The sequence below is a fragment of the Balaenoptera borealis genome (genome assembly GCF_965194805.1).
Source record: "Balaenoptera borealis genome assembly, chromosome: 7".
Taxonomy (NCBI): domain Eukaryota; kingdom Metazoa; phylum Chordata; class Mammalia; order Artiodactyla; family Balaenopteridae; genus Balaenoptera; species Balaenoptera borealis.
This window is the reverse complement of record NC_138864.1, coordinates 43148014-43220102: the sequence shown is the minus strand read 5'-3', so window position 1 is coordinate 43220102 and position 72089 is coordinate 43148014.

Here is a 72089-nt window from a genome sequence, read left to right as displayed (position 1 = left end):
ATAAACTTATGGGGCTTTCTCCATGCACATTCCAATGTAATTTACAAACTAGGAACACGACTTCCAGAAAGGCTCTGCTGCCCTAGTAGCCAGATATGGGAATGGAGATATGCTGCCTGCTTGAGGCCACTTCCCACAACAGCAGCTTTAAACCCATTGCTAAAGGTCACTAAATATTCACCAAACTTGCAGTTCGGTAAAAGACACCTGCTTTCTAAAAAAATTCTGGGGTGCAAAATCGACCAAAAATTTCAAAAGAGGTCAACCTTCCAAGAACACAATTTCAAGAGTTATATTGTACTCCCAATTGTTTCCTTTTTTTTAACAGAAAAGAAAACGGTGGAGAAAAATGATGAGTTTTACGAATTTTCAAAGACATGCAAACCCAAATTACAAAAACCTATCAGCTCACAGCAGCCAGAAGGGCCATTAGCATAAATGCTGCAAACAATAAATGCTGAAGCGATTGTGGAGAAATGCGTACCCTCGATTCTAAGGGGGACGTGGTAAGAGCCACTAATGAAAACACAAAGAAGGTGCTTTGAAAAGGGTAACACGGTGCTACCAGTCAATCAATCACACCCACTGCTGGGCCTATCACCTGAGAAAATGAGAATCGAAAAGTCACAGGCTGGCAATCCTGCACTCCAACAATATTTACCATAGCCAACACTTGGAAGCAAAGAAAATGTCCATCAACCGAGGAATGCACAAAGTAGAAGTGGTCCACGTACACAGTGGAAAATTACTCCAATAAAAAATAAAAATTAAATTTAAAAATCCAACAAAAGTAAGGAGACATCAGCTTGTGTGGGTTTGTCCGGGCACACTCCACTCTAATTTATAACCGAGAAACACCACAGGCCGCAAGGCTTTTCCCTAGTTACCAGGGTGGGGGACATAGAAAGGCTGCCGCCCTCTGGCAGTTACCTGCAAAAGCAGCTTTAAAGCCTGTGCTAATGGTCACTTCATAGGAACAAGTACTGCAGAACTGTAAATGAAACAGGCCCTCAAAATGTCTTGAGGGAGGTAAAGGCCAAAACATTTCAAAATGTGACACATACTTAAAGAGAACACTTTGAAGAACTAAGGGGTAACCACAGCTTGAAACATAGAAAAGGACATGCCTTAAAGCTCAATTTCAACAGATTATGTGGCACATTCGAATTCAACCACAGAGAGGTATCAGCTCACACTTGTCAGAATAACCATCAGCAAGAAAACTACAAACAATAAATGCTGAAGGTGTTGTGGAGAAATGCATACCCTCAACTTCAAAGGGGACGTAACTTGGAAAGGGCCACGAATGAGAACAGAATGGAGGTGCCTTAAAAAGGTAAACATTGAGCTACCATATGATCCAGCAGGCCCACTCCTCGACGTATAACCTAAGAAGAGAGAATTGGAAAGACACAGGCAGGCAAACCTGCATGGCACAGTATTACAATAGCCAAGATATGGAAGTAACCAAAAAGTCCACCAACAGATGGGTGGACAAGGAAGAACTCCTCCATGTAGAGATGGAATATTCGCTAGTGAAAAAATGAAACAATGCCATTTGTAGCACCACAGATGAGTCTAGACGTAATCACGCCACGTGTAGTAAGTGAGAAAGCAAAAGACACATATCCTATCATATCACTTTTAAGAGTTACTTAAAAATTGATACCAATGAAGATATTTCCACAGAGAAAGGCAATCACAGATTCATTAAAAACTTATGGTTCACCACATAGAAAGGGATGAGGATTGGATACATTACCATGTTGGGGTTAACAGAGATATACAAACCATGTGAAATATATGACCACCAAAGACGTACGGAAGACCAGGGGAAGACTACTCAACATTGTGTCATAACCTACATGCGAAAAGGATGCGAGGAAGTATAGATACATGTATATGTGTGAAAGAACCACATCTTGCACACCTAGAACAAACAAACCATTGTAATCATATTTGCTGGGATAAACAATAAAAAGTAAATTACAAATATGAACAAGAAGTAATGAGACATAAACTTAAAGGGCTTTTCCCTGGCACATTCCATTCTAATTTACAACCTAGAACACCACTTCCATTAAGGCTCTGTTTCCCTAGTAACCAAATTTGGTAAAGGGGAAATGCTGCCACCTTGTGGCCGTTTCCTGCAAGAACAGCTTTAAACTCACAGCTAATGGTCACTTAACATTCCCAAGGACTCAGGGCTGTAAAGGACACCTGCCCTAAAAAATTGTGCTGAAGGAGGGAATGGACAAAAAAATTCAAAACAGGCAAATGTTTCAAGAAGAGAGTATGAAGAGTTAAGTTTTACTCACGCTCTTTTAAAAAAAAGGAAAATGGATAAAAGCTCAACCTCAGGGAGTGTTAGACCCATGCAATCTAATCTACAAAAAGTTTCAACTTACACCAGTCGACTTACCATCAGCCAAAAGTCTACGAACAATAAATGTTGAAGGGGTTTTTGAGAACTGTGTACACTCTACCTGCTGGTGAGACGTGAAGGGGTAACAGCCAATAATGAGAACAGAAAGGAGCTGTGTTTAAAAGTAAAACTGCAGGTACCATTGAACACAGCAGGCGCACCATTGGACCTCTCACCTGAGAAGACAAGAATCGAGAAGACACAGGCCGCAAAAGCTGCAGTGCAGCCTTATTCACAATAGCCAAGACAGCGGAGCAATCGAAATGTCCAACAACAGGTGAATGGATAAAGAAGAAGTGGTCCATGTACACAATGGAATAATAGCCATGGAAACCAATGAACCACTGCTCGCTGAGGCACCACAAATGAGTCTGGAGATAATCACGAAACATGAGGTAAGTCGGAAAGCAAAAGACCTATATTCTATGATATCCCTTATAGGCGTTATCTAATAACTGACACAAAGGAACATATTTCCACAGAGAAAGACACTCACAGACTTAGAAAACAAACTATGCGCATCTAAAAGGAAAGGTGGGGGGAATGGATAAATTAAGATTAGTGTTACTATATGTATACAAACACATATTATATACATATCTCAAAAAGACCAACCATATAGCAAGGGAGGTCTGCGGAACCCTCAGTAACATTTTACATGGGAAGAGGATCTGTACTTGAATAGACATATATAATGTACAAACGAACCAGATTGTGTACACCTAGGACAAACAATATTCTAAGCTTTACCCCAATTAAAAAAAATTTTAAAACCAAGAAGAAATAATGAGACATAAACTTATGGGGCTTTCTCCATGCACATTCCAATGTAATTTACAAACTAGGAACACGACTTCCAGAAAGGCTCTGCTGCCCTAGTAGCCAGATATGGGAATGGAGATATGCTGCCTGCTTGAGGCCACTTCCCACAACAGCAGCTTTAAACCCATTGCTAAAGGTCACTAAATATTCACCAAACTTGCAGTTCGGTAAAAGACACCTGCTTTCTAAAAAAATTCTGGGGTGCAAAATCGACCAAAAATTTCAAAAGAGGTCAACCTTCCAAGAACACAATTTCAAGAGTTATATTGTACTCCCAATTGTTTCCTTTTTTTTAACAGAAAAGAAAACGGTGGAGAAAAATGATGAGTTTTACGAATTTTCAAAGACATGCAAACCCAAATTACAAAAACCTATCAGCTCACAGCAGCCAGAAGGGCCATTAGCATAAATGCTGCAAACAATAAATGCTGAAGCGATTGTGGAGAAATGCGTACCCTCGATTCTAAGGGGGACGTGGTAAGAGCCACTAATGAAAACACAAAGAAGGTGCTTTGAAAAGGGTAACACGGTGCTACCAGTCAATCAATCACACCCACTGCTGGGCCTATCACCTGAGAAAATGAGAATCGAAAAGTCACAGGCTGGCAATCCTGCACTCCAACAATATTTACCATAGCCAACACTTGGAAGCAAAGAAAATGTCCATCAACCGAGGAATGCACAAAGTAGAAGTGGTCCACGTACACAGTGGAAAATTACTCCAATAAAAAATAAAAATTAAATTTAAAAATCCAACAAAAGTAAGGAGACATCAGCTTGTGTGGGTTTGTCCGGGCACACTCCACTCTAATTTATAACCGAGAAACACCACAGGCCGCAAGGCTTTTCCCTAGTTACCAGGGTGGGGGACATAGAAAGGCTGCCGCCCTCTGGCAGTTACCTGCAAAAGCAGCTTTAAAGCCTGTGCTAATGGTCACTTCATAGGAACAAGTACTGCAGAACTGTAAATGAAACAGGCCCTCAAAATGTCTTGAGGGAGGTAAAGGCCAAAACATTTCAAAATGTGACACATACTTAAAGAGAACACTTTGAAGAACTAAGGGGTAACCACAGCTTGAAACATAGAAAAGGACATGCCTTAAAGCTCAATTTCAACAGATTATGTGGCACATTCGAATTCAACCACAGAGAGGTATCAGCTCACACTTGTCAGAATAACCATCAGCAAGAAAACTACAAACAATAAATGCTGAAGGTGTTGTGGAGAAATGCATACCCTCAACTTCAAAGGGGACGTAACTTGGAAAGGGCCACGAATGAGAACAGAATGGAGGTGCCTTAAAAAGGTAAACATTGAGCTACCATATGATCCAGCAGGCCCACTCCTCGACGTATAACCTAAGAAGAGAGAATTGGAAAGACACAGGCAGGCAAACCTGCATGGCACAGTATTACAATAGCCAAGATATGGAAGTAACCAAAAAGTCCACCAACAGATGGGTGGACAAGGAAGAACTCCTCCATGTAGAGATGGAATATTCGCTAGTGAAAAAATGAAACAATGCCATTTGTAGCACCACAGATGAGTCTAGACGTAATCACGCCACGTGTAGTAAGTGAGAAAGCAAAAGACACATATCCTATCATATCACTTTTAAGAGTTACTTAAAAATTGATACCAATGAAGATATTTCCACAGAGAAAGGCAATCACAGATTCATTAAAAACTTATGGTTCACCACATAGAAAGGGATGAGGATTGGATACATTACCATGTTGGGGTTAACAGAGATATACAAACCATGTGAAATATATGACCACCAAAGACGTACGGAAGACCAGGGGAAGACTACTCAACATTGTGTCATAACCTACATGCGAAAAGGATGCGAGGAAGTATAGATACATGTATATGTGTGAAAGAACCACATCTTGCACACCTAGAACAAACAAACCATTGTAATCATATTTGCTGGGATAAACAATAAAAAGTAAATTACAAATATGAACAAGAAGTAATGAGACATAAACTTAAAGGGCTTTTCCCTGGCACATTCCATTCTAATTTACAACCTAGAACACCACTTCCATTAAGGCTCTGTTTCCCTAGTAACCAAATTTGGTAAAGGGGAAATGCTGCCACCTTGTGGCCGTTTCCTGCAAGAACAGCTTTAAACTCACAGCTAATGGTCACTTAACATTCCCAAGGACTCAGGGCTGTAAAGGACACCTGCCCTAAAAAATTGTGCTGAAGGAGGGAATGGACAAAAAAATTCAAAACAGGCAAATGTTTCAAGAAGAGAGTATGAAGAGTTAAGTTTTACTCACGCTCTTTTAAAAAAAAGGAAAATGGATAAAAGCTCAACCTCAGGGAGTGTTAGACCCATGCAATCTAATCTACAAAAAGTTTCAACTTACACCAGTCGACTTACCATCAGCCAAAAGTCTACGAACAATAAATGTTGAAGGGGTTTTTGAGAACTGTGTACACTCTACCTGCTGGTGAGACGTGAAGGGGTAACAGCCAATAATGAGAACAGAAAGGAGCTGTGTTTAAAAGTAAAACTGCAGGTACCATTGAACACAGCAGGCGCACCATTGGACCTCTCACCTGAGAAGACAAGAATCGAGAAGACACAGGCCGCAAAAGCTGCAGTGCAGCCTTATTCACAATAGCCAAGACAGCGGAGCAATCGAAATGTCCAACAACAGGTGAATGGATAAAGAAGAAGTGGTCCATGTACACAATGGAATAATAGCCATGGAAACCAATGAACCACTGCTCGCTGAGGCACCACAAATGAGTCTGGAGATAATCACGAAACATGAGGTAAGTCGGAAAGCAAAAGACCTATATTCTATGATATCCCTTATAGGCGTTATCTAATAACTGACACAAAGGAACATATTTCCACAGAGAAAGACACTCACAGACTTAGAAAACAAACTATGCGCATCTAAAAGGAAAGGTGGGGGGAATGGATAAATTAAGATTAGTGTTACTATATGTATACAAACACATATTATATACATATCTCAAAAAGACCAACCATATAGCAAGGGAGGTCTGCGGAACCCTCAGTAACATTTTACATGGGAAGAGGATCTGTACTTGAATAGACATATATAATGTACAAACGAACCAGATTGTGTACACCTAGGACAAACAATATTCTAAGCTTTACCCCAATTAAAAAAAATTTTAAAACCAAGAAGAAATAATGAGACATAAACTTATGGGGCTTTCTCCATGCACATTCCAATGTAATTTACAAACTAGGAACACGACTTCCAGAAAGGCTCTGCTGCCCTAGTAGCCAGATATGGGAATGGAGATATGCTGCCTGCTTGAGGCCACTTCCCACAACAGCAGCTTTAAACCCATTGCTAAAGGTCACTAAATATTCACCAAACTTGCAGTTCGGTAAAAGACACCTGCTTTCTAAAAAAATTCTGGGGTGCAAAATCGACCAAAAATTTCAAAAGAGGTCAACCTTCCAAGAACACACTTTCAAGAGTTATATTGTACTCCCAATTGTTTCCTTTTTTTTAACAGAAAAGAAAACGGTGGAGAAAAATGATGAGTTTTACGAATTTTCAAAGACATGCAAACCCAAATTACAAAAACCTATCAGCTCACAGCAGCCAGAAGGGCCATTAGCATAAATGCTGCAAACAATAAATGCTGAAGCGATTGTGGAGAAATGCGTACCCTCGATTCTAAGGGGGACGTGGTAAGAGCCACTAATGAAAACACAAAGAAGGTGCTTTGAAAAGGGTAACACGGTGCTACCAGTCAATCAATCACACCCACTGCTGGGCCTATCACCTGAGAAAATGAGAATCGAAAAGTCACAGGCTGGCAATTCTGCACTCCAACAATATTTACCATAGCCAACACTTGGAAGCAAAGAAAATGTCCATCAACCGAGGAATGCACAAAGTAGAAGTGGTCCACGTACACAGTGGAAAATTACTCCAATAAAAAATAAAAATTAAATTTAAAAATCCAACAAAAGTAAGGAGACATCAGCTTGTGTGGGTTTGTCCGGGCACACTCCACTCTAATTTATAACCGAGAAACACCACAGGCCGCAAGGCTTTTCCCTAGTTACCAGGGTGGGGGACATAGAAAGGCTGCCGCCCTCTGGCAGTTACCTGCAAAAGCAGCTTTAAAGCCTGTGCTAATGGTCACTTCATAGGAACAAGTACTGCAGAACTGTAAATGAAACAGGCCCTCAAAATGTCTTGAGGGAGGTAAAGGCCAAAACATTTCAAAATGTGACACATACTTAAAGAGAACACTTTGAAGAACTAAGGGGTAACCACAGCTTGAAACATAGAAAAGGACATGCCTTAAAGCTCAATTTCAACAGATTATGTGGCACATTCGAATTCAACCACAGAGAGGTATCAGCTCACACTTGTCAGAATAACCATCAGCAAGAAAACTACAAACAATAAATGCTGAAGGTGTTGTGGAGAAATGCATACCCTCAACTTCAAAGGGGACGTAACTTGGAAAGGGCCACGAATGAGAACAGAATGGAGGTGCCTTAAAAAGGTAAACATTGAGCTACCATATGATCCAGCAGGCCCACTCCTCGACGTATAACCTAAGAAGAGAGAATTGGAAAGACACAGGCAGGCAAACCTGCATGGCACAGTATTACAATAGCCAAGATATGGAAGTAACCAAAAAGTCCACCAACAGATGGGTGGACAAGGAAGAACTCCTCCATGTAGAGATGGAATATTCGCTAGTGAAAAAATGAAACAATGCCATTTGTAGCACCACAGATGAGTCTAGACGTAATCACGCCACGTGTAGTAAGTGAGAAAGCAAAAGACACATATCCTATCATATCACTTTTAAGAGTTACTTAAAAATTGATACCAATGAAGATATTTCCACAGAGAAAGGCAATCACAGATTCATTAAAAACTTATGGTTCACCACATAGAAAGGGATGAGGATTGGATACATTACCATGTTGGGGTTAACAGAGATATACAAACCATGTGAAATATATGACCACCAAAGACGTACGGAAGACCAGGGGAAGACTACTCAACATTGTGTCATAACCTACATGCGAAAAGGATGCGAGGAAGTATAGATACATGTATATGTGTGAAAGAACCACATCTTGCACACCTAGAACAAACAAACCATTGTAATCATATTTGCTGGGATAAACAATAAAAAGTAAATTACAAATATGAACAAGAAGTAATGAGACATAAACTTAAAGGGCTTTTCCCTGGCACATTCCATTCTAATTTACAACCTAGAACACCACTTCCATTAAGGCTCTGTTTCCCTAGTAACCAAATTTGGTAAAGGGGAAATGCTGCCACCTTGTGGCCGTTTCCTGCAAGAACAGCTTTAAACTCACAGCTAATGGTCACTTAACATTCCCAAGGACTCAGGGCTGTAAAGGACACCTGCCCTAAAAAATTGTGCTGAAGGAGGGAATGGACAAAAAAATTCAAAACAGGCAAATGTTTCAAGAAGAGAGTATGAAGAGTTAAGTTTTACTCACGCTCTTTTAAAAAAAAGGAAAATGGATAAAAGCTCAACCTCAGGGAGTGTTAGACCCATGCAATCTAATCTACAAAAAGTTTCAACTTACACCAGTCGACTTACCATCAGCCAAAAGTCTACGAACAATAAATGTTGAAGGGGTTTTTGAGAACTGTGTACACTCTACCTGCTGGTGAGACGTGAAGGGGTAACAGCCAATAATGAGAACAGAAAGGAGCTGTGTTTAAAAGTAAAACTGCAGGTACCATTGAACACAGCAGGCGCACCATTGGACCTCTCACCTGAGAAGACAAGAATCGAGAAGACACAGGCCGCAAAAGCTGCAGTGCAGCCTTATTCACAATAGCCAAGACAGTGGAGCAATCGAAATGTCCAACAACAGGTGAATGGATAAAGAAGAAGTGGTCCATGTACACAATGGAATAATAGCCATGGAAACCAATGAACCACTGCTCGCTGAGGCACCACAAATGAGTCTGGAGATAATCACGAAACATGAGGTAAGTCGGAAAGCAAAAGACCTATATTCTATGATATCCCTTATAGGCGTTATCTAATAACTGACACAAAGGAACATATTTCCACAGAGAAAGACACTCACAGACTTAGAAAACAAACTATGCGCATCTAAAAGGAAAGGTGGGGGGAATGGATAAATTAAGATTAGTGTTACTATATGTATACAAACACATATTATATACATATCTCAAAAAGACCAACCATATAGCAAGGGAGGTCTGCGGAACCCTCAGTAACATTTTACATGGGAAGAGGATCTGTACTTGAATAGACATATATAATGTACAAACGAACCAGATTGTGTACACCTAGGACAAACAATATTCTAAGCTTTACCCCAATTAAAAAAAATTTTAAAACCAAGAAGAAATAATGAGACATAAACTTATGGGGCTTTCTCCATGCACATTCCAATGTAATTTACAAACTAGGAACACGACTTCCAGAAAGGCTCTGCTGCCCTAGTAGCCAGATATGGGAATGGAGATATGCTGCCTGCTTGAGGCCACTTCCCACAACAGCAGCTTTAAACCCATTGCTAAAGGTCACTAAATATTCACCAAACTTGCAGTTCGGTAAAAGACACCTGCTTTCTAAAAAAATTCTGGGGTGCAAAATCGACCAAAAATTTCAAAAGAGGTCAACCTTCCAAGAACACACTTTCAAGAGTTATATTGTACTCCCAATTGTTTCCTTTTTTTTAACAGAAAAGAAAACGGTGGAGAAAAATGATGAGTTTTACGAATTTTCAAAGACATGCAAACCCAAATTACAAAAACCTATCAGCTCACAGCAGCCAGAAGGGCCATTAGCATAAATGCTGCAAACAATAAATGCTGAAGCGATTGTGGAGAAATGCGTACCCTCGATTCTAAGGGGGACGTGGTAAGAGCCACTAATGAAAACACAAAGAAGGTGCTTTGAAAAGGGTAACACGGTGCTACCAGTCAATCAATCACACCCACTGCTGGGCCTATCACCTGAGAAAATGAGAATCGAAAAGTCACAGGCTGGCAATCCTGCACTCCAACAATATTTACCATAGCCAACACTTGGAAGCAAAGAAAATGTCCATCAACCGAGGAATGCACAAAGTAGAAGTGGTCCACGTACACAGTGGAAAATTACTCCAATAAAAAATAAAAATTAAATTTAAAAATCCAACAAAAGTAAGGAGACATCAGCTTGTGTGGGTTTGTCCGGGCACACTCCACTCTAATTTATAACCGAGAAACACCACAGGCCGCAAGGCTTTTCCCTAGTTACCAGGGTGGGGGACATAGAAAGGCTGCCGCCCTCTGGCAGTTACCTGCAAAAGCAGCTTTAAAGCCTGTGCTAATGGTCACTTCATAGGAACAAGTACTGCAGAACTGTAAATGAAACAGGCCCTCAAAATGTCTTGAGGGAGGTAAAGGCCAAAACATTTCAAAATGTGACACATACTTAAAGAGAACACTTTGAAGAACTAAGGGGTAACCACAGCTTGAAACATAGAAAAGGACATGCCTTAAAGCTCAATTTCAACAGATTATGTGGCACATTCGAATTCAACCACAGAGAGGTATCAGCTCACACTTGTCAGAATAACCATCAGCAAGAAAACTACAAACAATAAATGCTGAAGGTGTTGTGGAGAAATGCATACCCTCAACTTCAAAGGGGACGTAACTTGGAAAGGGCCACGAATGAGAACAGAATGGAGGTGCCTTAAAAAGGTAAACATTGAGCTACCATATGATCCAGCAGGCCCACTCCTCGACGTATAACCTAAGAAGAGAGAATTGGAAAGACACAGGCAGGCAAACCTGCATGGCACAGTATTACAATAGCCAAGATATGGAAGTAACCAAAAAGTCCACCAACAGATGGGTGGACAAGGAAGAACTCCTCCATGTAGAGATGGAATATTCGCTAGTGAAAAAATGAAACAATGCCATTTGTAGCACCACAGATGAGTCTAGACGTAATCACGCCACGTGTAGTAAGTGAGAAAGCAAAAGACACATATCCTATCATATCACTTTTAAGAGTTACTTAAAAATTGATACCAATGAAGATATTTCCACAGAGAAAGGCAATCACAGATTCATTAAAAACTTATGGTTCACCACATAGAAAGGGATGAGGATTGGATACATTACCATGTTGGGGTTAACAGAGATATACAAACCATGTGAAATATATGACCACCAAAGACGTACGGAAGACCAGGGGAAGACTACTCAACATTGTGTCATAACCTACATGCGAAAAGGATGCGAGGAAGTATAGATACATGTATATGTGTGAAAGAACCACATCTTGCACACCTAGAACAAACAAACCATTGTAATCATATTTGCTGGGATAAACAATAAAAAGTAAATTACAAATATGAACAAGAAGTAATGAGACATAAACTTAAAGGGCTTTTCCCTGGCACATTCCATTCTAATTTACAACCTAGAACACCACTTCCATTAAGGCTCTGTTTCCCTAGTAACCAAATTTGGTAAAGGGCAAATGCTGCCACCTTGTGGCCGTTTCCTGCAAGAACAGCTTTAAACTCACAGCTAATGGTCACTTAACATTCCCAAGGACTCAGGGCTGTAAAGGACACCTGCCCTAAAAAATTGTGCTGAAGGAGGGAATGGACAAAAAAATTCAAAACAGGCAAATGTTTCAAGAAGAGAGTATGAAGAGTTAAGTTTTACTCACGCTCTTTTAAAAAAAAGGAAAATGGATAAAAGCTCAACCTCAGGGAGTGTTAGACCCATGCAATCTAATCTACAAAAAGTTTCAACTTACACCAGTCGACTTACCATCAGCCAAAAGTCTACGAACAATAAATGTTGAAGGGGTTTTTGAGAACTGTGTACACTCTACCTGCTGGTGAGACGTGAAGGGGTAACAGCCAATAATGAGAACAGAAAGGAGCTGTGTTTAAAAGTAAAACTGCAGGTACCATTGAACACAGCAGGCGCACCATTGGACCTCTCACCTGAGAAGACAAGAATCGAGAAGACACAGGCCGCAAAAGCTGCAGTGCAGCCTTATTCACAATAGCCAAGACAGTGGAGCAATCGAAATGTCCAACAACAGGTGAATGGATAAAGAAGAAGTGGTCCATGTACACAATGGAATAATAGCCATGGAAACCAATGAACCACTGCTCGCTGAGGCACCACAAATGAGTCTGGAGATAATCACGAAACATGAGGTAAGTCGGAAAGCAAAAGACCTATATTCTATGATATCCCTTATAGGCGTTATCTAATAACTGACACAAAGGAACATATTTCCACAGAGAAAGACACTCACAGACTTAGAAAACAAACTATGCGCATCTAAAAGGAAAGGTGGGGGGAATGGATAAATTAAGATTAGTGTTACTATATGTATACAAACACATATTATATACATATCTCAAAAAGACCAACCATATAGCAAGGGAGGTCTGCGGAACCCTCAGTAACATTTTACATGGGAAGAGGATCTGTACTTGAATAGACATATATAATGTACAAACGAACCAGATTGTGTACACCTAGGACAAACAATATTCTAAGCTTTACCCCAATTAAAAAAAATTTTAAAACCAAGAAGAAATAATGAGACATAAACTTATGGGGCTTTCTCCATGCACATTCCAATGTAATTTACAAACTAGGAACACGACTTCCAGAAAGGCTCTGCTGCCCTAGTAGCCAGATATGGGAATGGAGATATGCTGCCTGCTTGAGGCCACTTCCCACAACAGCAGCTTTAAACCCATTGCTAAAGGTCACTAAATATTCACCAAACTTGCAGTTCGGTAAAAGACACCTGCTTTCTAAAAAAATTCTGGGGTGCAAAATCGACCAAAAATTTCAAAAGAGGTCAACCTTCCAAGAACACACTTTCAAGAGTTATATTGTACTCCCAATTGTTTCCTTTTTTTTAACAGAAAAGAAAACGGTGGAGAAAAATGATGAGTTTTACGAATTTTCAAAGACATGCAAACCCAAATTACAAAAACCTATCAGCTCACAGCAGCCAGAAGGGCCATTAGCATAAATGCTGCAAACAATAAATGCTGAAGCGATTGTGGAGAAATGCGTACCCTCGATTCTAAGGGGGACGTGGTAAGAGCCACTAATGAAAACACAAAGAAGGTGCTTTGAAAAGGGTAACACGGTGCTACCAGTCAATCAATCACACCCACTGCTGGGCCTATCACCTGAGAAAATGAGAATCGAAAAGTCACAGGCTGGCAATTCTGCACTCCAACAATATTTACCATAGCCAACACTTGGAAGCAAAGAAAATGTCCATCAACCGAGGAATGCACAAAGTAGAAGTGGTCCACGTACACAGTGGAAAATTACTCCAATAAAAAATAAAAATTAAATTTAAAAATCCAACAAAAGTAAGGAGACATCAGCTTGTGTGGGTTTGTCCGGGCACACTCCACTCTAATTTATAACCGAGAAACACCACAGGCCGCAAGGCTTTTCCCTAGTTACCAGGGTGGGGGACATAGAAAGGCTGCCGCCCTCTGGCAGTTACCTGCAAAAGCAGCTTTAAAGCCTGTGCTAATGGTCACTTCATAGGAACAAGTACTGCAGAACTGTAAATGAAACAGGCCCTCAAAATGTCTTGAGGGAGGTAAAGGCCAAAACATTTCAAAATGTGACACATACTTAAAGAGAACACTTTGAAGAACTAAGGGGTAACCACAGCTTGAAACATAGAAAAGGACATGCCTTAAAGCTCAATTTCAACAGATTATGTGGCACATTCGAATTCAACCACAGAGAGGTATCAGCTCACACTTGTCAGAATAACCATCAGCAAGAAAACTACAAACAATAAATGCTGAAGGTGTTGTGGAGAAATGCATACCCTCAACTTCAAAGGGGACGTAACTTGGAAAGGGCCACGAATGAGAACAGAATGGAGGTGCCTTAAAAAGGTAAACATTGAGCTACCATATGATCCAGCAGGCCCACTCCTCGACGTATAACCTAAGAAGAGAGAATTGGAAAGACACAGGCAGGCAAACCTGCATGGCACAGTATTACAATAGCCAAGATATGGAAGTAACCAAAAAGTCCACCAACAGATGGGTGGACAAGGAAGAACTCCTCCATGTAGAGATGGAATATTCGCTAGTGAAAAAATGAAACAATGCCATTTGTAGCACCACAGATGAGTCTAGACGTAATCACGCCACGTGTAGTAAGTGAGAAAGCAAAAGACACATATCCTATCATATCACTTTTAAGAGTTACTTAAAAATTGATACCAATGAAGATATTTCCACAGAGAAAGGCAATCACAGATTCATTAAAAACTTATGGTTCACCACATAGAAAGGGATGAGGATTGGATACATTACCATGTTGGGGTTAACAGAGATATACAAACCATGTGAAATATATGACCACCAAAGACGTACGGAAGACCAGGGGAAGACTACTCAACATTGTGTCATAACCTACATGCGAAAAGGATGCGAGGAAGTATAGATACATGTATATGTGTGAAAGAACCACATCTTGCACACCTAGAACAAACAAACCATTGTAATCATATTTGCTGGGATAAACAATAAAAAGTAAATTACAAATATGAACAAGAAGTAATGAGACATAAACTTAAAGGGCTTTTCCCTGGCACATTCCATTCTAATTTACAACCTAGAACACCACTTCCATTAAGGCTCTGTTTCCCTAGTAACCAAATTTGGTAAAGGGGAAATGCTGCCACCTTGTGGCCGTTTCCTGCAAGAACAGCTTTAAACTCACAGCTAATGGTCACTTAACATTCCCAAGGACTCAGGGCTGTAAAGGACACCTGCCCTAAAAAATTGTGCTGAAGGAGGGAATGGACAAAAAAATTCAAAACAGGCAAATGTTTCAAGAAGAGAGTATGAAGAGTTAAGTTTTACTCACGCTCTTTTAAAAAAAAGGAAAATGGATAAAAGCTCAACCTCAGGGAGTGTTAGACCCATGCAATCTAATCTACAAAAAGTTTCAACTTACACCAGTCGACTTACCATCAGCCAAAAGTCTACGAACAATAAATGTTGAAGGGGTTTTTGAGAACTGTGTACACTCTACCTGCTGGTGAGACGTGAAGGGGTAACAGCCAATAATGAGAACAGAAAGGAGCTGTGTTTAAAAGTAAAACTGCAGGTACCATTGAATACAGCAGGCGCACCATTGGACCTCTCACCTGAGAAGACAAGAATCGAGAAGACACAGGCCGCAAAAGCTGCAGTGCAGCCTTATTCACAATAGCCAAGACAGTGGAGCAATCGAAATGTCCAACAACAGGTGAATGGATAAAGAAGAAGTGGTCCATGTACACAATGGAATAATAGCCATGGAAACCAATGAACCACTGCTCGCTGAGGCACCACAAATGAGTCTGGAGATAATCACGAAACATGAGGTAAGTCGGAAAGCAAAAGACCTATATTCTATGATATCCCTTATAGGCGTTATCTAATAACTGACACAAAGGAACATATTTCCACAGAGAAAGACACTCACAGACTTAGAAAACAAACTATGCGCATCTAAAAGGAAAGGTGGGGGGAATGGATAAATTAAGATTAGTGTTACTATATGTATACAAACACATATTATATACATATCTCAAAAAGACCAACCATATAGCAAGGGAGGTCTGCGGAACCCTCAGTAACATTTTACATGGGAAGAGGATCTGTACTTGAATAGACATATATAATGTACAAACGAACCAGATTGTGTACACCTAGGACAAACAATATTCTAAGCTTTACCCCAATTAAAAAAAATTTTAAAACCAAGAAGAAATAATGAGACATAAACTTATGGGGCTTTCTCCATGCACATTCCAATGTAATTTACAAACTAGGAACACGACTTCCAGAAAGGCTCTGCTGCCCTAGTAGCCAGATATGGGAATGGAGATATGCTGCCTGCTTGAGGCCACTTCCCACAACAGCAGCTTTAAACCCATTGCTAAAGGTCACTAAATATTCACCAAACTTGCAGTTCGGTAAAAGACACCTGCTTTCTAAAAAAATTCTGGGGTGCAAAATCGACCAAAAATTTCAAAAGAGGGCAACCTTCCAAGAACACAATTTCAAGAGTTATATTGTACTCCCAATTGTTTCCTTTTTTTTAACAGAAAAGAAAACGGTGGAGAAAAATGATGAGTTTTACGAATTTTCAAAGACATGCAAACCCAAATTACAAAAACCTATCAGCTCACAGCAGCCAGAAGGGCCATTAGCATAAATGCTGCAAACAATAAATGCTGAAGCGATTGTGGAGAAATGCGTACCCTCGATTCTAAGGGGGACGTGGTAAGAGCCACTAATGAAAACACAAAGAAGGTGCTTTGAAAAGGGTAACACGGTGCTACCAGTCAATCAATCACACCCACTGCTGGGCCTATCACCTGAGAAAATGAGAATCGAAAAGTCACAGGCTGGCAATTCTGCACTCCAACAATATTTACCATAGCCAACACTTGGAAGCAAAGAAAATGTCCATCAACCGAGGAATGCACAAAGTAGAAGTGGTCCACGTACACAGTGGAAAATTACTCCAATAAAAAATAAAAATTAAATTTAAAAATCCAACAAAAGTAAGGAGACATCAGCTTGTGTGGGTTTGTCCGGGCACACTCCACTCTAATTTATAACCGAGAAACACCACAGGCCGCAAGGCTTTTCCCTAGTTACCAGGGTGGGGGACATAGAAAGGCTGCCGCCCTCTGGCAGTTACCTGCAAAAGCAGCTTTAAAGCCTGTGCTAATGGTCACTTCATAGGAACAAGTACTGCAGAACTGTAAATGAAACAGGCCCTCAAAATGTCTTGAGGGAGGTAAAGGCCAAAACATTTCAAAATGTGACACATACTTAAAGAGAACACTTTGAAGAACTAAGGGGTAACCACAGCTTGAAACATAGAAAAGGACATGCCTTAAAGCTCAATTTCAACAGATTATGTGGCACATTCGAATTCAACCACAGAGAGGTATCAGCTCACACTTGTCAGAATAACCATCAGCAAGAAAACTACAAACAATAAATGCTGAAGGTGTTGTGGAGAAATGCATACCCTCAACTTCAAAGGGGACGTAACTTGGAAAGGGCCACGAATGAGAACAGAATGGAGGTGCCTTAAAAAGGTAAACATTGAGCTACCATATGATCCAGCAGGCCCACTCCTCGACGTATAACCTAAGAAGAGAGAATTGGAAAGACACAGGCAGGCAAACCTGCATGGCACAGTATTACAATAGCCAAGATATGGAAGTAACCAAAAAGTCCACCAACAGATGGGTGGACAAGGAAGAACTCCTCCATGTAGAGATGGAATATTCGCTAGTGAAAAAATGAAACAATGCCATTTGTAGCACCACAGATGAGTCTAGACGTAATCACGCCACGTGTAGTAAGTGAGAAAGCAAAAGACACATATCCTATCATATCACTTTTAAGAGTTACTTAAAAATTGATACCAATGAAGATATTTCCACAGAGAAAGGCAATCACAGATTCATTAAAAACTTATGGTTCACCACATAGAAAGGGATGAGGATTGGATACATTACCATGTTGGGGTTAACAGAGATATACAAACCATGTGAAATATATGACCACCAAAGACGTACGGAAGACCAGGGGAAGACTACTCAACATTGTGTCATAACCTACATGCGAAAAGGATGCGAGGAAGTATAGATACATGTATATGTGTGAAAGAACCACATCTTGCACACCTAGAACAAACAAACCATTGTAATCATATTTGCTGGGATAAACAATAAAAAGTAAATTACAAATATGAACAAGAAGTAATGAGACATAAACTTAAAGGGCTTTTCCCTGGCACATTCCATTCTAATTTACAACCTAGAACACCACTTCCATTAAGGCTCTGTTTCCCTAGTAACCAAATTTGGTAAAGGGGAAATGCTGCCACCTTGTGGCCGTTTCCTGCAAGAACAGCTTTAAACTCACAGCTAATGGTCACTTAACATTCCCAAGGACTCAGGGCTGTAAAGGACACCTGCCCTAAAAAATTGTGCTGAAGGAGGGAATGGACAAAAAAATTCAAAACAGGCAAATGTTTCAAGAAGAGAGTATGAAGAGTTAAGTTTTACTCACGCTCTTTTAAAAAAAAGGAAAATGGATAAAAGCTCAACCTCAGGGAGTGTTAGACCCATGCAATCTAATCTACAAAAAGTTTCAACTTACACCAGTCGACTTACCATCAGCCAAAAGTCTACGAACAATAAATGTTGAAGGGGTTTTTGAGAACTGTGTACACTCTACCTGCTGGTGAGACGTGAAGGGGTAACAGCCAATAATGAGAACAGAAAGGAGCTGTGTTTAAAAGTAAAACTGCAGGTACCATTGAACACAGCAGGCGCACCATTGGACCTCTCACCTGAGAAGACAAGAATCGAGAAGACACAGGCCGCAAAAGCTGCAGTGCAGCCTTATTCACAATAGCCAAGACAGTGGAGCAATCGAAATGTCCAACAACAGGTGAATGGATAAAGAAGAAGTGGTCCATGTACACAATGGAATAATAGCCATGGAAACCAATGAACCACTGCTCGCTGAGGCACCACAAATGAGTCTGGAGATAATCACGAAACATGAGGTAAGTCGGAAAGCAAAAGACCTATATTCTATGATATCCCTTATAGGCGTTATCTAATAACTGACACAAAGGAACATATTTCCACAGAGAAAGACACTCACAGACTTAGAAAACAAACTATGCGCATCTAAAAGGAAAGGTGGGGGGAATGGATAAATTAAGATTAGTGTTACTATATGTATACAAACACATATTATATACATATCTCAAAAAGACCAACCATATAGCAAGGGAGGTCTGCGGAACCCTCAGTAACATTTTACATGGGAAGAGGATCTGTACTTGAATAGACATATATAATGTACAAACGAACCAGATTGTGTACACCTAGGACAAACAATATTCTAAGCTTTACCCCAATTAAAAAAAATTTTAAAACCAAGAAGAAATAATGAGACATAAACTTATGGGGCTTTCTCCATGCACATTCCAATGTAATTTACAAACTAGGAACACGACTTCCAGAAAGGCTCTGCTGCCCTAGTAGCCAGATATGGGAATGGAGATATGCTGCCTGCTTGAGGCCACTTCCCACAACAGCAGCTTTAAACCCATTGCTAAAGGTCACTAAATATTCACCAAACTTGCAGTTCGGTAAAAGACACCTGCTTTCTAAAAAAAATTCTGGGGTGCAAAATCGACCAAAAATTTCAAAAGAGGTCAACCTTCCAAGAACACACTTTCAAGAGTTATATTGTACTCCCAATTGTTTCCTTTTTTTTAACAGAAAAGAAAACGGTGGAGAAAAATGATGAGTTTTACGAATTTTCAAAGACATGCAAACCCAAATTACAAAAACCTATCAGCTCACAGCAGCCAGAAGGGCCATTAGCATAAATGCTGCAAACAATAAATGCTGAAGCGATTGTGGAGAAATGCGTACCCTCGATTCTAAGGGGGACGTGGTAAGAGCCACTAATGAAAACACAAAGAAGGTGCTTTGAAAAGGGTAACACGGTGCTACCAGTCAATCAATCACACCCACTGCTGGGCCTATCACCTGAGAAAATGAGAATCGAAAAGTCACAGGCTGGCAATTCTGCACTCCAACAATATTTACCATAGCCAACACTTGGAAGCAAAGAAAATGTCCATCAACCGAGGAATGCACAAAGTAGAAGTGGTCCACGTACACAGTGGAAAATTACTCCAATAAAAAATAAAAATTAAATTTAAAAATCCAACAAAAGTAAGGAGACATCAGCTTGTGTGGGTTTGTCCGGGCACACTCCACTCTAATTTATAACCGAGAAACACCACAGGCCGCAAGGCTTTTCCCTAGTTACCAGGGTGGGGGACATAGAAAGGCTGCCGCCCTCTGGCAGTTACCTGCAAAAGCAGCTTTAAAGCCTGTGCTAATGGTCACTTCATAGGAACAAGTACTGCAGAACTGTAAATGAAACAGGCCCTCAAAATGTCTTGAGGGAGGTAAAGGCCAAAACATTTCAAAATGTGACACATACTTAAAGAGAACACTTTGAAGAACTAAGGGGTAACCACAGCTTGAAACATAGAAAAGGACATGCCTTAAAGCTCAATTTCAACAGATTATGTGGCACATTCGAATTCAACCACAGAGAGGTATCAGCTCACACTTGTCAGAATAACCATCAGCAAGAAAACTACAAACAATAAATGCTGAAGGTGTTGTGGAGAAATGCATACCCTCAACTTCAAAGGGGACGTAACTTGGAAAGGGCCACGAATGAGAACAGAATGGAGGTGCCTTAAAAAGGTAAACATTGAGCTACCATATGATCCAGCAGGCCCACTCCTCGACGTATAACCTAAGAAGAGAGAATTGGAAAGACACAGGCAGGCAAACCTGCATGGCACAGTATTACAATAGCCAAGATATGGAAGTAACCAAAAAGTCCACCAACAGATGGGTGGACAAGGAAGAACTCCTCCATGTAGAGATGGAATATTCGCTAGTGAAAAAATGAAACAATGCCATTTGTAGCACCACAGATGAGTCTAGACGTAATCACGCCACGTGTAGTAAGTGAGAAAGCAAAAGACACATATCCTATCATATCACTTTTAAGAGTTACTTAAAAATTGATACCAATGAAGATATTTCCACAGAGAAAGGCAATCACAGATTCATTAAAAACTTATGGTTCACCACATAGAAAGGGATGAGGATTGGATACATTACCATGTTGGGGTTAACAGAGATATACAAACCATGTGAAATATATGACCACCAAAGACGTACGGAAGACCAGGGGAAGACTACTCAACATTGTGTCATAACCTACATGCGAAAAGGATGCGAGGAAGTATAGATACATGTATATGTGTGAAAGAACCACATCTTGCACACCTAGAACAAACAAACCATTGTAATCATATTTGCTGGGATAAACAATAAAAAGTAAATTACAAATATGAACAAGAAGTAATGAGACATAAACTTAAAGGGCTTTTCCCTGGCACATTCCATTCTAATTTACAACCTAGAACACCACTTCCATTAAGGCTCTGTTTCCCTAGTAACCAAATTTGGTAAAGGGCAAATGCTGCCACCTTGTGGCCGTTTCCTGCAAGAACAGCTTTAAACTCAGAGCTAATGGTCACTTAACATTCCCAAGGACTCAGGGCTGTAAAGGACACCTGCCCTAAAAAATTGTGCTGAAGGAGGGAATGGACAAAAAAATTCAAAACAGGCAAATGTTTCAAGAAGAGAGTATGAAGAGTTAAGTTTTACTCACGCTCTTTTAAAAAAAAGGAAAATGGATAAAAGCTCAACCTCAGGGAGTGTTAGACCCATGCAATCTAATCTACAAAAAGTTTCAACTTACACCAGTCGACTTACCATCAGCCAAAAGTCTACGAACAATAAATGTTGAAGGGGTTTTTGAGAACTGTGTACACTCTACCTGCTGGTGAGACGTGAAGGGGTAACAGCCAATAATGAGAACAGAAAGGAGCTGTGTTTAAAAGTAAAACTGCAGGTACCATTGAACACAGCAGGCGCACCATTGGACCTCTCACCTGAGAAGACAAGAATCGAGAAGACACAGGCCGCAAAAGCTGCAGTGCAGCCTTATTCACAATAGCCAAGACAGTGGAGCAATCGAAATGTCCAACAACAGGTGAATGGATAAAGAAGAAGTGGTCCATGTACACAATGGAATAATAGCCATGGAAACCAATGAACCACTGCTCGCTGAGGCACCACAAATGAGTCTGGAGATAATCACGAAACATGAGGTAAGTCGGAAAGCAAAAGACCTATATTCTATGATATCCCTTATAGGCGTTATCTAATAACTGACACAAAGGAACATATTTCCACAGAGAAAGACACTCACAGACTTAGAAAACAAACTATGCGCATCTAAAAGGAAAGGTGGGGGGAATGGATAAATTAAGATTAGTGTTACTATATGTATACAAACACATATTATATACATATCTCAAAAAGACCAACCATATAGCAAGGGAGGTCTGCGGAACCCTCAGTAACATTTTACATGGGAAGAGGATCTGTACTTGAATAGACATATATAATGTACAAACGAACCAGATTGTGTACACCTAGGACAAACAATATTCTAAGCTTTACCCCAATTAAAAAAAATTTTAAAACCAAGAAGAAATAATGAGACATAAACTTATGGGGCTTTCTCCATGCACATTCCAATGTAATTTACAAACTAGGAACACGACTTCCAGAAAGGCTCTGCTGCCCTAGTAGCCAGATATGGGAATGGAGATATGCTGCCTGCTTGAGGCCACTTCCCACAACAGCAGCTTTAAACCCATTGCTAAAGGTCACTAAATATTCACCAAACTTGCAGTTCGGTAAAAGACACCTGCTTTCTAAAAAAAATTCTGGGGTGCAAAATCGACCAAAAATTTCAAAAGAGGGCAACCTTCCAAGAACACACTTTCAAGAGTTATATTGTACTCCCAATTGTTTCCTTTTTTTTAACAGAAAAGAAAACGGTGGAGAAAAATGATGAGTTTTACGAATTTTCAAAGACATGCAAACCCAAATTACAAAAACCTATCAGCTCACAGCAGCCAGAAGGGCCATTAGCATAAATGCTGCAAACAATAAATGCTGAAGCGATTGTGGAGAAATGCGTACCCTCGATTCTAAGGGGGACGTGGTAAGAGCCACTAATGAAAACACAAAGAAGGTGCTTTGAAAAGGGTAACACGGTGCTACCAGTCAATCAATCACACCCACTGCTGGGCCTATCACCTGAGAAAATGAGAATCGAAAAGTCACAGGCTGGCAATTCTGCACTCCAACAATATTTACCATAGCCAACACTTGGAAGCAAAGAAAATGTCCATCAACCGAGGAATGCACAAAGTAGAAGTGGTCCACGTACACAGTGGAAAATTACTCCAATAAAAAATAAAAATTAAATTTAAAAATCCAACAAAAGTAAGGAGACATCAGCTTGTGTGGGTTTGTCCGGGCACACTCCACTCTAATTTATAACCGAGAAACACCACAGGCCGCAAGGCTTTTCCCTAGTTACCAGGGTGGGGGACATAGAAAGGCTGCCGCCCTCTGGCAGTTACCTGCAAAAGCAGCTTTAAAGCCTGTGCTAATGGTCACTTCATAGGAACAAGTACTGCAGAACTGTAAATGAAACAGGCCCTCAAAATGTCTTGAGGGAGGTAAAGGCCAAAACATTTCAAAATGTGACACATACTTAAAGAGAACACTTTGAAGAACTAAGGGGTAACCACAGCTTGAAACATAGAAAAGGACATGCCTTAAAGCTCAATTTCAACAGATTATGTGGCACATTCGAATTCAACCACAGAGAGGTATCAGCTCACACTTGTCAGAATAACCATCAGCAAGAAAACTACAAACAATAAATGCTGAAGGTGTTGTGGAGAAATGCATACCCTCAACTTCAAAGGGGACGTAACTTGGAAAGGGCCACGAATGAGAACAGAATGGAGGTGCCTTAAAAAGGTAAACATTGAGCTACCATATGATCCAGCAGGCCCACTCCTCGACGTATAACCTAAGAAGAGAGAATTGGAAAGACACAGGCAGGCAAACCTGCATGGCACAGTATTACAATAGCCAAGATATGGAAGTAACCAAAAAGTCCACCAACAGATGGGTGGACAAGGAAGAACTCCTCCATGTAGAGATGGAATATTCGCTAGTGAAAAAATGAAACAATGCCATTTGTAGCACCACAGATGAGTCTAGACGTAATCACGCCACGTGTAGTAAGTGAGAAAGCAAAAGACACATATCCTATCATATCACTTTTAAGAGTTACTTAAAAATTGATACCAATGAAGATATTTCCACAGAGAAAGGCAATCACAGATTCATTAAAAACTTATGGTTCACCACATAGAAAGGGATGAGGATTGGATACATTACCATGTTGGGGTTAACAGAGATATACAAACCATGTGAAATATATGACCACCAAAGACGTACGGAAGACCAGGGGAAGACTACTCAACATTGTGTCATAACCTACATGCGAAAAGGATGCGAGGAAGTATAGATACATGTATATGTGTGAAAGAACCACATCTTGCACACCTAGAACAAACAAACCATTGTAATCATATTTGCTGGGATAAACAATAAAAAGTAAATTACAAATATGAACAAGAAGTAATGAGACATAAACTTAAAGGGCTTTTCCCTGGCACATTCCATTCTAATTTACAACCTAGAACACCACTTCCATTAAGGCTCTGTTTCCCTAGTAACCAAATTTGGTAAAGGGCAAATGCTGCCACCTTGTGGCCGTTTCCTGCAAGAACAGCTTTAAACTCAGAGCTAATGGTCACTTAACATTCCCAAGGACTCAGGGCTGTAAAGGACACCTGCCCTAAAAAATTGTGCTGAAGGAGGGAATGGACAAAAAAATTCAAAACAGGCAAATGTTTCAAGAAGAGAGTATGAAGAGTTAAGTTTTACTCACGCTCTTTTAAAAAAAAGGAAAATGGATAAAAGCTCAACCTCAGGGAGTGTTAGACCCATGCAATCTAATCTACAAAAAGTTTCAACTTACACCAGTCGACTTACCATCAGCCAAAAGTCTACGAACAATAAATGTTGAAGGGGTTTTTGAGAACTGTGTACACTCTACCTGCTGGTGAGACGTGAAGGGGTAACAGCCAATAATGAGAACAGAAAGGAGCTGTGTTTAAAAGTAAAACTGCAGGTACCATTGAATACAGCAGGCGCACCATTGGACCTCTCACCTGAGAAGACAAGAATCGAGAAGACACAGGCCGCAAAAGCTGCAGTGCAGCCTTATTCACAATAGCCAAGACAGTGGAGCAATCGAAATGTCCAACAACAGGTGAATGGATAAAGAAGAAGTGGTCCATGTACACAATGGAATAATAGCCATGGAAACCAATGAACCACTGCTCTCTGAGGCACCACAAATGAGTCTGGAGATAATCACGAAACATGAGGTAAGTCGGAAAGCAAAAGACCTATATTCTATGATATCCCTTATAGGCGTTATCTAATAACTGACACAAAGGAACATATTTCCACAGAGAAAGACACTCACAGACTTAGAAAACAAACTATGCGCATCTAAAAGGAAAGGTGGGGGGAATGGATAAATTAAGATTAGTGTTACTATATGTATACAAACACATATTATATACATATCTCAAAAAGACCAACCATATAGCAAGGGAGGTCTGCGGAACCCTCAGTAACATTTTACATGGGAAGAGGATCTGTACTTGAATAGACATATATAATGTACAAACGAACCAGATTGTGTACACCTAGGACAAACAATATTCTAAGCTTTACCCCAATTAAAAAAAATTTTTAAACCAAGAAGAAATAATGAGACATAAACTTATGGGGCTTTCTCCATGCACATTCCAATGTAATTTACAAACTAGGAACACGACTTCCAGAAAGGCTCTGCTGCCCTAGTAGCCAGATATGGGAATGGAGATATGCTGCCTGCTTGAGGCCACTTCCCACAACAGCAGCTTTAAACCCATTGCTAAAGGTCACTAAATATTCACCAAACTTGCAGTTCGGTAAAAGACACCTGCTTTCTAAAAAAATTCTGGGGTGCAAAATCGACCAAAAATTTCAAAAGAGGTCAACCTTCCAAGAACACACTTTCAAGAGTTATATTGTACTCCCAATTGTTTCCTTTTTTTTAACAGAAAAGAAAACGGTGGAGAAAAATGATGAGTTTTACGAATTTTCAAAGACATGCAAACCCAAATTACAAAAACCTATCAGCTCACAGCAGCCAGAAGGGCCATTAGCATAAATGCTGCAAACAATAAATGCTGAAGCGATTGTGGAGAAATGCGTACCCTCGATTCTAAGGGGGACGTGGTAAGAGCCACTAATGAAAACACAAAGAAGGTGCTTTGAAAAGGGTAACACGGTGCTACCAGTCAATCAATCACACCCACTGCTGGGCCTATCACCTGAGAAAATGAGAATCGAAAAGTCACAGGCTGGCAATTCTGCACTCCAACAATATTTACCATAGCCAACACTTGGAAGCAAAGAAAATGTCCATCAACCGAGGAATGCACAAAGTAGAAGTGGTCCACGTACACAGTGGAAAATTACTCCAATAAAAAATAAAAATTAAATTTAAAAATCCAACAAAAGTAAGGAGACATCAGCTTGTGTGGGTTTGTCCGGGCACACTCCACTCTAATTTATAACCGAGAAACACCACAGGCCGCAAGGCTTTTCCCTAGTTACCAGGGTGGGGGACATAGAAAGGCTGCCGCCCTCTGGCAGTTACCTGCAAAAGCAGCTTTAAAGCCTGTGCTAATGGTCACTTCATAGGAACAAGTACTGCAGAACTGTAAATGAAACAGGCCCTCAAAATGTCTTGAGGGAGGTAAAGGCCAAAACATTTCAAAATGTGACACATACTTAAAGAGAACACTTTGAAGAACTAAGGGGTAACCACAGCTTGAAACATAGAAAAGGACATGCCTTAAAGCTCAATTTCAACAGATTATGTGGCACATTCGAATTCAACCACAGAGAGGTATCAGCTCACACTTGTCAGAATAACCATCAGCAAGAAAACTACAAACAATAAATGCTGAAGGTGTTGTGGAGAAATGCATACCCTCAACTTCAAAGGGGACGTAACTTGGAAAGGGCCACGAATGAGAACAGAATGGAGGTGCCTTAAAAAGGTAAACATTGAGCTACCATATGATCCAGCAGGCCCACTCCTCGACGTATAACCTAAGAAGAGAGAATTGGAAAGACACAGGCAGGCAAACCTGCATGGCACAGTATTACAATAGCCAAGATATGGAAGTAACCAAAAAGTCCACCAACAGATGGGTGGACAAGGAAGAACTCCTCCATGTAGAGATGGAATATTCGCTAGTGAAAAAATGAAACAATGCCATTTGTAGCACCACAGATGAGTCTAGACGTAATCACGCCACGTGTAGTAAGTGAGAAAGCAAAAGACACATATCCTATCATATCACTTTTAAGAGTTACTTAAAAATTGATACCAATGAAGATATTTCCACAGAGAAAGGCAATCACAGATTCATTAAAAACTTATGGTTCACCACATAGAAAGGGATGAGGATTGGATACATTACCATGTTGGGGTTAACAGAGATATACAAACCATGTGAAATATATGACCACCAAAGACGTACGGAAGACCAGGGGAAGACTACTCAACATTGTGTCATAACCTACATGCGAAAAGGATGCGAGGAAGTATAGATACATGTATATGTGTGAAAGAACCACATCTTGCACACCTAGAACAAACAAACCATTGTAATCATATTTGCTGGGATAAACAATAAAAAGTAAATTACAAATATGAACAAGAAGTAATGAGACATAAACTTAAAGGGCTTTTCCCTGGCACATTCCATTCTAATTTACAACCTAGAACACCACTTCCATTAAGGCTCTGTTTCCCTAGTAACCAAATTTGGTAAAGGGCAAATGCTGCCACCTTGTGGCCGTTTCCTGCAAGAACAGCTTTAAACTCAGAGCTAATGGTCACTTAACATTCCCAAGGACTCAGGGCTGTAAAGGACACCTGCCCTAAAAAATTGTGCTGAAGGAGGGAATGGACAAAAAAATTCAAAACAGGCAAATGTTTCAAGAAGAGAGTATGAAGAGTTAAGTTTTACTCACGCTCTTTTAAAAAAAAGGAAAATGGATAAAAGCTCAACCTCAGGGAGTGTTAGACCCATGCAATCTAATCTACAAAAAGTTTCAACTTACACCAGTCGACTTACCATCAGCCAAAAGTCTACGAACAATAAATGTTGAAGGGGTTTTTGAGAACTGTGTACACTCTACCTGCTGGTGAGACGTGAAGGGGTAACAGCCAATAATGAGAACAGAAAGGAGCTGTGTTTAAAAGTAAAACTGCAGGTACCATTGAATACAGCAGGCGCACCATTGGACCTCTCACCTGAGAAGACAAGAATCGAGAAGACACAGGCCGCAAAAGCTGCAGTGCAGCCTTATTCACAATAGCCAAGACAGTGGAGCAATCGAAATGTCCAACAACAGGTGAATGGATAAAGAAGAAGTGGTCCATGTACACAATGGAATAATAGCCATGGAAACCAATGAACCACTGCTCTCTGAGGCACCACAAATGAGTCTGGAGATAATCACGAAACATGAGGTAAGTCGGAAAGCAAAAGACCTATATTCTATGATATCCCTTATAGGCGTTATCTAATAACTGACACAAAGGAACATATTTCCACAGAGAAAGACACTCACAGACTTAGAAAACAAACTATGCGCATCTAAAAGGAAAGGTGGGGGGAATGGATAAATTAAGATTAGTGTTACTATATGTATACAAACACATATTATATACATATCTCAAAAAGACCAACCATATAGCAAGGGAGGTCTGCGGAACCCTCAGTAACATTTTACATGGGAAGAGGATCTGTACTTGAATAGACATATATAATGTACAAACGAACCAGATTGTGTACACCTAGGACAAACAATATTCTAAGCTTTACCCCAATTAAAAAAAATTTTAAAACCAAGAAGAAATAATGAGACATAAACTTATGGGGCTTTCTCCATGCACATTCCAATGTAATTTACAAACTAGGAACACGACTTCCAGAAAGGCTCTGCTGCCCTAGTAGCCAGATATGGGAATGGAGATATGCTGCCTGCTTGAGGCCACTTCCCACAACAGCAGCTTTAAACCCATTGCTAAAGGTCACTAAATATTCACCAAACTTGCAGTTCGGTAAAAGACACCTGCTTTCTAAAAAAATTCTGGGGTGCAAAATCGACCAAAAATTTCAAAAGAGGTCAACCTTCCAAGAACACACTTTCAAGAGTTATATTGTACTCCCAATTGTTTCCTTTTTTTTAACAGAAAAGAAAACGGTGGAGAAAAATGATGAGTTTTACGAATTTTCAAAGACATGCAAACCCAAATTACAAAAACCTATCAGCTCACAGCAGCCAGAAGGGCCATTAGCATAAATGCTGCAAACAATAAATGCTGAAGCGATTGTGGAGAAATGCGTACCCTCGATTCTAAGGGGGACGTGGTAAGAGCCACTAATGAAAACACAAAGAAGGTGCTTTGAAAAGGGTAACACGGTGCTACCAGTCAATCAATCACACCCACTGCTGGGCCTATCACCTGAGAAAATGAGAATCGAAAAGTCACAGGCTGGCAATTCTGCACTCCAACAATATTTACCATAGCCAACACTTGGAAGCAAAGAAAATGTCCATCAACCGAGGAATGCACAAAGTAGAAGTGGTCCACGTACACAGTGGAAAATTACTCCAATAAAAAATAAAAATTAAATTTAAAAATCCAACAAAAGTAAGGAGACATCAGCTTGTGTGGGTTTGTCCGGGCACACTCCACTCTAATTTATAACCGAGAAACACCACAGGCCGCAAGGCTTTTCCCTAGTTACCAGGGTGGGGGACATAGAAAGGCTGCCGCCCTCTGGCAGTTACCTGCAAAAGCAGCTTTAAAGCCTGTGCTAATGGTCACTTCATAGGAACAAGTACTGCAGAACTGTAAATGAAACAGGCCCTCAAAATGTCTTGAGGGAGGTAAAGGCCAAAACATTTCAAAATGTGACACATACTTAAAGAGAACACTTTGAAGAACTAAGGGGTAACCACAGCTTGAAACATAGAAAAGGACATGCCTTAAAGCTCAATTTCAACAGATTATGTGGCACATTCGAATTCAACCACAGAGAGGTATCAGCTCACACTTGTCAGAATAACCATCAGCAAGAAAACTACAAACAATAAATGCTGAAGGTGTTGTGGAGAAATGCATACCCTCAACTTCAAAGGGGACGTAACTTGGAAAGGGCCACGAATGAGAACAGAATGGAGGTGCCTTAAAAAGGTAAACATTGAGCTACCATATGATCCAGCAGGCCCACTCCTCGACGTATAACCTAAGAAGAGAGAATTGGAAAGACACAGGCAGGCAAACCTGCATGGCACAGTATTACAATAGCCAAGATATGGAAGTAACCAAAAAGTCCACCAACAGATGGGTGGACAAGGAAGAACTCCTCCATGTAGAGATGGAATATTCGCTAGTGAAAAAATGAAGCAATGCCATTTGTAGCACCACAGATGAGTCTAGACGTAATCACGCCACGTGTAGTAAGTGAGAAAGCAAAAGACACATATCCTATCATATCACTTTTAAGAGTTACTTAAAAATTGATACCAATGAAGATATTTCCACAGAGAAAGGCAATCACAGATTCATTAAAAACTTATGGTTCACCACATAGAAAGGGATGAGGATTGGATACATTACCATGTTGGGGTTAACAGAGATATACAAACCATGTGAAATATATGACCACCAAAGACGTACGGAAGACCAGGGGAAGACTACTCAACATTGTGTCATAACCTACATGCGAAAAGGATGCGAGGAAGTATAGATACATGTATATGTGTGAAAGAACCACATCTTGCACACCTAGAACAAACAAACCATTGTAATCATATTTGCTGGGATAAACAATAAAAAGTAAATTACAAATATGAACAAGAAGTAATGAGACATAAACTTAAAGGGCTTTTCCCTGGCACATTCCATTCTAATTTACAACCTAGAACACCACTTCCATTAAGGCTCTGTTTCCCTAGTAACCAAATTTGGTAAAGGGCAAATGCTGCCACCTTGTGGCCGTTTCCTGCAAGAACAGCTTTAAACTCAGAGCTAATGGTCACTTAACATTCCCAAGGACTCAGGGCTGTAAAGGACACCTGCCCTAAAAAATTGTGCTGAAGGAGGGAATGGACAAAAAAATTCAAAACAGGCAAATGTTTCAAGAAGAGAGTATGAAGAGTTAAGTTTTACTCACGCTCTTTTAAAAAAAAGGAAAATGGATAAAAGCTCAACCTCAGGGAGTGTTAGACCCATGCAATCTAATCTACAAAAAGTTTCAACTTACACCAGTCGACTTACCATCAGCCAAAAGTCTACGAACAATAAATGTTGAAGGGGTTTTTGAGAACTGTGTACACTCTACCTGCTGGTGAGACGTGAAGGGGTAACAGCCAATAATGAGAACAGAAAGGAGCTGTGTTTAAAAGTAAAACTGCAGGTACCATTGAATACAGCAGGCGCACCATTGGACCTCTCACCTGAGAAGACAAGAATCGAGAAGACACAGGCCGCAAAAGCTGCAGTGCAGCCTTATTCACAATAGCCAAGACAGTGGAGCAATCGAAATGTCCAACAACAGGTGAATGGATAAAGAAGAAGTGGTCCATGTACACAATGGAATAATAGCCATGGAAACCAATGAACCACTGCTCTCTGAGGCACCACAAATGAGTCTGGAGATAATCACGAAACATGAGGTAAGTCGGAAAGCAAAAGACCTATATTCTATGATATCCCTTATAGGCGTTATCTAATAACTGACACAAAGGAACATATTTCCACAGAGAAAGACACTCACAGACTTAGAAAACAAACTATGCGCATCTAAAAGGAAAGGTGGGGGGAATGGATAAATTAAGATTAGTGTTACTATATGTATACAAACACATATTATATACATATCTCAAAAAGACCAACCATATAGCAAGGGAGGTCTGCGGAACCCTCAGTAACATTTTACATGGGAAGAGGATCTGTACTTGAATAGACATATATAATGTACAAACGAACCAGATTGTGTACACCTAGGACAAACAATATTCTAAGCTTTACCCCAATTAAAAAAAATTTTAAAACCAAGAAGAAATAATGAGACATAAACTTATGGGGCTTTCTCCATGCACATTCCAATGTAATTTACAAACTAGGAACACGACTTCCAGAAAGGCTCTGCTGCCCTAGTAGCCAGATATGGGAATGGAGATATGCTGCCTGCTTGAGGCCACTTCCCACAACAGCAGCTTTAAACCCATTGCTAAAGGTCACTAAATATTCACCAAACTTGCAGTTCGGTAAAAGACACCTGCTTTCTAAAAAAATTCTGGGGTGCAAAATCGACCAAAAATTTCAAAAGAGGGCAACCTTCCAAGAACACACTTTCAAGAGTTATATTGTACTCCCAATTGTTTCCTTTTTTTTAACAGAAAAGAAAACGGTGGAGAAAAATGATGAGTTTTACGAATTTTCAAAGACATGCAAACCCAAATTACAAAAACCTATCAGCTCACAGCAGCCAGAAGGGCCATTAGCATAAATGCTGCAAACAATAAATGCTGAAGCGATTGTGGAGAAATGCGTACCCTCGATTCTAAGGGGGACGTGGTAAGAGCCACTAATGAAAACACAAAGAAGGTGCTTTGAAAAGGGTAACACGGTGCTACCAGTCAATCAATCACACCCACTGCTGGGCCTATCACCTGAGAAAATGAGAATCGAAAAGTCACAGGCTGGCAATTCTGCACTCCAACAATATTTACCATAGCCAACACTTGGAAGCAAAGAAAATGTCCATCAACCGAGGAATGCACAAAGTAGAAGTGGTCCACGTACACAGTGGAAAATTACTCCAATAAAAAATAAAAATTAAATTTAAAAATCCAACAAAAGTAAGGAGACATCAGCTTGTGTGGGTTTGTCCGGGCACACTCCACTCTAATTTATAACCGAGAAACACCACAGGCCGCAAGGCTTTTCCCTAGTTACCAGGGTGGGGGACATAGAAAGGCTGCCGCCCTCTGGCAGTTACCTGCAAAAGCAGCTTTAAAGCCTGTGCTAATGGTCACTTCATAGGAACAAGTACTGCAGAACTGTAAATGAAACAGGCCCTCAAAATGTCTTGAGGGAGGTAAAGGCCAAAACATTTCAAAATGTGACACATACTTAAAGAGAACACTTTGAAGAACTAAGGGGTAACCACAGCTTGAAACATAGAAAAGGACATGCCTTAAAGCTCAATTTCAACAGATTATGTGGCACATTCGAATTCAACCACAGAGAGGTATCAGCTCACACTTGTCAGAATAACCATCAGCAAGAAAACTACAAACAATAAATGCTGAAGGTGTTGTGGAGAAATGCATACCCTCAACTTCAAAGGGGACGTAACTTGGAAAGGGCCACGAATGAGAACAGAATGGAGGTGCCTTAAAAAGGTAAACATTGAGCTACCATATGATCCAGCAGGCCCACTCCTCGACGTATAACCTAAGAAGAGAGAATTGGAAAGACACAGGCAGGCAAACCTGCATGGCACAGTATTACAATAGCCAAGATATGGAAGTAACCAAAAAGTCCACCAACAGATGGGTGGACAAGGAAGAACTCCTCCATGTAGAGATGGAATATTCGCTAGTGAAAAAATGAAACAATGCCATTTGTAGCACCACAGATGAGTCTAGACGTAATCACGCCACGTGTAGTAAGTGAGAAAGCAAAAGACACATATCCTATCATATCACTTTTAAGAGTTACTTAAAAATTGATACCAATGAAGATATTTCCACAGAGAAAGGCAATCACAGATTCATTAAAAACTTATGGTTCACCACATAGAAAGGGATGAGGATTGGATACATTACCATGTTGGGGTTAACAGAGATATACAAACCATGTGAAATATATGACCACCAAAGACGTACGGAAGACCAGGGGAAGACTACTCAACATTGTGTCATAACCTACATGCGAAAAGGATGCGAGGAAGTATAGATACATGTATATGTGTGAAAGAACCACATCTTGCACACCTAGAACAAACAAACCATTGTAATCATATTTGCTGGGATAAACAATAAAAAGTAAATTACAAATATGAACAAGAAGTAATGAGACATAAACTTAAAGGGCTTTTCCCTGGCACATTCCATTCTAATTTACAACCTAGAACACCACTTCCATTAAGGCTCTGTTTCCCTAGTAACCAAATTTGGTAAAGGGCAAATGCTGCCACCTTGTGGCCGTTTCCTGCAAGAACAGCTTTAAACTCAGAGCTAATGGTCACTTAACATTCCCAAGGACTCAGGGCTGTAAAGGACACCTGCCCTAAAAAATTGTGCTGAAGGAGGGAATGGACAAAAAAATTCAAAACAGGCAAATGTTTCAAGAAGAGAGTATGAAGAGTTAAGTTTTACTCACGCTCTTTTAAAAAAAAGGAAAATGGATAAAAGCTCAACCTCAGGGAGTGTTAGACCCATGCAATCTAATCTACAAAAAGTTTCAACTTACACCAGTCGACTTACCATCAGCCAAAAGTCTACGAACAATAAATGTTGAAGGGGTTTTTGAGAACTGTGTACACTCTACCTGCTGGTGAGACGTGAAGGGGTAACAGCCAATAATGAGAACAGAAAGGAGCTGTGTTTAAAAGTAAAACTGCAGGTACCATTGAATACAGCAGGCGCACCATTGGACCTCTCACCTGAGAAGACAAGAATCGAGAAGACACAGGCCGCAAAAGCTGCAGTGCAGCCTTATTCACAATAGCCAAGACAGTGGAGCAATCGAAATGTCCAACAACAGGTGAATGGATAAAGAAGAAGTGGTCCATGTACACAATGGAATAATAGCCATGGAAACCAATGAACCACTGCTCTCTGAGGCACCACAAATGAGTCTGGAGATAATCACGAAACATGAGGTAAGTCGGAAAGCAAAAGACCTATATTCTATGATATCCCTTATAGGCGTTATCTAATAACTGACACAAAGGAACATATTTCCACAGAGAAAGACACTCACAGACTTAGAAAACAAACTATGCGCATCTAAAAGGAAAGGTGGGGGGAATGGATAAATTAAGATTAGTGTTACTATATGTATACAAACACATATTATATACATATCTCAAAAAGACCAACCATATAGCAAGGGAGGTCTGCGGAACCCTCAGTAACATTTTACATGGGAAGAGGATCTGTACTTGAATAGACATATATAATGTACAAACGAACCAGATTGTGTACACCTAGGACAAACAATATTCTAAGCTTTACCCCAATTAAAAAAAATTTTAAAACCAAGAAGAAATAATGAGACATAAACTTATGGGGCTTTCTCCATGCACATTCCAATGTAATTTACAAACTAGGAACACGACTTCCAGAAAGGCTCTGCTGCCCTAGTAGCCAGATATGGGAATGGAGATATGCTGCCTGCTTGAGGCCACTTCCCACAACAGCAGCTTTAAACCCATTGCTAAAGGTCACTAAATATTCACCAAACTTGCAGTTCGGTAAAAGACACCTGCTTTCTAAAAAAATTCTGGGGTGCAAAATCGACCAAAAATTTCAAAAGAGGTCAACCTTCCAAGAACACACTTTCAAGAGTTATATTGTACTCCCAATTGTTTCCTTTTTTTTAACAGAAAAGAAAACGGTGGAGAAAAATGATGAGTTTTACGAATTTTCAAAGACATGCAAACCCAAATTACAAAAACCTATCAGCTCACAGCAGCCAGAAGGGCCATTAGCATAAATGCTGCAAACAATAAATGCTGAAGCGATTGTGGAGAAATGCGTACCCTCGATTCTAAGGGGGACGTGGTAAGAGCCACTAATGAAAACACAAAGAAGGTGCTTTGAAAAGGGTAACACGGTGCTACCAGTCAATCAATCACACCCACTGCTGGGCCTATCACCTGAGAAAATGAGAATCGAAAAGTCACAGGCTGGCAATTCTGCACTCCAACAATATTTACCATAGCCAACACTTGGAAGCAAAGAAAATGTCCATCAACCGAGGAATGCACAAAGTAGAAGTGGTCCACGTACACAGTGGAAAATTACTCCAATAAAAAATAAAAATTAAATTTAAAAATCCAACAAAAGTAAGGAGACATCAGCTTGTGTGGGTTTGTCCGGGCACACTCCACTCTAATTTATAACCGAGAAACACCACAGGCCGCAAGGCTTTTCCCTAGTTACCAGGGTGGGGGACATAGAAAGGCTGCCGCCCTCTGGCAGTTACCTGCAAAAGCAGCTTTAAAGCCTGTGCTAATGGTCACTTCATAGGAACAAGTACTGCAGAACTGTAAATGAAACAGGCCCTCAAAATGTCTTGAGGGAGGTAAAGGCCAAAACATTTCAAAATGTGACACATACTTAAAGAGAACACTTTGAAGAACTAAGGGGTAACCACAGCTTGAAACATAGAAAAGGACATGCCTTAAAGCTCAATTTCAACAGATTATGTGGCACATTCGAATTCAACCACAGAGAGGTATCAGCTCACACTTGTCAGAATAACCATCAGCAAGAAAACTACAAACAATAAATGCTGAAGGTGTTGTGGAGAAATGCATACCCTCAACTTCAAAGGGGACGTAACTTGGAAAGGGCCACGAATGAGAACAGAATGGAGGTGCCTTAAAAAGGTAAACATTGAGCTACCATATGATCCAGCAGGCCCACTCCTCGACGTATAACCTAAGAAGAGAGAATTGGAAAGACACAGGCAGGCAAACCTGCATGGCACAGTATTACAATAGCCAAGATATGGAAGTAACCAAAAAGTCCACCAACAGATGGGTGGACAAGGAAGAACTCCTCCATGTAGAGATGGAATATTCGCTAGTGAAAAAATGAAACAATGCCATTTGTAGCACCACAGATGAGTCTAGACGTAATCACGCCACGTGTAGTAAGTGAGAAAGCAAAAGACACATATCCTATCATATCACTTTTAAGAGTTACTTAAAAATTGATACCAATGAAGATATTTCCACAGAGAAAGGCAATCACAGATTCATTAAAAACTTATGGTTCACCACATAGAAAGGGATGAGGATTGGATACATTACCATGTTGGGGTTAACAGAGATATACAAACCATGTGAAATATATGACCACCAAAGACGTACGGAAGACCAGGGGAAGACTACTCAACATTGTGTCATAACCTACATGCGAAAAGGATGCGAGGAAGTATAGATACATGTATATGTGTGAAAGAACCACATCTTGCACACCTAGAACAAACAAACCATTGTAATCATATTTGCTGGGATAAACAATAAAAAGTAAATTACAAATATGAACAAGAAGTAATGAGACATAAACTTAAAGGGCTTTTCCCTGGCACATTCCATTCTAATTTACAACCTAGAACACCACTTCCATTAAGGCTCTGTTTCCCTAGTAACCAAATTTGGTAAAGGGCAAATGCTGCCACCTTGTGGCCGTTTCCTGCAAGAACAGCTTTAAACTCACAGCTAATGGTCACTTAACATTCCCAAGGACTCAGGGCTGTAAAGGACACCTGCCCTAAAAAATTGTGCTGAAGGAGGGAATGGACAAAAAAATTCAAAACAGGCAAATGTTTCAAGAAGAGAGTATGAAGAGTTAAGTTTTACTCACGCTCTTTTAAAAAAAAGGAAAATGGATAAAAGCTCAACCTCAGGGAGTGTTAGACCCATGCAATCTAATCTACAAAAAGTTTCAACTTACACCAGTCGACTTACCATCAGCCAAAAGTCTACGAACAATAAATGTTGAAGGGGTTTTTGAGAACTGTGTACACTCTACCTGCTGGTGAGACGTGAAGGGGTAACAGCCAATAATGAGAACAGAAAGGAGCTGTGTTTAAAAGTAAAACTGCAGGTACCATTGAACACAGCAGGCGCACCATTGGACCTCTCACCTGAGAAGACAAGAATCGAGAAGACACAGGCCGCAAAAGCTGCAGTGCAGCCTTATTCACAATAGCCAAGACAGTGGAGCAATCGAAATGTCCAACAACAGGTGAATGGATAAAGAAGAAGTGGTCCATGTACACAATGGAATAATAGCCATGGAAACCAATGAACCACTGCTCGCTGAGGCACCACAAATGAGTCTGGAGATAATCACGAAACATGAGGTAAGTCGGAAAGCAAAAGACCTATATTCTATGATATCCCTTATAGGCGTTATCTAATAACTGACACAAAGGAACATATTTCCACAGAGAAAGACACTCACAGACTTAGAAAACAAACTATGCGCATCTAAAAGGAAAGGTGGGGGGAATGGATAAATTAAGATTAGTGTTACTATATGTATACAAACACATATTATATACATATCTCAAAAAGACCAACCATATAGCAAGGGAGGTCTGCGGAACCCTCAGTAACATTTTACATGGGAAGAGGATCTGTACTTGAATAGACATATATAATGTACAAACGAACCAGATTGTGTACACCTAGGACAAACAATATTCTAAGCTTTACCCCAATTAAAAAAAATTTTTAAACCAAGAAGAAATAATGAGACATAAACTTATGGGGCTTTCTCCATGCACATTCCAATGTAATTTACAAACTAGGAACACGACTTCCAGAAAGGCTCTGCTGCCCTAGTAGCCAGATATGGGAATGGAGATATGCTGCCTGCTTGAGGCCACTTCCCACAACAGCAGCTTTAAACCCATTGCTAAAGGTCACTAAATATTCACCAAACTTGCAGTTCGGTAAAAGACACCTGCTTTCTAAAAAAATTCTGGGGTGCAAAATCGACCAAAAATTTCAAAAGAGGGCAACCTTCCAAGAACACACTTTCAAGAGTTATATTGTACTCCCAATTGTTTCCTTTTTTTTAACAGAAAAGAAAACGGTGGAGAAAAATGATGAGTTTTACGAATTTTCAAAGACATGCAAACCCAAATTACAAAAACCTATCAGCTCACAGCAGCCAGAAGGGCCATTAGCATAAATGCTGCAAACAATAAATGCTGAAGCGATTGTGGAGAAATGCGTACCCTCGATTCTAAGGGGGACGTGGTAAGAGCCACTAATGAAAACACAAAGAAGGTGCTTTGAAAAGGGTAACACGGTGCTACCAGTCAATCAATCACACCCACTGCTGGGCCTATCACCTGAGAAAATGAGAATCGAAAAGTCACAGGCTGGCAATTCTGCACTCCAACAATATTTACCATAGCCAACACTTGGAAGCAAAGAAAATGTCCATCAACCGAGGAATGCACAAAGTAGAAGTGGTCCACGTACACAGTGGAAAATTACTCCAATAAAAAATAAAAATTAAATTTAAAAATCCAACAAAAGTAAGGAGACATCAGCTTGTGTGGGTTTGTCCGGGCACACTCCACTCTAATTTATAACCGAGAAACACCACAGGCCGCAAGGCTTTTCCCTAGTTACCAGGGTGGGGGACATAGAAAGGCTGCCGCCCTCTGGCAGTTACCTGCAAAAGCAGCTTTAAAGCCTGTGCTAATGGTCACTTCATAGGAACAAGTACTGCAGAACTGTAAATGAAACAGGCCCTCAAAATGTCTTGAGGGAGGTAAAGGCCAAAACATTTCAAAATGTGACACATACTTAAAGAGAACACTTTGAAGAACTAAGGGGTAACCACAGCTTGAAACATAGAAAAGGACATGCCTTAAAGCTCAATTTCAACAGATTATGTGGCACATTCGAATTCAACCACAGAGAGGTATCAGCTCACACTTGTCAGAATAACCATCAGCAAGAAAACTACAAACAATAAATGCTGAAGGTGTTGTGGAGAAATGCATACCCTCAACTTCAAAGGGGACGTAACTTGGAAAGGGCCACGAATGAGAACAGAATGGAGGTGCCTTAAAAAGGTAAACATTGAGCTACCATATGATCCAGCAGGCCCACTCCTCGACGTATAACCTAAGAAGAGAGAATTGGAAAGACACAGGCAGGCAAACCTGCATGGCACAGTATTACAATAGCCAAGATATGGAAGTAACCAAAAAGTCCACCAACAGATGGGTGGACAAGGAAGAACTCCTCCATGTAGAGATGGAATATTCGCTAGTGAAAAAATGAAACAATGCCATTTGTAGCACCACAGATGAGTCTAGACGTAATCACGCCACGTGTAGTAAGTGAGAAAGCAAAAGACACATATCCTATCATATCACTTTTAAGAGTTACTTAAAAATTGATACCAATGAAGATATTTCCACAGAGAAAGGCAATCACAGATTCATTAAAAACTTATGGTTCACCACATAGAAAGGGATGAGGATTGGATACATTACCATGTTGGGGTTAACAGAGATATACAAACCATGTGAAATATATGACCACCAAAGACGTACGGAAGACCAGGGGAAGACTACTCAACATTGTGTCATAACCTACATGCGAAAAGGATGCGAGGAAGTATAGATACATGTATATGTGTGAAAGAACCACATCTTGCACACCTAGAACAAACAAACCATTGTAATCATATTTGCTGGGATAAACAATAAAAAGTAAATTACAAATATGAACAAGAAGTAATGAGACATAAACTTAAAGGGCTTTTCCCTGGCACATTCCATTCTAATTTACAACCTAGAACACCACTTCCATTAAGGCTCTGTTTCCCTAGTAACCAAATTTGGTAAAGGGGAAATGCTGCCACCTTGTGGCCGTTTCCTGCAAGAACAGCTTTAAACTCACAGCTAATGGTCACTTAACATTCCCAAGGACTCAGGGCTGTAAAGGACACCTGCCCTAAAAAATTGTGCTGAAGGAGGGAATGGACAAAAAAATTCAAAACAGGCAAATGTTTCAAGAAGAGAGTATGAAGAGTTAAGTTTTACTCACGCTCTTTTAAAAAAAAGGAAAATGGATAAAAGCTCAACCTCAGGGAGTGTTAGACCCATGCAATCTAATCTACAAAAAGTTTCAACTTACACCAGTCGACTTACCATCAGCCAAAAGTCTACGAACAATAAATGTTGAAGGGGTTTTTGAGAACTGTGTACACTCTACCTGCTGGTGAGACGTGAAGGGGTAACAGCCAATAATGAGAACAGAAAGGAGCTGTGTTTAAAAGTAAAACTGCAGGTACCATTGAACACAGCAGGCGCACCATTGGACCTCTCACCTGAGAAGACAAGAATCGAGAAGACACAGGCCGCAAAAGCTGCAGTGCAGCCTTATTCACAATAGCCAAGACAGTGGAGCAATCGAAATGTCCAACAACAGGTGAATGGATAAAGAAGAAGTGGTCCATGTACACAATGGAATAATAGCCATGGAAACCAATGAACCACTGCTCGCTGAGGCACCACAAATGAGTCTGGAGATAATCACGAAACATGAGGTAAGTCGGAAAGCAAAAGACCTATATTCTATGATATCCCTTATAGGCGTTATCTAATAACTGACACAAAGGAACATATTTCCACAGAGAAAGACACTCACAGACTTAGAAAACAAACTATGCGCATCTAAAAGGAAAGGTGGGGGGAATGGATAAATTAAGATTAGTGTTACTATATGTATACAAACACATATTATATACATATCTCAAAAAGACCAACCATATAGCAAGGGAGGTCTGCGGAACCCTCAGTAACATTTTACATGGGAAGAGGATCTGTACTTGAATAGACATATATAATGTACAAACGAACCAGATTGTGTACACCTAGGACAAACAATATTCTAAGCTTTACCCCAATTAAAAAAAATTTTAAAACCAAGAAGAAATAATGAGACATAAACTTATGGGGCTTTCTCCATGCACATTCCAATGTAATTTACAAACTAGGAACACGACTTCCAGAAAGGCTCTGCTGCCCTAGTAGCCAGATATGGGAATGGAGATATGCTGCCTGCTTGAGGCCACTTCCCACAACAGCAGCTTTAAACCCATTGCTAAAGGTCACTAAATATTCACCAAACTTGCAGTTCGGTAAAAGACACCTGCTTTCTAAAAAAAATTCTGGGGTGCAAAATCGACCAAAAATTTCAAAAGAGGTCAACCTTCCAAGAACACACTTTCAAGAGTTATATTGTACTCCCAATTGTTTCCTTTTTTTTAACAGAAAAGAAAACGGTGGAGAAAAATGATGAGTTTTACGAATTTTCAAAGACATGCAAACCCAAATTACAAAAACCTATCAGCTCACAGCAGCCAGAAGGGCCATTAGCATAAATGCTGCAAACAATAAATGCTGAAGCGATTGTGGAGAAATGCGTACCCTCGATTCTAAGGGGGACGTGGTAAGAGCCACTAATGAAAACACAAAGAAGGTGCTTTGAAAAGGGTAACACGGTGCTACCAGTCAATCAATCACACCCACTGCTGGGCCTATCACCTGAGAAAATGAGAATCGAAAAGTCACAGGCTGGCAATTCTGCACTCCAACAATATTTACCATAGCCAACACTTGGAAGCAAAGAAAATGTCCATCAACCGAGGAATGCACAAAGTAGAAGTGGTCCACGTACACAGTGGAAAATTACTCCAATAAAAAATAAAAATTAAATTTAAAAATCCAACAAAAGTAAGGAGACATCAGCTTGTGTGGGTTTGTCCGGGCACACTCCACTCTAATTTATAACCGAGAAACACCACAGGCCGCAAGGCTTTTCCCTAGTTACCAGGGTGGGGGACATAGAAAGGCTGCCGCCCTCTGGCAGTTACCTGCAAAAGCAGCTTTAAAGCCTGTGCTAATGGTCACTTCATAGGAACAAGTACTGCAGAACTGTAAATGAAACAGGCCCTCAAAATGTCTTGAGGGAGGTAAAGGCCAAAACATTTCAAAATGTGACACATACTTAAAGAGAACACTTTGAAGAACTAAGGGGTAACCACAGCTTGAAACATAGAAAAGGACATGCCTTAAAGCTCAATTTCAACAGATTATGTGGCACATTCGAATTCAACCACAGAGAGGTATCAGCTCACACTTGTCAGAATAACCATCAGCAAGAAAACTACAAACAATAAATGCTGAAGGTGTTGTGGAGAAATGCATACCCTCAACTTCAAAGGGGACGTAACTTGGAAAGGGCCACGAATGAGAACAGAATGGAGGTGCCTTAAAAAGGTAAACATTGAGCTACCATATGATCCAGCAGGCCCACTCCTCGACGTATAACCTAAGAAGAGAGAATTGGAAAGACACAGGCAGGCAAACCTGCATGGCACAGTATTACAATAGCCAAGATATGGAAGTAACCAAAAAGTCCACCAACAGATGGGTGGACAAGGAAGAACTCCTCCATGTAGAGATGGAATATTCGCTAGTGAAAAAATGAAACAATGCCATTTGTAGCACCACAGATGAGTCTAGACGTAATCACGCCACGTGTAGTAAGTGAGAAAGCAAAAGACACATATCCTATCATATCACTTTTAAGAGTTACTTAAAAATTGATACCAATGAAGATATTTCCACAGAGAAAGGCAATCACAGATTCATTAAAAACTTATGGTTCACCACATAGAAAGGGATGAGGATTGGATACATTACCATGTTGGGGTTAACAGAGATATACAAACCATGTGAAATATATGACCACCAAAGACGTACGGAAGACCAGGGGAAGACTACTCAACATTGTGTCATAACCTACATGCGAAAAGGATGCGAGGAAGTATAGATACATGTATATGTGTGAAAGAACCACATCTTGCACACCTAGAACAAACAAACCATTGTAATCATATTTGCTGGGATAAACAATAAAAAGTAAATTACAAATATGAACAAGAAGTAATGAGACATAAACTTAAAGGGCTTTTCCCTGGCACATTCCATTCTAATTTACAACCTAGAACACCACTTCCATTAAGGCTCTGTTTCCCTAGTAACCAAATTTGGTAAAGGGGAAATGCTGCCACCTTGTGGCCGTTTCCTGCAAGAACAGCTTTAAACTCAGAGCTAATGGTCACTTAACATTCCCAAGGACTCAGGGCTGTAAAGGACACCTGCCCTAAAAAATTGTGCTGAAGGAGGGAATGGACAAAAAAATTCAAAACAGGCAAATGTTTCAAGAAGAGAGTATGAAGAGTTAAGTTTTACTCACGCTCTTTTAAAAAAAAGGAAAATGGATAAAAGCTCAACCTCAGGGAGTGTTAGACCCATGCAATCTAATCTACAAAAAGTTTCAACTTACACCAGTCGACTTACCATCAGCCAAAAGTCTACGAACAATAAATGTTGAAGGGGTTTTTGAGAACTGTGTACACTCTACCTGCTGGTGAGACGTGAAGGGGTAACAGCCAATAATGAGAACAGAAAGGAGCTGTGTTTAAAAGTAAAACTGCAGGTACCATTGAACACAGCAGGCGCACCATTGGACCTCTCACCTGAGAAGACAAGAATCGAGAAGACACAGGCCGCAAAAGCTGCAGTGCAGCCTTATTCACAATAGCCAAGACAGTGGAGCAATCGAAATGTCCAACAACAGGTGAATGGATAAAGAAGAAGTGGTCCATGTACACAATGGAATAATAGCCATGGAAACCAATGAACCACTGCTCGCTGAGGCACCACAAATGAGTCTGGAGATAATCACGAAACATGAGGTAAGTCGGAAAGCAAAAGACCTATATTCTATGATATCCCTTATAGGCGTTATCTAATAACTGACACAAAGGAACATATTTCCACAGAGAAAGACACTCACAGACTTAGAAAACAAACTATGCGCATCTAAAAGGAAAGGTGGGGGGAATGGATAAATTAAGATTAGTGTTACTATATGTATACAAACACATATTATATACATATCTCAAAAAGACCAACCATATAGCAAGGGAGGTCTGCGGAACCCTCAGTAACATTTTACATGGGAAGAGGATCTGTACTTGAATAGACATATATAATGTACAAACGAACCAGATTGTGTACACCTAGGACAAACAATATTCTAAGCTTTACCCCAATTAAAAAAAATTTTAAAACCAAGAAGAAATAATGAGACATAAACTTATGGGGCTTTCTCCATGCACATTCCAATGTAATTTACAAACTAGGAACACGACTTCCAGAAAGGCTCTGCTGCCCTAGTAGCCAGATATGGGAATGGAGATATGCTGCCTGCTTGAGGCCACTTCCCACAACAGCAGCTTTAAACCCATTGCTAAAGGTCACTAAATATTCACCAAACTTGCAGTTCGGTAAAAGACACCTGCTTTCTAAAAAAAATTCTGGGGTGCAAAATCGACCAAAAATTTCAAAAGAGGTCAACCTTCCAAGAACACACTTTCAAGAGTTATATTGTACTCCCAATTGTTTCCTTTTTTTTAACAGAAAAGAAAACGGTGGAGAAAAATGATGAGTTTTACGAATTTTCAAAGACATGCAAACCCAAATTACAAAAACCTATCAGCTCACAGCAGCCAGAAGGGCCATTAGCATAAATGCTGCAAACAATAAATGCTGAAGCGATTGTGGAGAAATGCGTACCCTCGATTCTAAGGGGGACGTGGTAAGAGCCACTAATGAAAACACAAAGAAGGTGCTTTGAAAAGGGTAACACGGTGCTACCAGTCAATCAATCACACCCACTGCTGGGCCTATCACCTGAGAAAATGAGAATCGAAAAGTCACAGGCTGGCAATTCTGCACTCCAACAATATTTACCATAGCCAACACTTGGAAGCAAAGAAAATGTCCATCAACCGAGGAATGCACAAAGTAGAAGTGGTCCACGTACACAGTGGAAAATTACTCCAATAAAAAATAAAAATTAAATTTAAAAATCCAACAAAAGTAAGGAGACATCAGCTTGTGTGGGTTTGTCCGGGCACACTCCACTCTAATTTATAACCGAGAAACACCACAGGCCGCAAGGCTTTTCCCTAGTTACCAGGGTGGGGGACATAGAAAGGCTGCCGCCCTCTGGCAGTTACCTGCAAAAGCAGCTTTAAAGCCTGTGCTAATGGTCACTTCATAGGAACAAGTACTGCAGAACTGTAAATGAAACAGGCCCTCAAAATGTCTTGAGGGAGGTAAAGGCCAAAACATTTCAAAATGTGACACATACTTAAAGAGAACACTTTGAAGAACTAAGGGGTAACCACAGCTTGAAACATAGAAAAGGACATGCCTTAAAGCTCAATTTCAACAGATTATGTGGCACATTCGAATTCAACCACAGAGAGGTATCAGCTCACACTTGTCAGAATAACCATCAGCAAGAAAACTACAAACAATAAATGCTGAAGGTGTTGTGGAGAAATGCATACCCTCAACTTCAAAGGGGACGTAACTTGGAAAGGGCCACGAATGAGAACAGAATGGAGGTGCCTTAAAAAGGTAAACATTGAGCTACCATATGATCCAGCAGGCCCACTCCTCGACGTATAACCTAAGAAGAGAGAATTGGAAAGACACAGGCAGGCAAACCTGCATGGCACAGTATTACAATAGCCAAGATATGGAAGTAACCAAAAAGTCCACCAACAGATGGGTGGACAAGGAAGAACTCCTCCATGTAGAGATGGAATATTCGCTAGTGAAAAAATGAAACAATGCCATTTGTAGCACCACAGATGAGTCTAGACGTAATCACGCCACGTGTAGTAAGTGAGAAAGCAAAAGACACATATCCTATCATATCACTTTTAAGAGTTACTTAAAAATTGATACCAATGAAGATATTTCCACAGAGAAAGGCAATCACAGATTCATTAAAAACTTATGGTTCACCACATAGAAAGGGATGAGGATTGGATACATTACCATGTTGGGGTTAACAGAGATATACAAACCATGTGAAATATATGACCACCAAAGACGTACGGAAGACCAGGGGAAGACTACTCAACATTGTGTCATAACCTACATGCGAAAAGGATGCGAGGAAGTATAGATACATGTATATGTGTGAAAGAACCACATCTTGCACACCTAGAACAAACAAACCATTGTAATCATATTTGCTGGGATAAACAATAAAAAGTAAATTACAAATATGAACAAGAAGTAATGAGACATAAACTTAAAGGGCTTTTCCCTGGCACATTCCATTCTAATTTACAACCTAGAACACCACTTCCATTAAGGCTCTGTTTCCCTAGTAACCAAATTTGGTAAAGGGCAAATGCTGCCACCTTGTGGCCGTTTCCTGCAAGAACAGCTTTAAACTCAGAGCTAATGGTCACTTAACATTCCCAAGGACTCAGGGCTGTAAAGGACACCTGCCCTAAAAAATTGTGCTGAAGGAGGGAATGGACAAAAAAATTCAAAACAGGCAAATGTTTCAAGAAGAGAGTATGAAGAGTTAAGTTTTACTCACGCTCTTTTAAAAAAAAGGAAAATGGATAAAAGCTCAACCTCAGGGAGTGTTAGACCCATGCAATCTAATCTACAAAAAGTTTCAACTTACACCAGTCGACTTACCATCAGCCAAAAGTCTACGAACAATAAATGTTGAAGGGGTTTTTGAGAACTGTGTACACTCTACCTGCTGGTGAGACGTGAAGGGGTAACAGCCAATAATGAGAACAGAAAGGAGCTGTGTTTAAAAGTAAAACTGCAGGTACCATTGAATACAGCAGGCGCACCATTGGACCTCTCACCTGAGAAGACAAGAATCGAGAAGACACAGGCCGCAAAAGCTGCAGTGCAGCCTTATTCACAATAGCCAAGACAGTGGAGCAATCGAAATGTCCAACAACAGGTGAATGGATAAAGAAGAAGTGGTCCATGTACACAATGGAATAATAGCCATGGAAACCAATGAACCACTGCTCTCTGAGGCACCACAAATGAGTCTGGAGATAATCACGAAACATGAGGTAAGTCGGAAAGCAAAAGACCTATATTCTATGATATCCCTTATAGGCGTTATCTAATAACTGACACAAAGGAACATATTTCCACAGAGAAAGACACTCACAGACTTAGAAAACAAACTATGCGCATCTAAAAGGAAAGGTGGGGGGAATGGATAAATTAAGATTAGTGTTACTATATGTATACAAACACATATTATATACATATCTCAAAAAGACCAACCATATAGCAAGGGAGGTCTGCGGAACCCTCAGTAACATTTTACATGGGAAGAGGATCTGTACTTGAATAGACATATATAATGTACAAACGAACCAGATTGTGTACACCTAGGACAAACAATATTCTAAGCTTTACCCCAATTAAAAAAAATTTTAAAACCAAGAAGAAATAATGAGACATAAACTTATGGGGCTTTCTCCATGCACATTCCAATGTAATTTACAAACTAGGAACACGACTTCCAGAAAGGCTCTGCTGCCCTAGTAGCCAGATATGGGAATGGAGATATGCTGCCTGCTTGAGGCCACTTCCCACAACAGCAGCTTTAAACCCATTGCTAAAGGTCACTAAATATTCACCAAACTTGCAGTTCGGTAAAAGACACCTGCTTTCTAAAAAAATTCTGGGGTGCAAAATCGACCAAAAATTTCAAAAGAGGGCAACCTTCCAAGAACACACTTTCAAGAGTTATATTGTACTCCCAATTGTTTCCTTTTTTTTAACAGAAAAGAAAACGGTGGAGAAAAATGATGAGTTTTACGAATTTTCAAAGACATGCAAACCCAAATTACAAAAACCTATCAGCTCACAGCAGCCAGAAGGGCCATTAGCATAAATGCTGCAAACAATAAATGCTGAAGCGATTGTGGAGAAATGCGTACCCTCGATTCTAAGGGGGACGTGGTAAGAGCCACTAATGAAAACACAAAGAAGGTGCTTTGAAAAGGGTAACACGGTGCTACCAGTCAATCAATCACACCCACTGCTGGGCCTATCACCTGAGAAAATGAGAATCGAAAAGTCACAGGCTGGCAATTCTGCACTCCAACAATATTTACCATAGCCAACACTTGGAAGCAAAGAAAATGTCCATCAACCGAGGAATGCACAAAGTAGAAGTGGTCCACGTACACAGTGGAAAATTACTCCAATAAAAAATAAAAATTAAATTTAAAAATCCAACAAAAGTAAGGAGACATCAGCTTGTGTGGGTTTGTCCGGGCACACTCCACTCTAATTTATAACCGAGAAACACCACAGGCCGCAAGGCTTTTCCCTAGTTACCAGGGTGGGGGACATAGAAAGGCTGCCGCCCTCTGGCAGTTACCTGCAAAAGCAGCTTTAAAGCCTGTGCTAATGGTCACTTCATAGGAACAAGTACTGCAGAACTGTAAATGAAACAGGCCCTCAAAATGTCTTGAGGGAGGTAAAGGCCAAAACATTTCAAAATGTGACACATACTTAAAGAGAACACTTTGAAGAACTAAGGGGTAACCACAGCTTGAAACATAGAAAAGGACATGCCTTAAAGCTCAATTTCAACAGATTATGTGGCACATTCGAATTCAACCACAGAGAGGTATCAGCTCACACTTGTCAGAATAACCATCAGCAAGAAAACTACAAACAATAAATGCTGAAGGTGTTGTGGAGAAATGCATACCCTCAACTTCAAAGGGGACGTAACTTGGAAAGGGCCACGAATGAGAACAGAATGGAGGTGCCTTAAAAAGGTAAACATTGAGCTACCATATGATCCAGCAGGCCCACTCCTCGACGTATAACCTAAGAAGAGAGAATTGGAAAGACACAGGCAGGCAAACCTGCATGGCACAGTATTACAATAGCCAAGATATGGAAGTAACCAAAAAGTCCACCAACAGATGGGTGGACAAGGAAGAACTCCTCCATGTAGAGATGGAATATTCGCTAGTGAAAAAATGAAACAATGCCATTTGTAGCACCACAGATGAGTCTAGACGTAATCACGCCACGTGTAGTAAGTGAGAAAGCAAAAGACACATATCCTATCATATCACTTTTAAGAGTTACTTAAAAATTGATACCAATGAAGATATTTCCACAGAGAAAGGCAATCACAGATTCATTAAAAACTTATGGTTCACCACATAGAAAGGGATGAGGATTGGATACATTACCATGTTGGGGTTAACAGAGATATACAAACCATGTGAAATATATGACCACCAAAGACGTACGGAAGACCAGGGGAAGACTACTCAACATTGTGTCATAACCTACATGCGAAAAGGATGCGAGGAAGTATAGATACATGTATATGTGTGAAAGAACCACATCTTGCACACCTAGAACAAACAAACCATTGTAATCATATTTGCTGGGATAAACAATAAAAAGTAAATTACAAATATGAACAAGAAGTAATGAGACATAAACTTAAAGGGCTTTTCCCTGGCACATTCCATTCTAATTTACAACCTAGAACACCACTTCCATTAAGGCTCTGTTTCCCTAGTAACCAAATTTGGTAAAGGGCAAATGCTGCCACCTTGTGGCCGTTTCCTGCAAGAACAGCTTTAAACTCAGAGCTAATGGTCACTTAACATTCCCAAGGACTCAGGGCTGTAAAGGACACCTGCCCTAAAAAATTGTGCTGAAGGAGGGAATGGACAAAAAAATTCAAAACAGGCAAATGTTTCAAGAAGAGAGTATGAAGAGTTAAGTTTTACTCACGCTCTTTTAAAAAAAAGGAAAATGGATAAAAGCTCAACCTCAGGGAGTGTTAGACCCATGCAATCTAATCTACAAAAAGTTTCAACTTACACCAGTCGACTTACCATCAGCCAAAAGTCTACGAACAATAAATGTTGAAGGGGTTTTTGAGAACTGTGTACACTCTACCTGCTGGTGAGACGTGAAGGGGTAACAGCCAATAATGAGAACAGAAAGGAGCTGTGTTTAAAAGTAAAACTGCAGGTACCATTGAATACAGCAGGCGCACCATTGGACCTCTCACCTGAGAAGACAAGAATCGAGAAGACACAGGCCGCAAAAGCTGCAGTGCAGCCTTATTCACAATAGCCAAGACAGTGGAGCAATCGAAATGTCCAACAACAGGTGAATGGATAAAGAAGAAGTGGTCCATGTACACAATGGAATAATAGCCATGGAAACCAATGAACCACTGCTCTCTGAGGCACCACAAATGAGTCTGGAGATAATCACGAAACATGAGGTAAGTCGGAAAGCAAAAGACCTATATTCTATGATATCCCTTATAGGCGTTATCTAATAACTGACACAAAGGAACATATTTCCACAGAGAAAGACACTCACAGACTTAGAAAACAAACTATGCGCATCTAAAAGGAAAGGTGGGGGGAATGGATAAATTAAGATTAGTGTTACTATATGTATACAAACACATATTATATACATATCTCAAAAAGACCAACCATATAGCAAGGGAGGTCTGCGGAACCCTCAGTAACATTTTACATGGGAAGAGGATCTGTACTTGAATAGACATATATAATGTACAAACGAACCAGATTGTGTACACCTAGGACAAACAATATTCTAAGCTTTACCCCAATTAAAAAAAATTTTTAAACCAAGAAGAAATAATGAGACATAAACTTATGGGGCTTTCTCCATGCACATTCCAATGTAATTTACAAACTAGGAACACGACTTCCAGAAAGGCTCTGCTGCCCTAGTAGCCAGATATGGGAATGGAGATATGCTGCCTGCTTGAGGCCACTTCCCACAACAGCAGCTTTAAACCCATTGCTAAAGGTCACTAAATATTCACCAAACTTGCAGTTCGGTAAAAGACACCTGCTTTCTAAAAAAATTCTGGGGTGCAAAATCGACCAAAAATTTCAAAAGAGGTCAACCTTCCAAGAACACACTTTCAAGAGTTATATTGTACTCCCAATTGTTTCCTTTTTTTTAACAGAAAAGAAAACGGTGGAGAAAAATGATGAGTTTTACGAATTTTCAAAGACATGCAAACCCAAATTACAAAAACCTATCAGCTCACAGCAGCCAGAAGGGCCATTAGCATAAATGCTGCAAACAATAAATGCTGAAGCGATTGTGGAGAAATGCGTACCCTCGATTCTAAGGGGGACGTGGTAAGAGCCACTAATGAAAACACAAAGAAGGTGCTTTGAAAAGGGTAACACGGTGCTACCAGTCAATCAATCACACCCACTGCTGGGCCTATCACCTGAGAAAATGAGAATCGAAAAGTCACAGGCTGGCAATTCTGCACTCCAACAATATTTACCATAGCCAACACTTGGAAGCAAAGAAAATGTCCATCAACCGAGGAATGCACAAAGTAGAAGTGGTCCACGTACACAGTGGAAAATTACTCCAATAAAAAATAAAAATTAAATTTAAAAATCCAACAAAAGTAAGGAGACATCAGCTTGTGTGGGTTTGTCCGGGCACACTCCACTCTAATTTATAACCGAGAAACACCACAGGCCGCAAGGCTTTTCCCTAGTTACCAGGGTGGGGGACATAGAAAGGCTGCCGCCCTCTGGCAGTTACCTGCAAAAGCAGCTTTAAAGCCTGTGCTAATGGTCACTTCATAGGAACAAGTACTGCAGAACTGTAAATGAAACAGGCCCTCAAAATGTCTTGAGGGAGGTAAAGGCCAAAACATTTCAAAATGTGACACATACTTAAAGAGAACACTTTGAAGAACTAAGGGGTAACCACAGCTTGAAACATAGAAAAGGACATGCCTTAAAGCTCAATTTCAACAGATTATGTGGCACATTCGAATTCAACCACAGAGAGGTATCAGCTCACACTTGTCAGAATAACCATCAGCAAGAAAACTACAAACAATAAATGCTGAAGGTGTTGTGGAGAAATGCATACCCTCAACTTCAAAGGGGACGTAACTTGGAAAGGGCCACGAATGAGAACAGAATGGAGGTGCCTTAAAAAGGTAAACATTGAGCTACCATATGATCCAGCAGGCCCACTCCTCGACGTATAACCTAAGAAGAGAGAATTGGAAAGACACAGGCAGGCAAACCTGCATGGCACAGTATTACAATAGCCAAGATATGGAAGTAACCAAAAAGTCCACCAACAGATGGGTGGACAAGGAAGAACTCCTCCATGTAGAGATGGAATATTCGCTAGTGAAAAAATGAAACAATGCCATTTGTAGCACCACAGATGAGTCTAGACGTAATCACGCCACGTGTAGTAAGTGAGAAAGCAAAAGACACATATCCTATCATATCACTTTTAAGAGTTACTTAAAAATTGATACCAATGAAGATATTTCCACAGAGAAAGGCAATCACAGATTCATTAAAAACTTATGGTTCACCACATAGAAAGGGATGAGGATTGGATACATTACCATGTTGGGGTTAACAGAGATATACAAACCATGTGAAATATATGACCACCAAAGACGTACGGAAGACCAGGGGAAGACTACTCAACATTGTGTCATAACCTACATGCGAAAAGGATGCGAGGAAGTATAGATACATGTATATGTGTGAAAGAACCACATCTTGCACACCTAGAACAAACAAACCATTGTAATCATATTTGCTGGGATAAACAATAAAAAGTAAATTACAAATATGAACAAGAAGTAATGAGACATAAACTTAAAGGGCTTTTCCCTGGCACATTCCATTCTAATTTACAACCTAGAACACCACTTCCATTAAGGCTCTGTTTCCCTAGTAACCAAATTTGGTAAAGGGCAAATGCTGCCACCTTGTGGCCGTTTCCTGCAAGAACAGCTTTAAACTCAGAGCTAATGGTCACTTAACATTCCCAAGGACTCAGGGCTGTAAAGGACACCTGCCCTAAAAAATTGTGCTGAAGGAGGGAATGGACAAAAAAATTCAAAACAGGCAAATGTTTCAAGAAGAGAGTATGAAGAGTTAAGTTTTACTCACGCTCTTTTAAAAAAAAGGAAAATGGATAAAAGCTCAACCTCAGGGAGTGTTAGACCCATGCAATCTAATCTACAAAAAGTTTCAACTTACACCAGTCGACTTACCATCAGCCAAAAGTCTACGAACAATAAATGTTGAAGGGGTTTTTGAGAACTGTGTACACTCTACCTGCTGGTGAGACGTGAAGGGGTAACAGCCAATAATGAGAACAGAAAGGAGCTGTGTTTAAAAGTAAAACTGCAGGTACCATTGAATACAGCAGGCGCACCATTGGACCTCTCACCTGAGAAGACAAGAATCGAGAAGACACAGGCCGCAAAAGCTGCAGTGCAGCCTTATTCACAATAGCCAAGACAGTGGAGCAATCGAAATGTCCAACAACAGGTGAATGGATAAAGAAGAAGTGGTCCATGTACACAATGGAATAATAGCCATGGAAACCAATGAACCACTGCTCTCTGAGGCACCACAAATGAGTCTGGAGATAATCACGAAACATGAGGTAAGTCGGAAAGCAAAAGACCTATATTCTATGATATCCCTTATAGGCGTTATCTAATAACTGACACAAAGGAACATATTTCCACAGAGAAAGACACTCACAGACTTAGAAAACAAACTATGCGCATCTAAAAGGAAAGGTGGGGGGAATGGATAAATTAAGATTAGTGTTACTATATGTATACAAACACATATTATATACATATCTCAAAAAGACCAACCATATAGCAAGGGAGGTCTGCGGAACCCTCAGTAACATTTTACATGGGAAGAGGATCTGTACTTGAATAGACATATATAATGTACAAACGAACCAGATTGTGTACACCTAGGACAAACAATATTCTAAGCTTTACCCCAATTAAAAAAAATTTTAAAACCAAGAAGAAATAATGAGACATAAACTTATGGGGCTTTCTCCATGCACATTCCAATGTAATTTACAAACTAGGAACACGACTTCCAGAAAGGCTCTGCTGCCCTAGTAGCCAGATATGGGAATGGAGATATGCTGCCTGCTTGAGGCCACTTCCCACAACAGCAGCTTTAAACCCATTGCTAAAGGTCACTAAATATTCACCAAACTTGCAGTTCGGTAAAAGACACCTGCTTTCTAAAAAAATTCTGGGGTGCAAAATCGACCAAAAATTTCAAAAGAGGGCAACCTTCCAAGAACACACTTTCAAGAGTTATATTGTACTCCCAATTGTTTCCTTTTTTTTAACAGAAAAGAAAACGGTGGAGAAAAATGATGAGTTTTACGAATTTTCAAAGACATGCAAACCCAAATTACAAAAACCTATCAGCTCACAGCAGCCAGAAGGGCCATTAGCATAAATGCTGCAAACAATAAATGCTGAAGCGATTGTGGAGAAATGCGTACCCTCGATTCTAAGGGGGACGTGGTAAGAGCCACTAATGAAAACACAAAGAAGGTGCTTTGAAAAGGGTAACACGGTGCTACCAGTCAATCAATCACACCCACTGCTGGGCCTATCACCTGAGAAAATGAGAATCGAAAAGTCACAGGCTGGCAATTCTGCACTCCAACAATATTTACCATAGCCAACACTTGGAAGCAAAGAAAATGTCCATCAACCGAGGAATGCACAAAGTAGAAGTGGTCCACGTACACAGTGGAAAATTACTCCAATAAAAAATAAAAATTAAATTTAAAAATCCAACAAAAGTAAGGAGACATCAGCTTGTGTGGGTTTGTCCGGGCACACTCCACTCTAATTTATAACCGAGAAACACCACAGGCCGCAAGGCTTTTCCCTAGTTACCAGGGTGGGGGACATAGAAAGGCTGCCGCCCTCTGGCAGTTACCTGCAAAAGCAGCTTTAAAGCCTGTGCTAATGGTCACTTCATAGGAACAAGTACTGCAGAACTGTAAATGAAACAGGCCCTCAAAATGTCTTGAGGGAGGTAAAGGCCAAAACATTTCAAAATGTGACACATACTTAAAGAGAACACTTTGAAGAACTAAGGGGTAACCACAGCTTGAAACATAGAAAAGGACATGCCTTAAAGCTCAATTTCAACAGATTATGTGGCACATTCGAATTCAACCACAGAGAGGTATCAGCTCACACTTGTCAGAATAACCATCAGCAAGAAAACTACAAACAATAAATGCTGAAGGTGTTGTGGAGAAATGCATACCCTCAACTTCAAAGGGGACGTAACTTGGAAAGGGCCACGAATGAGAACAGAATGGAGGTGCCTTAAAAAGGTAAACATTGAGCTACCATATGATCCAGCAGGCCCACTCCTCGACGTATAACCTAAGAAGAGAGAATTGGAAAGACACAGGCAGGCAAACCTGCATGGCACAGTATTACAATAGCCAAGATATGGAAGTAACCAAAAAGTCCACCAACAGATGGGTGGACAAGGAAGAACTCCTCCATGTAGAGATGGAATATTCGCTAGTGAAAAAATGAAACAATGCCATTTGTAGCACCACAGATGAGTCTAGACGTAATCACGCCACGTGTAGTAAGTGAGAAAGCAAAAGACACATATCCTATCATATCACTTTTAAGAGTTACTTAAAAATTGATACCAATGAAGATATTTCCACAGAGAAAGGCAATCACAGATTCATTAAAAACTTATGGTTCACCACATAGAAAGGGATGAGGATTGGATACATTACCATGTTGGGGTTAACAGAGATATACAAACCATGTGAAATATATGACCACCAAAGACGTACGGAAGACCAGGGGAAGACTACTCAACATTGTGTCATAACCTACATGCGAAAAGGATGCGAGGAAGTATAGATACATGTATATGTGTGAAAGAACCACATCTTGCACACCTAGAACAAACAAACCATTGTAATCATATTTGCTGGGATAAACAATAAAAAGTAAATTACAAATATGAACAAGAAGTAATGAGACATAAACTTAAAGGGCTTTTCCCTGGCACATTCCATTCTAATTTACAACCTAGAACACCACTTCCATTAAGGCTCTGTTTCCCTAGTAACCAAATTTGGTAAAGGGCAAATGCTGCCACCTTGTGGCCGTTTCCTGCAAGAACAGCTTTAAACTCAGAGCTAATGGTCACTTAACATTCCCAAGGACTCAGGGCTGTAAAGGACACCTGCCCTAAAAAATTGTGCTGAAGGAGGGAATGGACAAAAAAATTCAAAACAGGCAAATGTTTCAAGAAGAGAGTATGAAGAGTTAAGTTTTACTCACGCTCTTTTAAAAAAAAGGAAAATGGATAAAAGCTCAACCTCAGGGAGTGTTAGACCCATGCAATCTAATCTACAAAAAGTTTCAACTTACACCAGTCGACTTACCATCAGCCAAAAGTCTACGAACAATAAATGTTGAAGGGGTTTTTGAGAACTGTGTACACTCTACCTGCTGGTGAGACGTGAAGGGGTAACAGCCAATAATGAGAACAGAAAGGAGCTGTGTTTAAAAGTAAAACTGCAGGTACCATTGAATACAGCAGGCGCACCATTGGACCTCTCACCTGAGAAGACAAGAATCGAGAAGACACAGGCCGCAAAAGCTGCAGTGCAGCCTTATTCACAATAGCCAAGACAGTGGAGCAATCGAAATGTCCAACAACAGGTGAATGGATAAAGAAGAAGTGGTCCATGTACACAATGGAATAATAGCCATGGAAACCAATGAACCACTGCTCTCTGAGGCACCACAAATGAGTCTGGAGATAATCACGAAACATGAGGTAAGTCGGAAAGCAAAAGACCTATATTCTATGATATCCCTTATAGGCGTTATCTAATAACTGACACAAAGGAACATATTTCCACAGAGAAAGACACTCACAGACTTAGAAAACAAACTATGCGCATCTAAAAGGAAAGGTGGGGGGAATGGATAAATTAAGATTAGTGTTACTATATGTATACAAACACATATTATATACATATCTCAAAAAGACCAACCATATAGCAAGGGAGGTCTGCGGAACCCTCAGTAACATTTTACATGGGAAGAGGATCTGTACTTGAATAGACATATATAATGTACAAACGAACCAGATTGTGTACACCTAGGACAAACAATATTCTAAGCTTTACCCCAATTAAAAAAATTTTTAAAACCAAGAAGAAATAATGAGACATAAACTTATGGGGCTTTCTCCATGCACATTCCAATGTAATTTACAAACTAGGAACACGACTTCCAGAAAGGCTCTGCTGCCCTAGTAGCCAGATATGGGAATGGAGATATGCTGCCTGCTTGAGGCCACTTCCCACAACAGCAGCTTTAAACCCATTGCTAAAGGTCACTAAATATTCACCAAACTTGCAGTTCGGTAAAAGACACCTGCTTTCTAAAAAAATTCTGGGGTGCAAAATCGACCAAAAATTTCAAAAGAGGGCAACCTTCCAAGAACACACTTTCAAGAGTTATATTGTACTCCCAATTGTTTCCTTTTTTTTAACAGAAAAGAAAACGGTGGAGAAAAATGATGAGTTTTACGAATTTTCAAAGACATGCAAACCCAAATTACAAAAACCTATCAGCTCACAGCAGCCAGAAGGGCCATTAGCATAAATGCTGCAAACAATAAATGCTGAAGCGATTGTGGAGAAATGCGTACCCTCGATTCTAAGGGGGACGTGGTAAGAGCCACTAATGAAAACACAAAGAAGGTGCTTTGAAAAGGGTAACACGGTGCTACCAGTCAATCAATCACACCCACTGCTGGGCCTATCACCTGAGAAAATGAGAATCGAAAAGTCACAGGCTGGCAATTCTGCACTCCAACAATATTTACCATAGCCAACACTTGGAAGCAAAGAAAATGTCCATCAACCGAGGAATGCACAAAGTAGAAGTGGTCCACGTACACAGTGGAAAATTACTCCAATAAAAAATAAAAATTAAATTTAAAAATCCAACAAAAGTAAGGAGACATCAGCTTGTGTGGGTTTGTCCGGGCACACTCCACTCTAATTTATAACCGAGAAACACCACAGGCCGCAAGGCTTTTCCCTAGTTACCAGGGTGGGGGACATAGAAAGGCTGCCGCCCTCTGGCAGTTACCTGCAAAAGCAGCTTTAAAGCCTGTGCTAATGGTCACTTCATAGGAACAAGTACTGCAGAACTGTAAATGAAACAGGCCCTCAAAATGTCTTGAGGGAGGTAAAGGCCAAAACATTTCAAAATGTGACACATACTTAAAGAGAACACTTTGAAGAACTAAGGGGTAACCACAGCTTGAAACATAGAAAAGGACATGCCTTAAAGCTCAATTTCAACAGATTATGTGGCACATTCGAATTCAACCACAGAGAGGTATCAGCTCACACTTGTCAGAATAACCATCAGCAAGAAAACTACAAACAATAAATGCTGAAGGTGTTGTGGAGAAATGCATACCCTCAACTTCAAAGGGGACGTAACTTGGAAAGGGCCACGAATGAGAACAGAATGGAGGTGCCTTAAAAAGGTAAACATTGAGCTACCATATGATCCAGCAGGCCCACTCCTCGACGTATAACCTAAGAAGAGAGAATTGGAAAGACACAGGCAGGCAAACCTGCATGGCACAGTATTACAATAGCCAAGATATGGAAGTAACCAAAAAGTCCACCAACAGATGGGTGGACAAGGAAGAACTCCTCCATGTAGAGATGGAATATTCGCTAGTGAAAAAATGAAACAATGCCATTTGTAGCACCACAGATGAGTCTAGACGTAATCACGCCACGTGTAGTAAGTGAGAAAGCAAAAGACACATATCCTATCATATCACTTTTAAGAGTTACTTAAAAATTGATACCAATGAAGATATTTCCACAGAGAAAGGCAATCACAGATTCATTAAAAACTTATGGTTCACCACATAGAAAGGGATGAGGATTGGATACATTACCATGTTGGGGTTAACAGAGATATACAAACCATGTGAAATATATGACCACCAAAGACGTACGGAAGACCAGGGGAAGACTACTCAACATTGTGTCATAACCTACATGCGAAAAGGATGCGAGGAAGTATAGATACATGTATATGTGTGAAAGAACCACATCTTGCACACCTAGAACAAACAAACCATTGTAATCATATTTGCTGGGATAAACAATAAAAAGTAAATTACAAATATGAACAAGAAGTAATGAGACATAAACTTAAAGGGCTTTTCCCTGGCACATTCCATTCTAATTTACAACCTAGAACACCACTTCCATTAAGGCTCTGTTTCCCTAGTAACCAAATTTGGTAAAGGGCAAATGCTGCCACCTTGTGGCCGTTTCCTGCAAGAACAGCTTTAAACTCACAGCTAATGGTCACTTAACATTCCCAAGGACTCAGGGCTGTAAAGGACACCTGCCCTAAAAAATTGTGCTGAAGGAGGGAATGGACAAAAAAATTCAAAACAGGCAAATGTTTCAAGAAGAGAGTATGAAGAGTTAAGTTTTACTCACGCTCTTTTAAAAAAAAGGAAAATGGATAAAAGCTCAACCTCAGGGAGTGTTAGACCCATGCAATCTAATCTACAAAAAGTTTCAACTTACACCAGTCGACTTACCATCAGCCAAAAGTCTACGAACAATAAATGTTGAAGGGGTTTTTGAGAACTGTGTACACTCTACCTGCTGGTGAGACGTGAAGGGGTAACAGCCAATAATGAGAACAGAAAGGAGCTGTGTTTAAAAGTAAAACTGCAGGTACCATTGAATACAGCAGGCGCACCATTGGACCTCTCACCTGAGAAGACAAGAATCGAGAAGACACAGGCCGCAAAAGCTGCAGTGCAGCCTTATTCACAATAGCCAAGACAGTGGAGCAATCGAAATGTCCAACAACAGGTGAATGGATAAAGAAGAAGTGGTCCATGTACACAATGGAATAATAGCCATGGAAACCAATGAACCACTGCTCTCTGAGGCACCACAAATGAGTCTGGAGATAATCACGAAACATGAGGTAAGTCGGAAAGCAAAAGACCTATATTCTATGATATCCCTTATAGGCGTTATCTAATAACTGACACAAAGGAACATATTTCCACAGAGAAAGACACTCACAGACTTAGAAAACAAACTATGCGCATCTAAAAGGAAAGGTGGGGGGAATGGATAAATTAAGATTAGTGTTACTATATGTATACAAACACATATTATATACATATCTCAAAAAGACCAACCATATAGCAAGGGAGGTCTGCGGAACCCTCAGTAACATTTTACATGGGAAGAGGATCTGTACTTGAATAGACATATATAATGTACAAACGAACCAGATTGTGTACACCTAGGACAAACAATATTCTAAGCTTTACCCCAATTAAAAAAAAATTTTAAACCAAGAAGAAATAATGAGACATAAACTTATGGGGCTTTCTCCATGCACATTCCAATGTAATTTACAAACTAGGAACACGACTTCCAGAAAGGCTCTGCTGCCCTAGTAGCCAGATATGGGAATGGAGATATGCTGCCTGCTTGAGGCCACTTCCCACAACAGCAGCTTTAAACCCATTGCTAAAGGTCACTAAATATTCACCAAACTTGCAGTTCGGTAAAAGACACCTGCTTTCTAAAAAAATTCTGGGGTGCAAAATCGACCAAAAATTTCAAAAGAGGGCAACCTTCCAAGAACACACTTTCAAGAGTTATATTGTACTCCCAATTGTTTCCTTTTTTTTAACAGAAAAGAAAACGGTGGAGAAAAATGATGAGTTTTACGAATTTTCAAAGACATGCAAACCCAAATTACAAAAACCTATCAGCTCACAGCAGCCAGAAGGGCCATTAGCATAAATGCTGCAAACAATAAATGCTGAAGCGATTGTGGAGAAATGCGTACCCTCGATTCTAAGGGGGACGTGGTAAGAGCCACTAATGAAAACACAAAGAAGGTGCTTTGAAAAGGGTAACACGGTGCTACCAGTCAATCAATCACACCCACTGCTGGGCCTATCACCTGAGAAAATGAGAATCGAAAAGTCACAGGCTGGCAATTCTGCACTCCAACAATATTTACCATAGCCAACACTTGGAAGCAAAGAAAATGTCCATCAACCGAGGAATGCACAAAGTAGAAGTGGTCCACGTACACAGTGGAAAATTACTCCAATAAAAAATAAAAATTAAATTTAAAAATCCAACAAAAGTAAGGAGACATCAGCTTGTGTGGGTTTGTCCGGGCACACTCCACTCTAATTTATAACCGAGAAACACCACAGGCCGCAAGGCTTTTCCCTAGTTACCAGGGTGGGGGACATAGAAAGGCTGCCGCCCTCTGGCAGTTACCTGCAAAAGCAGCTTTAAAGCCTGTGCTAATGGTCACTTCATAGGAACAAGTACTGCAGAACTGTAAATGAAACAGGCCCTCAAAATGTCTTGAGGGAGGTAAAGGCCAAAACATTTCAAAATGTGACACATACTTAAAGAGAACACTTTGAAGAACTAAGGGGTAACCACAGCTTGAAACATAGAAAAGGACATGCCTTAAAGCTCAATTTCAACAGATTATGTGGCACATTCGAATTCAACCACAGAGAGGTATCAGCTCACACTTGTCAGAATAACCATCAGCAAGAAAACTACAAACAATAAATGCTGAAGGTGTTGTGGAGAAATGCATACCCTCAACTTCAAAGGGGACGTAACTTGGAAAGGGCCACGAATGAGAACAGAATGGAGGTGCCTTAAAAAGGTAAACATTGAGCTACCATATGATCCAGCAGGCCCACTCCTCGACGTATAACCTAAGAAGAGAGAATTGGAAAGACACAGGCAGGCAAACCTGCATGGCACAGTATTACAATAGCCAAGATATGGAAGTAACCAAAAAGTCCACCAACAGATGGGTGGACAAGGAAGAACTCCTCCATGTAGAGATGGAATATTCGCTAGTGAAAAAATGAAACAATGCCATTTGTAGCACCACAGATGAGTCTAGACGTAATCACGCCACGTGTAGTAAGTGAGAAAGCAAAAGACACATATCCTATCATATCACTTTTAAGAGTTACTTAAAAATTGATACCAATGAAGATATTTCCACAGAGAAAGGCAATCACAGATTCATTAAAAACTTATGGTTCACCACATAGAAAGGGATGAGGATTGGATACATTACCATGTTGGGGTTAACAGAGATATACAAACCATGTGAAATATATGACCACCAAAGACGTACGGAAGACCAGGGGAAGACTACTCAACATTGTGTCATAACCTACATGCGAAAAGGATGCGAGGAAGTATAGATACATGTATATGTGTGAAAGAACCACATCTTGCACACCTAGAACAAACAAACCATTGTAATCATATTTGCTGGGATAAACAATAAAAAGTAAATTACAAATATGAACAAGAAGTAATGAGACATAAACTTAAAGGGCTTTTCCCTGGCACATTCCATTCTAATTTACAACCTAGAACACCACTTCCATTAAGGCTCTGTTTCCCTAGTAACCAAATTTGGTAAAGGGCAAATGCTGCCACCTTGTGGCCGTTTCCTGCAAGAACAGCTTTAAACTCACAGCTAATGGTCACTTAACATTCCCAAGGACTCAGGGCTGTAAAGGACACCTGCCCTAAAAAATTGTGCTGAAGGAGGGAATGGACAAAAAAATTCAAAACAGGCAAATGTTTCAAGAAGAGAGTATGAAGAGTTAAGTTTTACTCACGCTCTTTTAAAAAAAAGGAAAATGGATAAAAGCTCAACCTCAGGGAGTGTTAGACCCATGCAATCTAATCTACAAAAAGTTTCAACTTACACCAGTCGACTTACCATCAGCCAAAAGTCTACGAACAATAAATGTTGAAGGGGTTTTTGAGAACTGTGTACACTCTACCTGCTGGTGAGACGTGAAGGGGTAACAGCCAATAATGAGAACAGAAAGGAGCTGTGTTTAAAAGTAAAACTGCAGGTACCATTGAATACAGCAGGCGCACCATTGGACCTCTCACCTGAGAAGACAAGAATCGAGAAGACACAGGCCGCAAAAGCTGCAGTGCAGCCTTATTCACAATAGCCAAGACAGTGGAGCAATCGAAATGTCCAACAACAGGTGAATGGATAAAGAAGAAGTGGTCCATGTACACAATGGAATAATAGCCATGGAAACCAATGAACCACTGCTCTCTGAGGCACCACAAATGAGTCTGGAGATAATCACGAAACATGAGGTAAGTCGGAAAGCAAAAGACCTATATTCTATGATATCCCTTATAGGCGTTATCTAATAACTGACACAAAGGAACATATTTCCACAGAGAAAGACACTCACAGACTTAGAAAACAAACTATGCGCATCTAAAAGGAAAGGTGGGGGGAATGGATAAATTAAGATTAGTGTTACTATATGTATACAAACACATATTATATACATATCTCAAAAAGACCAACCATATAGCAAGGGAGGTCTGCGGAACCCTCAGTAACATTTTACATGGGAAGAGGATCTGTACTTGAATAGACATATATAATGTACAAACGAACCAGATTGTGTACACCTAGGACAAACAATATTCTAAGCTTTACCCCAATTAAAAAAAAATTTTAAACCAAGAAGAAATAATGAGACATAAACTTATGGGGCTTTCTCCATGCACATTCCAATGTAATTTACAAACTAGGAACACGACTTCCAGAAAGGCTCTGCTGCCCTAGTAGCCAGATATGGGAATGGAGATATGCTGCCTGCTTGAGGCCACTTCCCACAACAGCAGCTTTAAACCCATTGCTAAAGGTCACTAAATATTCACCAAACTTGCAGTTCGGTAAAAGACACCTGCTTTCTAAAAAAATTCTGGGGTGCAAAATCGACCAAAAATTTCAAAAGAGGGCAACCTTCCAAGAACACACTTTCAAGAGTTATATTGTACTCCCAATTGTTTCCTTTTTTTTAACAGAAAAGAAAACGGTGGAGAAAAATGATGAGTTTTACGAATTTTCAAAGACATGCAAACCCAAATTACAAAAACCTATCAGCTCACAGCAGCCAGAAGGGCCATTAGCATAAATGCTGCAAACAATAAATGCTGAAGCGATTGTGGAGAAATGCGTACCCTCGATTCTAAGGGGGACGTGGTAAGAGCCACTAATGAAAACACAAAGAAGGTGCTTTGAAAAGGGTAACACGGTGCTACCAGTCAATCAATCACACCCACTGCTGGGCCTATCACCTGAGAAAATGAGAATCGAAAAGTCACAGGCTGGCAATTCTGCACTCCAACAATATTTACCATAGCCAACACTTGGAAGCAAAGAAAATGTCCATCAACCGAGGAATGCACAAAGTAGAAGTGGTCCACGTACACAGTGGAAAATTACTCCAATAAAAAATAAAAATTAAATTTAAAAATCCAACAAAAGTAAGGAGACATCAGCTTGTGTGGGTTTGTCCGGGCACACTCCACTCTAATTTATAACCGAGAAACACCACAGGCCGCAAGGCTTTTCCCTAGTTACCAGGGTGGGGGACATAGAAAGGCTGCCGCCCTCTGGCAGTTACCTGCAAAAGCAGCTTTAAAGCCTGTGCTAATGGTCACTTCATAGGAACAAGTACTGCAGAACTGTAAATGAAACAGGCCCTCAAAATGTCTTGAGGGAGGTAAAGGCCAAAACATTTCAAAATGTGACACATACTTAAAGAGAACACTTTGAAGAACTAAGGGGTAACCACAGCTTGAAACATAGAAAAGGACATGCCTTAAAGCTCAATTTCAACAGATTATGTGGCACATTCGAATTCAACCACAGAGAGGTATCAGCTCACACTTGTCAGAATAACCATCAGCAAGAAAACTACAAACAATAAATGCTGAAGGTGTTGTGGAGAAATGCATACCCTCAACTTCAAAGGGGACGTAACTTGGAAAGGGCCACGAATGAGAACAGAATGGAGGTGCCTTAAAAAGGTAAACATTGAGCTACCATATGATCCAGCAGGCCCACTCCTCGACGTATAACCTAAGAAGAGAGAATTGGAAAGACACAGGCAGGCAAACCTGCATGGCACAGTATTACAATAGCCAAGATATGGAAGTAACCAAAAAGTCCACCAACAGATGGGTGGACAAGGAAGAACTCCTCCATGTAGAGATGGAATATTCGCTAGTGAAAAAATGAAACAATGCCATTTGTAGCACCACAGATGAGTCTAGACGTAATCACGCCACGTGTAGTAAGTGAGAAAGCAAAAGACACATATCCTATCATATCACTTTTAAGAGTTACTTAAAAATTGATACCAATGAAGATATTTCCACAGAGAAAGGCAATCACAGATTCATTAAAAACTTATGGTTCACCACATAGAAAGGGATGAGGATTGGATACATTACCATGTTGGGGTTAACAGAGATATACAAACCATGTGAAATATATGACCACCAAAGACGTACGGAAGACCAGGGGAAGACTACTCAACATTGTGTCATAACCTACATGCGAAAAGGATGCGAGGAAGTATAGATACATGTATATGTGTGAAAGAACCACATCTTGCACACCTAGAACAAACAAACCATTGTAATCATATTTGCTGGGATAAACAATAAAAAGTAAATTACAAATATGAACAAGAAGTAATGAGACATAAACTTAAAGGGCTTTTCCCTGGCACATTCCATTCTAATTTACAACCTAGAACACCACTTCCATTAAGGCTCTGTTTCCCTAGTAACCAAATTTGGTAAAGGGGAAATGCTGCCACCTTGTGGCCGTTTCCTGCAAGAACAGCTTTAAACTCACAGCTAATGGTCACTTAACATTCCCAAGGACTCAGGGCTGTAAAGGACACCTGCCCTAAAAAATTGTGCTGAAGGAGGGAATGGACAAAAAAATTCAAAACAGGCAAATGTTTCAAGAAGAGAGTATGAAGAGTTAAGTTTTACTCACGCTCTTTTAAAAAAAAGGAAAATGGATAAAAGCTCAACCTCAGGGAGTGTTAGACCCATGCAATCTAATCTACAAAAAGTTTCAACTTACACCAGTCGACTTACCATCAGCCAAAAGTCTACGAACAATAAATGTTGAAGGGGTTTTTGAGAACTGTGTACACTCTACCTGCTGGTGAGACGTGAAGGGGTAACAGCCAATAATGAGAACAGAAAGGAGCTGTGTTTAAAAGTAAAACTGCAGGTACCATTGAATACAGCAGGCGCACCATTGGACCTCTCACCTGAGAAGACAAGAATCGAGAAGACACAGGCCGCAAAAGCTGCAGTGCAGCCTTATTCACAATAGCCAAGACAGTGGAGCAATCGAAATGTCCAACAACAGGTGAATGGATAAAGAAGAAGTGGTCCATGTACACAATGGAATAATAGCCATGGAAACCAATGAACCACTGCTCTCTGAGGCACCACAAATGAGTCTGGAGATAATCACGAAACATGAGGTAAGTCGGAAAGCAAAAGACCTATATTCTATGATATCCCTTATAGGCGTTATCTAATAACTGACACAAAGGAACATATTTCCACAGAGAAAGACACTCACAGACTTAGAAAACAAACTATGCGCATCTAAAAGGAAAGGTGGGGGGAATGGATAAATTAAGATTAGTGTTACTATATGTATACAAACACATATTATATACATATCTCAAAAAGACCAACCATATAGCAAGGGAGGTCTGCGGAACCCTCAGTAACATTTTACATGGGAAGAGGATCTGTACTTGAATAGACATATATAATGTACAAACGAACCAGACTGTGTACACCTAGGACAAACAATATTCTAAGCTTTACCCCAATTAAAAAAAATTTTAAAACCAAGAAGAAATAATGAGACATAAACTTATGGGGCTTTCTCCATGCACATTCCAATGTAATTTACAAACTAGGAACACGACTTCCAGAAAGGCTCTGCTGCCCTAGTAGCCAGATATGGGAATGGAGATATGCTGCCTGCTTGAGGCCACTTCCCACAACAGCAGCTTTAAACCCATTGCTAAAGGTCACTAAATATTCACCAAACTTGCAGTTCGGTAAAAGACACCTGCTTTCTAAAAAAATTCTGGGGTGCAAAATCGACCAAAAATTTCAAAAGAGGGCAACCTTCCAAGAACACAATTTCAAGAGTTATATTGTACTCCCAATTGTTTCCTTTTTTTTAACAGAAAAGAAAACGGTGGAGAAAAATGATGAGTTTTACGAATTTTCAAAGACATGCAAACCCAAATTACAAAAACCTATCAGCTCACAGCAGCCAGAAGGGCCATTAGCATAAATGCTGCAAACAATAAATGCTGAAGCGATTGTGGAGAAATGCGTACCCTCGATTCTAAGGGGGACGTGGTAAGAGCCACTAATGAAAACACAAAGAAGGTGCTTTGAAAAGGGTAACACGGTGCTACCAGTCAATCAATCACACCCACTGCTGGGCCTATCACCTGAGAAAATGAGAATCGAAAAGTCACAGGCTGGCAATTCTGCACTCCAACAATATTTACCATAGCCAACACTTGGAAGCAAAGAAAATGTCCATCAACCGAGGAATGCACAAAGTAGAAGTGGTCCACGTACACAGTGGAAAATTACTCCAATAAAAAATAAAAATTAAATTTAAAAATCCAACAAAAGTAAGGAGACATCAGCTTGTGTGGGTTTGTCCGGGCACACTCCACTCTAATTTATAACCGAGAAACACCACAGGCCGCAAGGCTTTTCCCTAGTTACCAGGGTGGGGGACATAGAAAGGCTGCCGCCCTCTGGCAGTTACCTGCAAAAGCAGCTTTAAAGCCTGTGCTAATGGTCACTTCATAGGAACAAGTACTGCAGAACTGTAAATGAAACAGGCCCTCAAAATGTCTTGAGGGAGGTAAAGGCCAAAACATTTCAAAATGTGACACATACTTAAAGAGAACACTTTGAAGAACTAAGGGGTAACCACAGCTTGAAACATAGAAAAGGACATGCCTTAAAGCTCAATTTCAACAGATTATGTGGCACATTCGAATTCAACCACAGAGAGGTATCAGCTCACACTTGTCAGAATAACCATCAGCAAGAAAACTACAAACAATAAATGCTGAAGGTGTTGTGGAGAAATGCATACCCTCAACTTCAAAGGGGACGTAACTTGGAAAGGGCCACGAATGAGAACAGAATGGAGGTGCCTTAAAAAGGTAAACATTGAGCTACCATATGATCCAGCAGGCCCACTCCTCGACGTATAACCTAAGAAGAGAGAATTGGAAAGACACAGGCAGGCAAACCTGCATGGCACAGTATTACAATAGCCAAGATATGGAAGTAACCAAAAAGTCCACCAACAGATGGGTGGACAAGGAAGAACTCCTCCATGTAGAGATGGAATATTCGCTAGTGAAAAAATGAAACAATGCCATTTGTAGCACCACAGATGAGTCTAGACGTAATCACGCCACGTGTAGTAAGTGAGAAAGCAAAAGACACATATCCTATCATATCACTTTTAAGAGTTACTTAAAAATTGATACCAATGAAGATATTTCCACAGAGAAAGGCAATCACAGATTCATTAAAAACTTATGGTTCACCACATAGAAAGGGATGAGGATTGGATACATTACCATGTTGGGGTTAACAGAGATATACAAACCATGTGAAATATATGACCACCAAAGACGTACGGAAGACCAGGGGAAGACTACTCAACATTGTGTCATAACCTACATGCGAAAAGGATGCGAGGAAGTATAGATACATGTATATGTGTGAAAGAACCACATCTTGCACACCTAGAACAAACAAACCATTGTAATCATATTTGCTGGGATAAACAATAAAAAGTAAATTACAAATATGAACAAGAAGTAATGAGACATAAACTTAAAGGGCTTTTCCCTGGCACATTCCATTCTAATTTACAACCTAGAACACCACTTCCATTAAGGCTCTGTTTCCCTAGTAACCAAATTTGGTAAAGGGCAAATGCTGCCACCTTGTGGCCGTTTCCTGCAAGAACAGCTTTAAACTCAGAGCTAATGGTCACTTAACATTCCCAAGGACTCAGGGCTGTAAAGGACACCTGCCCTAAAAAATTGTGCTGAAGGAGGGAATGGACAAAAAAATTCAAAACAGGCAAATGTTTCAAGAAGAGAGTATGAAGAGTTAAGTTTTACTCACGCTCTTTTAAAAAAAAGGAAAATGGATAAAAGCTCAACCTCAGGGAGTGTTAGACCCATGCAATCTAATCTACAAAAAGTTTCAACTTACACCAGTCGACTTACCATCAGCCAAAAGTCTACGAACAATAAATGTTGAAGGGGTTTTTGAGAACTGTGTACACTCTACCTGCTGGTGAGACGTGAAGGGGTAACAGCCAATAATGAGAACAGAAAGGAGCTGTGTTTAAAAGTAAAACTGCAGGTACCATTGAATACAGCAGGCGCACCATTGGACCTCTCACCTGAGAAGACAAGAATCGAGAAGACACAGGCCGCAAAAGCTGCAGTGCAGCCTTATTCACAATAGCCAAGACAGTGGAGCAATCGAAATGTCCAACAACAGGTGAATGGATAAAGAAGAAGTGGTCCATGTACACAATGGAATAATAGCCATGGAAACCAATGAACCACTGCTCTCTGAGGCACCACAAATGAGTCTGGAGATAATCACGAAACATGAGGTAAGTCGGAAAGCAAAAGACCTATATTCTATGATATCCCTTATAGGCGTTATCTAATAACTGACACAAAGGAACATATTTCCACAGAGAAAGACACTCACAGACTTAGAAAACAAACTATGCGCATCTAAAAGGAAAGGTGGGGGGAATGGATAAATTAAGATTAGTGTTACTATATGTATACAAACACATATTATATACATATCTCAAAAAGACCAACCATATAGCAAGGGAGGTCTGCGGAACCCTCAGTAACATTTTACATGGGAAGAGGATCTGTACTTGAATAGACATATATAATGTACAAACGAACCAGACTGTGTACACCTAGGACAAACAATATTCTAAGCTTTACCCCAATTAAAAAAAATTTTAAAACCAAGAAGAAATAATGAGACATAAACTTATGGGGCTTTCTCCATGCACATTCCAATGTAATTTACAAACTAGGAACACGACTTCCAGAAAGGCTCTGCTGCCCTAGTAGCCAGATATGGGAATGGAGATATGCTGCCTGCTTGAGGCCACTTCCCACAACAGCAGCTTTAAACCCATTGCTAAAGGTCACTAAATATTCACCAAACTTGCAGTTCGGTAAAAGACACCTGCTTTCTAAAAAAATTCTGGGGTGCAAAATCGACCAAAAATTTCAAAAGAGGGCAACCTTCCAAGAACACAATTTCAAGAGTTATATTGTACTCCCAATTGTTTCCTTTTTTTTAACAGAAAAGAAAACGGTGGAGAAAAATGATGAGTTTTACGAATTTTCAAAGACATGCAAACCCAAATTACAAAAACCTATCAGCTCACAGCAGCCAGAAGGGCCATTAGCATAAATGCTGCAAACAATAAATGCTGAAGCGATTGTGGAGAAATGCGTACCCTCGATTCTAAGGGGGACGTGGTAAGAGCCACTAATGAAAACACAAAGAAGGTGCTTTGAAAAGGGTAACACGGTGCTACCAGTCAATCAATCACACCCACTGCTGGGCCTATCACCTGAGAAAATGAGAATCGAAAAGTCACAGGCTGGCAATTCTGCACTCCAACAATATTTACCATAGCCAACACTTGGAAGCAAAGAAAATGTCCATCAACCGAGGAATGCACAAAGTAGAAGTGGTCCACGTACACAGTGGAAAATTACTCCAATAAAAAATAAAAATTAAATTTAAAAATCCAACAAAAGTAAGGAGACATCAGCTTGTGTGGGTTTGTCCGGGCACACTCCACTCTAATTTATAACCGAGAAACACCACAGGCCGCAAGGCTTTTCCCTAGTTACCAGGGTGGGGGACATAGAAAGGCTGCCGCCCTCTGGCAGTTACCTGCAAAAGCAGCTTTAAAGCCTGTGCTAATGGTCACTTCATAGGAACAAGTACTGCAGAACTGTAAATGAAACAGGCCCTCAAAATGTCTTGAGGGAGGTAAAGGCCAAAACATTTCAAAATGTGACACATACTTAAAGAGAACACTTTGAAGAACTAAGGGGTAACCACAGCTTGAAACATAGAAAAGGACATGCCTTAAAGCTCAATTTCAACAGATTATGTGGCACATTCGAATTCAACCACAGAGAGGTATCAGCTCACACTTGTCAGAATAACCATCAGCAAGAAAACTACAAACAATAAATGCTGAAGGTGTTGTGGAGAAATGCATACCCTCAACTTCAAAGGGGACGTAA